At 37.3% G+C, this 72,089-nt stretch overlaps 2 protein-coding genes across 2 annotated transcripts; both read right to left on the bottom strand.

The window, feature by feature from the left end:
* Window positions 1–31,145: 31,145 nt before the first annotated feature.
* LOC147494695 (putative methyltransferase At1g29790) lies at window positions 31,146–32,662 on the bottom strand. The gene is made up of 3 exons (XM_086568215.1): window positions 32,470–32,662; window positions 32,092–32,387; window positions 31,146–31,316 (listed from the first exon to the last, which is right to left on the bottom strand). Exons 1-3 carry the CDS (start codon window positions 32,660–32,662, stop codon window positions 31,146–31,148), a joined length of 660 nt encoding a protein of 219 aa, XP_086424341.1.
* Window positions 32,663–35,520: 2,858 nt separating this feature from the next.
* Window positions 35,521–37,140, bottom strand: LOC147494694 (vacuolar cation/proton exchanger 1a-like). Its single transcript, XM_086568214.1, has 5 exons — window positions 37,080–37,140; window positions 36,161–36,214; window positions 35,950–36,066; window positions 35,680–35,770; window positions 35,521–35,621 (listed from the first exon to the last, which is right to left on the bottom strand). The coding sequence occupies exons 1-5, from the start codon at window positions 37,080–37,082 to the stop codon at window positions 35,521–35,523; spliced, it is 366 nt and encodes a 121-aa protein (XP_086424340.1). The 5' UTR covers window positions 37,083–37,140.
* Between the last annotated feature and the right edge of the window lie 34,949 nt (window positions 37,141–72,089).

Below are 72,089 nucleotides of genomic sequence, written 5' to 3'. Positions count from 1 at the left end.
AGCCATGTGATGCATGATAAATTGTAAGCTTACTTTTGATATGAAGTGGCTGTCTTCCAACTCCTTCTTAATCGCTCCTATCGATATATTAAAAGCTTGGTTAAGATTTTTCTGAGTCTAATTCAAATTCATATCAATGTTCCCTTCATGGCCCTTCCTTTGATTGAGACTCCTAGGAGTTGGGAGACATCATCCAAAGTGATAGTCATCTCCCCAAACGGCATATGAAATGTTTTGGTCTCCAGATGCCACCTCTCCACAAACGCAGAGACCAACACTGAATCCTGATGCTCGTATACTCCCATCACGAGATCATACAAACCCGTATTTTTGAGCTCGTTTTGAAATCTAGGAGAGTTTTTAAATTCTGACTCTAGATTCCATTAATTTAACTTGGTTAGGTGCTGACCACACTTCAAAACGCCACACTCCTAAAACAATAAAGACAACAAATAGTCAATGAGGAGAAAATTTAATTTCGTTAAAAAAATTAAATTAAAGTACTAAATAGTATTAATATTACCTGCCCCTCCCAAACATCGCAAGCAACGTGCACATCAGAGTCATACAAAAGCTGGTCCTGGGCACATCCTTGCACTCTAGTCGGGCCACCACCATATGTGCCTAGTTGGTACTCCTTGTCTTTCTTCGATTTTCTCACAAAAGTTTGAACAGGACGTACCACCAGTGCCTCCATTGTTTCCTCCACCGCTTCCTCCTCCTCCTCATCATCCTCTCCCTCATTGTCATCCTCCTCCAAATCGTCGTCAACCTCCTCCACATCATCATCCTTTTCTTCCCCCTCTTCATCGTCGTCACCAGACTCTTCACCATCCTCCTCTTCCCCTTCCCCTTCCTCTTCCTCATCACCATCAGCATCCTCCTCTTCCCCTTCCCCTTCCCCTTCCTCTTGCCCTTCCTCATCACCATCATCATCCTCCTCTTCCCTTTCCCTTTCCCCTTCCTCTTCCTCATCACCATCATCATCCTCCTCTTCACTATCACCACCATCTAAATTCTCAAGAAGAACTACATCGACATCGACATCCTCATCTAAATCTAAATCTAAATCCTCATGTACAATAGGAGCCCTTATTTCTTCCTTCCTTCTTCTTTTATTTTTTTTACTACCTCTAAATCACCTACACCTACTACATTACTCAGATCAGTGGCTTCTCGATCCCCTCTACAGGCGGATGTCGACGTGGCCCTTCCTATTTTTTTCTTAGGTGGGTCAGCACGACCCAAACTACTACTGCCGCTACTAAGCAATTTCTTTGCACCTGTATAGATGATTTTCGCTACATTCTTGACATTCTTTGATCGAGGAGCCATTATTACTACAAAAAAAACAAGTATTAGTAACAAGGTAATTTAAAAAATAGTTGTCGTCTTTGGAAAATGACAACAAACAAAAATGAACATAACCACTCCAAATAAAAAAAAAACCACTCCAAATCGAAAATGGTTTAATGAACCAATGTAAAAGTTATTCTACAACTTAAACCAGATTCCTAATTTTGTCTGAAGTTAGCAAAAAAATTAACATGCCCTAGTTAATAAAACCCAACGAGGGGAGCATATGATTAACATAGACGCTATAGTAATGCACAACAATGGCTTTGTTCTAATATAATCAGTTTGGTAAAGTGTAAAATACCCATAGACCAAATCAAAATCAAATGCATTCTAATCTGAATGCTCTCTTAGCAAGACAGGCGTGAGTTTGTAGCTTCTAGACTCTGGGCCATCTACAGCCTAGAGTTGCAAACTCTAGTTCATAATTCATTCTAGCCTTAAATTAAGTCAATCCCATTTCAACAAATATCATTTTAGAGCATTCCATACACATTCTATAACACTAATATAATTCAAACAAAATGAAGAAGGGGCAAAGAGAGTTTTAAAAAAAATAAAAACCTGAATAGCGTGATTGTATTTCTTGTACTTGCGAAGCTGATAAACAAACCCAATATTGCAAGTTTACAAGCACCCGTATCAATTTGGTTATGGTTATGGTTTGAGTATTGCAAGTTTGAGAATTTCGATGTAGAGTGGGTACAATGGGAGCGAAGGGTTCGATTTATTTAGTTACTTAGTTTCTTGAGGTTAGTTTGTTTTTGAGTACTCTTGTTTTTGGGAGCGAATGGTTTGGATTTTGGTTTGTTTTAATTTGGGCCTTAGATCTCGAGATAGAGTGGGCGAAATACTCCAATATATTACATTCGAAATTTGAAGATTTATTTTTCAACACAATTATATCTCGTGTCGGTTAGGACTGGGCTTCCAATTTAGGCTTCATCTATTTGATGCCTTGTCTTCTTCATCAACTAGCTGCTGCCATGAAACCTTAAGAAAAATGGGTGCTCAGGGCTTCTCGACCAAATATTGAACACATACAATTTGGCTTCGATTTAGGTATGCCTTCTCTTCTACTCATTATAGACTAAGCCTCAATTCAGTTTTCTACATAATGACTTAACAACTATATTCAGTGTTAAGTTATGTTTTGAGTATATTGTGTAGACTTAGAACTTGTTAAATTGTCAAATACTAGTTACTAGTTATTTAGTTAACCCTATCAAGTTTGATACTTGCTCATGAAATAAAAGGCTTAATTGGAAGTGGAACCAAGTATTGTGTCAAACATTGTTAGATCTAAATTTATGCTCTATTCACATTGCACTTACTGAGCAAACTGATTAAATTGTTACTGATGTAGTCTTCTTGAGCCGGTTTCCAATTTAGGTTCTTCAGAACTAAATATAGTATTATGGCACCGAAGCGAAAGAGGCCTTCTCAGTCCATTGGTAGGGGCCCGACTGTGAACAATTGCGGGGTTTCTCATAAAGATTTCGTATCTCCGTCGGCTTATGCAACATACATGGAAGAGATTTGTAATAATAGACCGTTGGCCTTAGAACGTGAGGTTTTGCTCGATGAGATCGGTGACAATATTATGACCAAATGGATCGAGAGGATGAACTAGCAAAACTTGATGAAAATAAAGGGAGTGGCATACCCCCATTTGGTCAAGTTATTTTACGCAAATATTCATGGATTGGAAATGCATAACCTCATTTTCAAAAAAAAAGCCTGGGGGAAAGATATTGTAGTTACTCCGGCAAGCATCGCGTCAACCCTTCAGGTTTCTCGAGGAAACGTTCATCTTCTTTATCCATTGAAGGTCAATTTTCAACACCATTACAAAGATTTTATTGCCAAGTTTGTTGGAGTGGGGTCTTATGAAAACAGTCTGCCATTGACTAGGATAAAGCCACGATTCCGTATTCTCCATCGGATATTATTCTCAACTGTTTTGCTAAAATGTGGTCATTTTAACTACATCAACGACTTTGGGCTTTATCTGATCAATGCAATGCGGAAAGGGGATAAACTCGACTTGAGAACTATAATCTGGCATAACATTGTGGAGCATTCTTGTAGAAGCAAAAAGAATATATGTATGTCTCATGGCATTCTTATCAGCAAAATCATCACAGGCACTGGTGTTCCTCCCCATTATATGTATATTGAGCAGGATTCCCCTATTAGCCGACTTACTGTTTCGAGGATGACAAGTAGGCCTGTGTACGAACAAGATAGTGATGACAACTCCCCAATAGAAGTGATTGCTACCAAAACAAAAGACATTTACCGGCTAATGCAGAGTACAAAATCCGAACTGGACATAGTGGTAGAATACTTGAGGAAGACATACCCAAACTTTCCGCCCTCCTCCTTGGAACTCAGCACAGACATTTCCTTTCACGAACAATATAGTGATAACGACTACCCAATAGTCCCTAATGCTGCCCAAACAAAATACTTGTCCCGGCTAGTGCTGGGTACAAAATCCCAACTGGCTATAATGGTAGAATACTTGAAGAAGATATGCACAAACTGTCCGTACTCCTTGGAACTCAGTACAGACAGTTCCTGCATTTGGCGTTCAGACTATATCCCATCCGATTATGAGGGTCTGGAGGCTCCTGAGGAAAATGAGTGGAAGAAGAGGGTCCAAGTAGATATGAATATGAAGGAAGATGGTAATGATAATGAGGATGGTGAGACAGAAGTAGATGGTGACAGTGAGGAAGTTGAGAGTGAAGTAGATGGTGACAGTGAGGAAGTTAAGACTAAAGCAGATGGTGATAACGAGTAGTTTGAATGTGTTGTTAACCAGGTATTCCATCAAGTTCCCGTCGCCGTTCTATCTAATTTAGCTCGACAATAGATCTTGATTTTTGCATTTAGTTCTCCTGTTGACGATTTTTTATATAATTTTTCAGGTGAGCTACAACGAACCTTAGAGAGAGGATGGTTTGCGTTAAAAGGACACGTGTATCTTCTTCCGATCATTTAATGTTGGGTGTTATTATGTACTCCTGATAAATTCATTGCTATTGTTGTCTTATGAATTATTCCAAGATGATTTTACTAGGTCCTACTTGTTAACTTATTTTATTTAGATATTTTATTTTGTTATGGTTTGGCACTTGGGTTGATTCAGTGCCCATTTTAACATTTTGTAATTTCCTTTACCAAACGGTTTTTTCTCATCATGAATACATAGAACTCGTTGTTTACTATTTGGCAAGTGTATTTCTATGACAGTATTATCAGGAATACAACTTAGTAGTTTAATGGCAGTTGTATAATATTTCGCACTTGGTTTATTATGGATCATTTTTTATCATGAACTAAACTCTGGACTTCATTTTAGGAAACTACGCATTATATGTTTTCTCTGAATGAGAACTCCGTCACTATGCACTCATCGCACTTGGTTTACTATGCACTCATCTAACACTAGATTTTGGTTAATTTTATGTTGCCTTTGTGTTGTGTTATATTGTTTTTTTTTAAAATCAATTTGGGGCAAGGACGAAAATATTGAATTCGAGCAATATATCATGTACCCCATAAATCGAGATATATAGGTGGATATATATCCTTTTGTTGACGGGAATGGTTATATTAACTCCACCTTATAATGACTCCAAAGTTACTCCACTCCTAAAAGTTGACCTTCGATATGAATTGAAGGCTAATTTTTTGTAAAGAGATATATCACATGATGAAGAACACCTAATTGTTAAAAATCAGATCAATTGACTAAGTGTAACCTTGTCAAAAGTTGTTATGAATTTAATTACATTCTAAACGATTTTTGATAATGTTGTAGATCTTCAAATGAACTGCCAAAGCATAGCATATATCATTTTGGTCTGCCAAAGTAAGGATGATACATACTATATACCATCCATTATTTGGGATGCTACATACCATATACTATGTACATACACTACCATGCACAGACGAAACTGGCCTTAACGACCTCCACAAATCACTGGTATATAGAATAACTTGCAGCGGTTTGACGAGGTCGTTCAGAGTGAATCCGAGCGGTCTTCCCAGATCGTTTAAAGTGATTTTGAACGGTCTTCCATCATTGATAAAGGTAGATGAGTTTCAAGGTGAGTGGTCTTAAATATTTGCTGAATGGCCAATGGCTTGATGTCCATATGTAGTTATCCGTTTCACGAGCTTGCACACAGTAGTTTTTGGCAGCTATAAAGTGTACATATTGGATAGTTTACTAGTTAACTAGGATCAAGAACAAGCCTTCTCACTCATCTTAAGTACGTCAATGGAGCTCCCACAAGTGACAAGCCATTTCGGGATGATACATTATATATATATCATAATTGACAACTTGTTCATAATACATTACATACATTATACTCAAGACAGCTATATGTATCAACAACAGTAATAATACGTTCATTCCAAAATCTAAGATCACTTACAAAATACTTACAAAACAAAATCACGGTGAATTTTAAATAGTAATATCATAGATCACTTCAACTGCATAAAACTATGTTTCAAACTCCCAAAATATATTATGACAAATCTCGTTCAAATCTGGTTTTGCTTCATTATATTTGGACATCACCATTGAAATTGCCATTTGATGTCGAAATTATGGAATGTCTAGCTGGGTGAAGTTGTAGTCCAACTGTTGCCCATTCCAAAACTCCATGAACTTACAGGTGAACACCCCGCAGTCATACCTACATAGAGAAATTCCATTTTAGTCACTCTAGATGGTCAAATTCTAATAAATTTGAAATTAAACATTTTACCCATTGGCCTGTCGTGGAGCTTCCCATTGTGTAATTATCCAATCTGTGGCATGAGCATCGCCAAGAGCACGCAACAAAGTATGCATATAGGAAACCTAAGCAAACAAAAAATAAAGCATAAGCATAAAGTGTAAAAATGGATGATATATACGATATAACCTCACGTCAGAACGATGATATGTAACATGTAACATCCGTTTGACATTAAGCTACATAATATACAAAATATTCCAAAATGAGCCACACAATAATTAGTTTGGCATTAGCATTAATCTAACCAGTTTGGTGGTAAATAGAAGCGACCACCGGAGATATTACTAGCCGATGTTGACAGCGAATCCATCACAACTACAGTGTGATCATTAGGGTATCTTTCAATATCTGTATGTACCACTGCACAATTACAATCGAATTAGTTCCCATGGTTCAAACCCAACCTACGTTATAGAACGTCTGATTCATGACAAAATCATCTTACTCTCCGATATTATCTTATGTCTGAATCTAACTTAATTGCTTTTATTGCAGCAGCAAGCTTCAATGGGTCAGTGCTCCATTCCTACAAAACTTAATTGGAACTCCTAAACAATGATGGATGCATAGAATGTCTCTTGTTTGAAATCCTCCTAGTTATTGATTCATTGTCTCATAATTTAACTTATGGTTTGGAACATAAAAGATTCAGATGGATACCTTCATATGTGTATTCATAAGTGCCGAATAATAGTAATCCTTACCCATAAACCTGCACTTTTGTTGTGCATTCAGATATGCACACCAAAGAAACCCAAACTACAACAAATAACATATTAGTAACTGCATTTATTTGATAAATAGTAGTAAATTTATGAAATCAAACACTACGATGATAGTAACATATGAAAAGCGACACTTCATTGGTTCCTAACAAACATTTAAATGTAGATCGGGACTCATGCCACGTAGGAAAGCTTACAATGAATTCGCTGTGACAAGAAAGAATAGTATTAATTGGCGGATGAGGTAACAAAATAACATGTAGGCAATTTATTGAGACTGTTTACCCGGGTTTGGTAATAGGAGAGAATATCCAGCGGAAGACTTTTTCTTCGTTAGTTGTTAGCAACCAATGAGGTTCTAGCCACTTTGGATCTATATCCATATATGGCTTGTCTTCAATGTCACGGCTAACTACTATACAAACTACAATGCAACCCAAATTATACACTAATTACAGCTTATACGCTAATTGAAGGGTATGCTCCTATATTCTAGTTGAAGTTACTTTATTCTCTTTGGGGGTCACTAGAGAAGAGAATAGAACCTTGCCTTTCTTTAAAGGTGGTGTACATAAACCGTCTTTATTGTCGAAAAGCAGAACGGAGATATCAATATCATCCTCATCTAGAACTCTTCCCCTACTTCGGGTATTATCGATTTCATCTGCTAACATCTTCTTCAATCTATTCATAGAAATAGAAAGTGCACCAACATCTTCAACTACTTAACTTAGAGCTGGTGCGAGTGTACTTTTAATATCTTGGACCTCGGCCCGTACAATGCTTAACTCCCTCTTCAGAGAGTTAATAGCGTCATATATGTTGTACGATAAACTTGGTTCAACTTTGTATTTTTGTGAATCTGGGATTTTCGTATATAAAACAACAGAGAACACAAGGTCATTGTTTATAATAGACATGAAAAATAAAGAACTAGCAAAGAAACAACTTTATGAAAAACCAATAACAACAAACGACCTCTATCATGATACATACAATTACAAAGATGCATGCTATAGTGTGTTTTTTTTCCAGGAGCCAATATCGAAATAAATGGGTTAATCTCTTAAAGTTAAGATTTTTCACTGCTTGCCTTTCAAAAAAAAAGATTTACCATCACTCAATTCCTCTACTGCTCAAATTTTCTCAAAACTAATAACCTCCTGAAAATCCACCAAAAACTACTCTTTTCTTCTTCTCAAATCAAACCAAATATAACATATCATCCGATTAGTACATCTTCTAATTAAAGCCAAAGACCGAATATGGTCCGTCAACACCTCTAGAAGTAGTTAACAACCAAAAACATATATTTACACTTTCCTACATATTATGTATTATGCAAAACACTAATAGATGTCTGACACATATCAAACATTCTAGAAGAAGAGACCGTTTGCATCAGAAGTTAGTTAGTATAACTAACTCATCTAACCTCATGTATAAATACTATACTAGTTCTCTGTGTTTGAATTGTTAATGATTCAAATTAAAATTTGCACTACCAAAGTAGACTAGACGACCTCTGTCATGATAAATAAAAACACAAACTTTATACAATCACCTTAACTACTGTCACCAAAACAAAGATGACCTTTCTATGCTTGGGTGGATCTGAACAAAACCATACCATTGTGCACCATATATCAGACCAAAACACATTCATCCTTATACAAGACACTCCTTAACCCAAACTATACAATTTTCAAGTATATTGAGAATGAAAAATACAAACTTTAGAAAAGGTAGCACCTTTGAAGATATGGTTATGTTTCCCTTTGTAAAATGAGCTGCCAAACTTAAGTATATGAGTTACCAACAACTAAAACTATATGAACAAGAACAAAGTTAAATAACCTACTCATCCTCTTCACCATCTTTGCCAACTTAGTTATTTTCCGAAATGAACTGCTGCACCTCACAAAAATGGATTTCTCAAAGTCTACCAGATGTCACTTTGCGCAAATCTCTATATATTTTGTAACAGTGTAAATTTTCAATAAGTAATGGATATAACTGTTACTGACTCAGTAACAGTTATATCCGTTAGTGACTACAACAAGCGTTACTTAAAATCTTGAATTAATATTTAATAATGTTTTCATGGTTAAGTTGGGATATGCTAACATTTATATCCGTTAGAAAAGGAATACAATTATGTATAATAAATTGAAAAATAAAGAAATATCACCAGCGTTATTTTTTTTTATTTTTTCGACTAACACTTAGAAAAGTAATTCTAATCTCGCCTTTTTTTCGTACGACAGGAAACCAAAAAAAACCCCACTCTCTAAAGAACCCTAGCCTCTCTTCGCATCTTCTCCAATTTCTCTTCACTAGATTCTCGACGAACTAGGTCAATCTCTTCACTAGATTATTGATTAAAAAAGGTTGTTGTTTTGCCGATTCTTCTCTCTCTCTCTTTCTCTTTGTCTCACATTCCTCTTGGTTGTTTGTAAACATGTTTTTGTAGAATTCCATTGAAGGTTAGTTTATTGTGGACGACTTAAACTTGGAGGTTCACTTTGGTATAATGAAATCCCTGTTTTTCTTTTTCTAATAGAGATCCTTGTTAAATATCAACAATTATCTGCAGCTAAAATTGTTTAAATTGGTGCAAGTTCCCGTAAAACCTTTGTTGTTCACGCTGTAAGTAACTTTCAATTGGTGCAAGTTCAAATTTAGTATAGAATTGTAATGTCGTGTGATTTTTTTTATTTATTTATTTTTTTTTGTGGAAATGTGTGTTGAGTTAACAAATAGAATTTGGATCTGTAGTTATTAGAATATTTGATTTGTTATTGTTTGGATTGTAAAATAAGTGTTAAACTTAATAGTTTGCATGCTTTAATATGTTGCAGAGTGTTAAGCTTCCTCTGGTAGGAAATAAGGCACCTGACTTCGAAGCTGAAGCTGTGTTTGATCAGGAGTTCATTAAGGTATACTGAAGTTGTATGGTTAGTTTAGAATTACGCTGGAAGCTTTAATTTGGCATGTTGAAGGCTGTTGAATCAGTGTGCTTGAAATTGTTATATGTTGGTTTTTGATTTAAGTTCATATCCCTCCTCTAGAAAAATTTGAGTGCCATTTAAGTCACAGTTACGTTTTTTGTATTATGTGCTTGTTTTTGCACTTTTATAACAGGATACATCTTAATTAGAATTCTGTTTCAAAGGTTTAATGTTTAAATTCACGTGAATGCTAGCACAATGAAATTGAGTAATATTAAAAATAGAATAATGTGGGTGGTAATAACGTTGTAAAGCTCATTGTCGAAAATTTTGTTTTAGTAGACTGTAGACCATATGCCATGTATAATTGTTGTATTATCTTGAGTTGTTATCATTGTTATGGTTATTCTCATGTTACCATCTGTTTTCACCAGGGAAAAATATGTTGTTAGTCATAGCATTAGATGGCAAAATACCATTTCTGCCAATTGAGTTGAAATTGAAGGAGCAACAACTTTCACAATTTCTGGTTTGTTGTGTTCATTTTAATTTCCCGTCCTTCCATTTGTGATACATGCTATTAGCATTTTGTTTTCTGCAGACGAGCTGTAATGAGCTTTTCTTGTTATATTTCCATCAAACACGTTAGGATGTTCTTTGTATCCTTGCAGGTACTCAGTGGCATCAACATGGGTACCAACTCCGGATACCACATGTTAGTAAACTGCCTATTCACTTGTTCATGGTTGTTCTTTTGTTTCTTAAATTCTAATCAGTAAAGGTGATATATATTACTTGCCAATCTTTCCCAGATGCTAGATCCTGTATCCAAGTTTTCAGTTGAGAACTGGTTTGAGTTGGTTTCCTGTTCTGGTACCCTGGAGTCGATGCCCATCTGCTTGCTAATTGCTGTCTCTGTCACTCCTCCAGCACCAGCTCCCCACAAGCTTCACATGGTCCGATCCCACCCATTTTTAAGTAGTTCCTGCTTCTTTCTAGTTCATGGTAAGAGTTGGACATCTGTCGTAGATCAAGCTGGCATCTCTTGTTCAATTGTACAAAGTTTCTACTGCGTCTTTCAAGATTTCTTTGAACTATTTTATCATCTCAGGTTATGCTCGGGTCAGGAGACACACAAACTGAAAACTGGATGCAAGCAACCGAGTATGCTTATAAAGAGAAGTTCCATGGTTGGGTTAGATTTAATGTTCCTATTTCTGATAAGATAACTGCTGGGTATGTTACTCTTTTCATAAGTCGCAAACTTACAAGAATATTTAACAGTACACTTAAGATTTTGTTGGAAAATGTACAGTTGTGACATACTGTTGATGCCTTCAAGATTTGAACCTTGTGGCCTAAACTAGTTGTATGCAATGAGATATGGAACTGTTCCTGTAGTTCATTGCACTGAAGGACTCAGAGTGAGTTAACTTCTTACCACAATATTTGGACCTTAAATAGATTAGGTCATATACTTGTAAGGCTCTTTGACTATGGCACTATGCAACACCTTTTTCTGCAGGATACAGTCGAAAATTTTGACCCATTTGCTAATAATGGCAGTGGTTAGGGTACTGGGTACGTACTTCCATGTCTTGATCTCATCTACCATAGACTCATAATTCCTCAATAATGAAAGTTTCAAAAAGGTTACCTAGCTTATTGAAGGTGCTTCAAGGACACCCAATTGTAACTGTTTATATTTAAGACAGTCTATTCCCCCCTCCCCTTTTGTAAAAGAGGCCATAATTATTGTAAACATGTTAAAATTCGTGTACACTGGTGAACTAATGAATATTAGATTCGAACCCACTCAATCCTGAATGAGACCAACATTTTACTTTGAGGTAGAACTCTGCTCCTATCATGGTAGATTTGAATTGTCGTAGGAACTTAACATCAGTATTTTGAGAAGAACCAAGCAATACTATTGTTTCATCATTTTATTATTTCCTTTGAGTTTTTTGTTTAGATACATTTTAGTAATCACATACTTTGGCTTTTTTGGCAGGTGGAGAATTTTCCAAAAGAGGGTGGTGTCTAACGGATTTTAATTGGTCCTCTCAGCTTCAGAAGAAATCGAGAGATGATTGCCATTTCTTCGAGCTCAGACGTAACCACATGGTAAGCGTTTAACTAGCACAATCTTATATGATTGCTTCATTTTTTTTCCACTTTTTTTATAAGTATTATTTTTCCTTTTCTGTGTTTTTTAATTATGTTAATTTTTTATTTTTTTTAAATTCAATTTCCTTGGTAACTGGTGGTGGAGGGCGGTAGTGGCGGCGGCTGTGGAAATATGGTAAAGAGTGGTGGTGGTGGAGGGCGATAGTGACAACAATCTTGCAAGCGATAGCAATAAGGGGTGGCATTCAGTCATTCACGCATGTTGAGCAAGGGTGACATTATAAAGTTATGATGCTTCAGTTGATATAATGTAATTGTGCAAGTACTCGTTAATTGTAATAATACTATAAATTTTCTATTCTGATATATATACAAATGTTGGTGTGTGTTGTTTTTACTTCAAATCTTCATTTTATGATACATGGATATGAAGTTGTCACTTAAAAATATTACAAGGGAAATGACTGGTTTTAACTTGAAGAGACCATCAGAAAGTGTTGAATCAAAAAGATAAGAAGATAGAAAGAGTTGCATTGGACATTATTTGACCCAAGAAAAAAAAATAAAAAATCGGTGGGTACAATTTACTAACGGATATTTCCGTTACAAACAATAATTAGTAACAAGTGACCACATCCATTACTAACGGATATATCCGTTACAAATGACAAATTTAATTGGGTCATGTGTTGTTGGCTATCTGTTACAAATAATTTTAGTAACGGATATAACCGTTACTAAAATTATTATCAGTAACAATTATATCCGTTACTAAATTTGGCCTAAGTGAGAGTGACGCCCCAGAGCTAATGGATATAACCGTTAGTAAATGCTTTTTCTGGTGTAGTGATGGTTTGCAGCCCATGCTTGCATTGGTACGAACTCCTATTATACCTGCAGATAGAGTACGCACGAACAAATATTTGTGGGTTTTTTTATGAGTTGGGATCCCCTAAAACCGGCCACACAATAATTGTTTTAACTCCCGACCTATCCACTTTCACAGCCGTGCCTTTACATTTGATTTCTACTATCCCCTAATAACCGATTTTCAACGCCCACAGTAGATTTCGATTTTTGGGTAATGTAATAGATTTTGGAATGTTTAATTCCTATTTTCCTAAGTGGTTAAAATCGGTTAGATGCGATTAATCGGTGATTCAATGTTCAAGCTAAGTAGAATTGTCATTCAATGTTCAAGCTAAGTAAAAACTTAATATATATGTTCCATCATTCCAGGTCACCTCATATATAATGGACTGAATGATAAGAGCCCAAAACTATAGTTTTAACCCCTTAATACTCATACTTTTAGACCAATTATGTGAGTAATAAATAAGAGTTAACACTGATTACGTGTTTTTTATGTATTTCAGGCAGTAAAGTCAATTATGTGCAGAAATGTGCTACTTTGGTGAGATAAAGGAGCAAGGATTGGTTGCTAAGAAGTTCTGTGATAAAGGCCAAGATTCAAGGAGACAAAGCTTTTCTAAAGCCTGGTAAAAGCTAAGAAGTCAAAGTCAACGCGGGCTAAAACAGCACACAAAGTCAGCAGAACTTTCGAAGGCCGTATCTTTGGACTCAGACCTCAGAATTGGGTCTACCTTATGTCAAAACGACCGACTCGGGAAGAGATTTCTAATGGTCCAAGTCTTGACCCAATCAGAGGAGCAAAAGTGGACGAAAAGTCTGTTGAAGCCAAATCCAGCTGAAGAGCCCTTTTCGGACTAAAAGAATTGGGTTTTGGGCCCGATTTTCCGGCCCAAACATGGCTCCAAGCCCATGCACGATTTTTGGATCTGAAGCATATAAAAACAAAAGCTTAGCTCTTTGTTAATGGTAGCTAATTAGACATGAACTATAGATAATTCTAGATCTAGTTTTAATTGTTTTTAATTAAGTTTAGTTTCAATTCAATTCTTATTTTAGATTAAACTCTTAAATCATTGTTCTTCATCGATTAGATAAATAAAATAGTAGATTCTTGTTCATTTCGATTTTGTCATTTACAATTGTTTAGATCTAAATTCTTTTATTACTTGTTATTCATTTCCCAGTTATTACCTAAGATTTCAATTATTGTTTAGACAAATTGCATAAAGATAGAATTTTTATATGATGTCTAGTTTTAATTCAATGGGAAATGATAGTTGTAAGAATCAAGGCTAAACCTCCATTAGAGGGGTTGAAGAAGCCTTGATGAAGTTTGATCTTTGTTAAACTTAGAAATCGTCGTGATAGTTATTCCACTCTAGAAACGATTAATTCACCATGAGAATGAGTTTAATCGCTCACATGCTAGTTATGAATTGGTATAAATGCCATGTATAATTAGGGATTAGAATTACTATTTTGATATGCGAAGCATTCAATTTGGATCACGACGAGTCTTTGTTAGTAGGATTAAGTCGAGTTAAGGTGGATTCAATTCCCTTTAATTCTTTATCTAGATTCAAACCCTTAGCATTCTATCATTTCGTTATTCGTAACTTGTTAATTGAATTCACCTCGTAGTATAGAATTCCCCTTGTAAATCTCTTACTAGACTTATGATTGATTAATTGACATGAAACCATCGCATGCTAAAGAACTAGGAGTGGAACGAACTTCCTACTCCACTATATCTTAATTTGATTGAGAGTAGAAAACTTTGATAAATTAGATACACAAAAATTAGTTCTAGTTTTACTAGCGTTTAGAGTTCTCGCAAGCTTTAGTCATTGGTAAAACTACTCTTTTTTCATTTATCAAATGGCGCCGCTGTCATCTTAGTTCCCTTTAGCTTTGGTTTCATAGTATAATTAGTCATTTTTAAGTCCCATTAAACCCACCCACCCTTGTTTGATTCATACTGTGGTTGTCCGTTTCAGCATTGAAAAGTTCCTCGAAAAATTACACGGAGCGCACCCGCGCTTCAAACGCTCGAACCCCGAGCGACTGCGCGCTTAAAACCGAAGCGACCAGCTCAAACATTGTAACTTGAAGTTACACGGATCGCACTTGCGCCCTCTGCTGAAATTGCCTGATTTCCTCAGGTTTGTTTCAAACTTTCCATTTCTTCAAGTTTTCAGTGTTCTAACTTGTTATACACACTGATCACGCGTAAACAAGACGCCATTCGTAAGCGAAGCAAGGAGGCATTCAGGTACTCTTTTCTTCCACACCTCGCATCTCCAGTTAGAGGTTTATACTAGTATATCAAGATTGTTTCGAGTGTTGTCGTGTTTAGACTTAAACTTGCATAAGATTAAGGTCTGGCCGGAGAAAAACACCGAACGTAATTAACCGTCAACGTCAACAAACACGTCTATCTAGTATACCAATCACTACACCTCTAGCTACTATTCCACACACCACAACTGACATAATGGCTGAAGAAAGAGAGACTCCTCTCTCCGACTTTTACAAAGCCTTGAGCGATGGCCCTAAATCTTGCATCGTTCTAGTAGACCCAGTGGGGGATTTTCGAATCCCCCCAAACATATTTAATTTGTTACCCGTTTTTCATGGTTAACCTTATCAGCACATGCGTCGGATTGAACAAGTCCTTACAACATTCCACCATCCTACGGTTGGTGCGGAACAAATTAAACTGAGGGTATTTCCCTTCACCTTAGCCGATAAGGCGGCGTCTTGGTTAACTACCCAAACGCCTAATTCTGTAGACTTGTAAGCTAAACTTGTTCAGCTGTTTATGGAACATTTTTACCCACCCCTAAAGACGGATGAGATGCTTTTCAAGATTCATTTCTTTCGACAAAATCCTCATGAATCATTTTCAGAGGCTTGGAATCGTTTCACCGATCTCCTTATAGAGTGTCCACATCATAACCTAGCGAAAGACACGTTAGTTCGTGCCTTTTTCAAAGGACTTCTACACCACCATAAAGAAGTCCTTGACATAATGAATGGGGTAGTTTCCTAAGTAAAGGAGCCCCTGGAGGCTTACAAATTTTAGAAGATCAAACTAAGCTTAATAATAATTGGGGGGTAGTGATGATATCCCCCGCCCGCTAGTTCTTCTTCAATGATTAAGGTCGGCGGTATGTTTGAGATGAAACCCCGATCCGTAACTTAAAAATTTAATCGAATCACTAACTAAAAAAGGTAGAGGCTATTTTTGTTCAACAAAAGCCTATCCCCGTCATGAATGTCACTCCAACCCATGTAATTTATCTTTTGAGTCCCGAAAGCACCCGACTCTATTGTCCTCTAAGCCTATGAACAACAACAATCGAGCAAGATAATATTTGCTCTATTAATAGCTATCCTATTCCTAATGCCCCATGGAGACAAAATCCCAACTTCAGTTGGCAAAACAATCAACAAGTTACACCTCCAGGGTTTAATAACCAAAATGTTAGGCAAGCAAACAATTATAACCAAGCTCCACCTAGACAAGGACAAGGTCAGGGGAATTATAATAATTATAACAACCAAGCGCAACCACGACAAGGTCAAGCACAAGGTCAGGGTAATTATAATAGTTATAATACCAATAGAGGTATCGTTCCGGTTAACAATAATAACTATCACAACCCGCCCATAAATAATCAACGTGAGATAGTTCTAGTCGCACCACCTGTGACTACTACACCTACACAACCGGATCGTATCGACGCCTTTATATAGGTTACCCAACAACTTTTCCAAACAATGACTCAATCAAACCAACAGATCTTACAATCCATAAATCAGGGCATACAACAGTTAGCCCAAGAGAAAGCCCAACCAAAAGGCGTGTTTCCAGGCCAAGCGATACCAAACCCTAAAACAGCAAACACAGCCTTTGAGGTAAACGGTAATACTAGTACGGAAACTACAACCGTAGGTGAGCTAAATTCCATCACCACTCTCCGTTCTGGAAGAGTGGTTGATAACAAAGTAACTATGCCTATAGTTACCCCATCAGTACTCCCTACACCAAATATCGAACTAGATATCGAAATAGAACCTGAAGAGCCTACCACTATAGAGGTACCAGTTAAACCACAACCTAAGAAACAGATACCCAAGGTTACACATCCAGTTGAGCCATACGCTAAATATAGAGAGAAACCACCGTTTCCCCAGAAATTAGCCATGCTAACCAGGGATACAAACTTTGAGGAGATTAGGAACGTTTTCAAAAATCTAACGATAAACCTTCCTTTTCTCGAAGCTATTAAAAAGCTACCTAACCATGCTAAGTTTCTTAAAGAGTTGTGCACTACTAGGCATAAGACCAACATACCTAAAGACGCCTTTCTAACTGAACAGTTCCCAACTTTATCAGAAAATAATGGAATTTTTAAGTACAAGAACCCTAGTCGTCCTACTGTAAAATGCACCTTAGAAGATTCCCACACGACGACCGCTTTATTAGACCTGGGGGCAAGTGTTAACTTACTCACATTTTATTTGTTAAACAAATAGGTTTACAGGAAATGCAACCTACAACTATGACGTTGCAGTTAGCGGACAGGTCTATAAAGTATCCTAAGGGTGTAGTGGAAAACGTGCTTGTTAAGGTTCAGGATTTCTAATATCCTGCAGATTTTGTTATCCTCCATACAGAAGTCGCTAAAGACTGCAGACCGATCATCTTAGGGAAGCGCCCCCTTCTTGGCAACCGCCAACGCTTTATAAATTGCCGCGATGGTAAGATGTCCTTATCTTTTTGGCCATCTTTCTATTGAGGTAAATGTTTTAAAATGATGAAACAGCTTACGTAATCGCTCTATAGATGGGGAGGTTAGCATGATCGAGAGCTTAGCTCAAGATTATTTTAACAACAAGTTTCGAAAACCATATGTATAAATTCCTTTCTTTTGGAATTTCAGATTTTGTAAATGACTCCTACTTAGAGGAAGTCAACACCATCCTTGAGTCCACAACAATTGTATAAGCCCGGTTTGCTCCATATATCGAGTATGAAGACTTGCTACCTAAGCAAGTATTCATTACGAAGATGAGGACCCCGACGAAACATCTATTGACATTCCTTCCACCCCGGTGCTTAAACCTCTTCCCCCGGAGTTAAAATATATTCAACTTGATCCGGATGGTAGTCATCCGGTAATTATATCTTCTCTGTTATCTAAGGATGAAGAGACACGTTTAATCAGGGTGATTAGGGAACATCGGTCTGCGATTGGTTGGTCCCTAGCCGATATTAAGGGAATTAACCCTAATGTTTGCACTCATCGTATCCATTTGGAGGATAACGCGAAGACTTCTCGCAAACCTCAGCATCGCTTGAACCCTGCCATGAAAGAGGTGGTTAGGGAAGAAGTCTTACGATTACTCGATGCGGGTATCATGTACCCAATCTCCGATAGCAAATGGGTAAGTCCCATTCATGTAGTTCCTAAGAAATCGGGGGTTACCATGGTACGTAACGCTAAGGGTGACTATGTTTTCACACAAGGTCCTATGAAATGGAGAATCTGTATTGATTACAGACGTTTAAATGCTATGACACGAAAGGATCACTTTCCTTTACCTTTTATAGATCAGATGCTCGAACGTCTAGCTGGTCATGCTTTTTATTGTTTTTTGGATGGCTACTCTGGCTATCTTCAGATTATTATTGATATTGATGACCAAGAAAAGACTACCTTCACATGTCCCTTTGGAACGTATGCCTATAAACGAATGCCTTTTGGCCTTTGTAATGCTCCCCGGTACCTTCCAAATGTGTATGCTTCATATATTTAGTGACATGGTAGAGCTTTATGGAAGTTTTCATGGATAATTTTTCTATCTATGGAGACTCCTTCACAGATTGCTTGTCAAACCTGTCTGTCAAACCTGTCTAAGGTTTTGACACGGTGTGAAGAAAAGAGCCTCGTTTTAAATTGGGAAAAGTGTCATTTCATGGTGAAAAGGGCATAGTACTAGGTCACATTGTACCTAGTGATGGCATCGAAGTAGATAAGGCCAAACTAGATAAGATAGCGACTCTACCTATACCACAGACTATCCGTGATATTAGAGCCTTTCTAGGCCATGCAGGTTTTTATAGGCGCTTTATTAAAGATTTCTTGAAAATAGCTAGGCCTTTAACTAATCTGCTTTTAAAGGATGTCATCTTTGATTTTAATTTTAACTGTAAGCAGGCTTTTGAAACTTTAAAAGCCTCCCTAACTTCTGCACCAATTATACAGCCTCCCAATTGGTCTAAACCTTTCGAACTCATGTGTGATGCTAGTGATTATGCAGTTGGTGCTGTCTTGGGACAGAAACTAGATAATAAGTCCACTGTTATTTATTATGCTAGTAAAACCTTAAACGATACTCAACGGAATTATACAACTACTGAAAAAGAATTCTTAGCTGTCATTTATGCTTTAGATAAGTTTTGTCCTTATTTGGTTGGTTCTAAAACTTTAGTTTACACGGACCATGCAGCCCTTAGGTACCTTCTTGCAAAGAAGGATGCTAAGCAGAGATTAATCCGATGGATTCTTCTCTTGCAAGAGTTCACATTAGAAATAAAAGACAAAAGAGGGGTCGAAAACGTAGTTGCCGACTACTTATCTAGACTTACAAACGACGATGATAGTGATTCTGAGTCCATACCGGACTCTTTTCCTAATGAACATCTGTATGCTATTTTTTCAGCACCTTGGTATGTTGACATTGTAAATTATTTAGCGGCTGATGTTATTCCTTATAATTGGTTAAGAAATGAACGTAAGAAGTTCTTGGCCAGAGTTAAGTTATACTACTGGGATGAGCCCTACCTTTTTAAGTATTGTGCGGATCAGATTATTCATCGTTGTATTCCCCAGTGGGAATATAATAAAGTTCTATCGTTCTACCATGACAAAGAGTGTGATGGCCATTTTAGTGGAATAAAAATAGCCGCTAAAGTTCTTCAATGTGGATTTTATTGGCCTACCCTTTTTAAGGATGCCCAAGTGCATTACAAGACGTGTATTCGTTGCCAACAACTTGGGCGAATCACGAAGCATAATATGATGCCATTAAACCCAATCATGATAGTAGAAATTTTTGACATTTAGGGCATTGATTTCATGGGTCCCTTCCCTGTTTCCCACGGTTTCATTTATATTCTAGTTGTCGTGGACTACGTGTCTAAATGGATAGAGGCCATGGCTTGCCGTAGCAATGACCATAAGACAGTTGTATTTTTTATTAAGGAGTATATTTTCTATCGTTTTGGCATTCCTAAAGCCATCATTAGTGATGGTGGAACACATTTTTGCAACAGAGTTGTTGCATCTCTAGTGAAAAAGTATGGAGTTACACACAAGGTAGCAACTCCTTATCATCCACAAACTAGCGGACAAGTAGAAGTTTCTAATAGGGAAATCAAAAAGATTTTAGAAACAACTGTAAATCCTAATAGGAAAGACTGGTCGAAGCGTCTATCGGATGCCTTATGGGCGTATAGGACGGCTTTCAAAACTCCTATAGGTATGTCTCCCTTTAGACTTGTATTCGGGAAACCTTGTCATTTGCCCGTTGAATTAGAGCACCGTGCTCTGTGGGCTATAAAAAGCCTTAACTTCAATATTGATGAGGCGGGTGTCAAATGCAAGTTGCAATTGAATGAGCTTGAGGAAATCCATAGCGATTCTTACGATCTCGCGAAGGATTATAAAGCTAACATGAAACGTGTTCATGATAAGCAAATCTTGCGCAAAGAGTTTGTGGTCGGTCAAAAGGTCTTGCTTTACAACTCCCGTCTACCTATTTTCCCAGGGAAACTAAAAACCCGTTGGTCTAGTCCTTTTCTGGTTACTGAAGTCACCCCTTACGGGGCAATCACCTTGGTAAATCCCAAGGACAACAGTACCTTTCAAGTTAATGGTCAACAGTTAAAACATTTTCACGAACTTCTGTCCCCTGATGTAGAGGAAGTCCTTTTACTAGACCCTGTCTATGAGGACTGACCTTTGTCATTTGGTGTACTTTCTTTCACTTCCATATAGTGGTAAGTGCACCATTAAGGTAACCGGGCCCTCCCTATGGAGTGTGTGGCTGTAAGTACCGGATCCTAAGTCCACGTTTCACATAATTCACGTTTTCCACTTTTGCATGTTTTCTCGGTTTTTGAGTCATGTTCCTCTATGGGGTGAATTATGTATTTATTATTTTTCATTTTTCTTATAATAAACTAATAAAAAAATAAAAAAAAAAAAAAAATTTTTAAAATCATAGAAATAGCAATCCAACAAGTCTTGGGAATCTGACTTTAAACGACCCACGTTTAAAACAAATTGTGTGTTTAAAAATTTGTTTGGAGGTGGGCAGTCGGTCTTTCCATCCGGATTGCTCGAACTTTCCATTTGTGTTGCTTAGGCCCATTAGTCGTAGTTCATTCGGGTTGACGTTATCTATAACTTAGATTTTCTTCGTTCGCATAACTTACGTCGCACACGCACTTCGAGGCATTTTTCCACCTTCCTATACGTCACCCATGGTTGGAATTGAGTGTTTTATGGATCATTGGATTGGAAATTCTGTACAGATCATTTCCATAACTCATTCGCCAAAATCGGACCAGTAATGAAGCGGCAAATTGAATTTGAAATTGCGCAAAATATCAAAAAAGTTCGGAATTCAAATTGGGCTTGGTCCCAAACCGCACGCACGTGCGTGGCACATGCGTCTCCTTCCTTCCCAAAATGCAAACAGTCGTGTTTCCTTTTCCATCCTGCCAGTTAACAAACTTTAAAGGAAAATCTAATAACCAAAAATAAAAAAATAAAAAAAATAAAAGAAAAAAAAAACACCTATCTAGACCACACCCATTCTTTACCACCAGCCCGAGTTCTCTCAAACAAATTTCCCACACCACCGAAAACAGCCACCAATTCAAGCTGCCACCGTACCCACCATCGCCACCACCATTGTTTTTAGTGTGTTTTTCATCAAACTCGCCTCCTCCATCGTCTACAAAACCATTGTTTGTTTCAAAAACTTCAATGGCGCTACGACGAAGAATTTTGCCGGAACAAGCATTTAGGCCCGACCATTTCGGGCCATTCTACACGGCGGAGATGATTAGGAGGGATTGGAACGGACTGTGGTACTCGACTGAGGAGTTCTATCACTATGATTTGGTAGAACAGTTTTATAAGAAGCGAGAATTGGAGGGGGATAGGATTTTCATTAAGGTAGCAGGAACGAGGAGGGAAGTAACAAGACAGTTGTTGGTCGAAGCGTTAGCGCTTGGAAGCAACCTAGAAGCCACCATTCAGGAATCGCAGTATACTGGAGTTCCTGCTTTGATGAAAGATATTGTCGTGGAGGGTGAATACAATACGAGTTCTCATTGCGTCCGCTAGTCAAGTCTGAGAACCAACCAACTAACTGTAGCTCAGTGGATTGGTAGGAACGTCCTCGGGAAAGAAAAAGTCAGTGATATCGGTCTGCAATGTCTGCACGTTCTCTGGATTTTTCAAACGAATAGGTATAATTTCTGCATCCTCGATTTAATTTTTAATGTGATTAGAGGAGTGGGAAAAAGCATTGCTCCTCTTCCCGTATTGATCACTAAGATCATGCTCTCATTTAGAGCTGTCACAAAATCTGCTCCTATTATGATCAAGTTGCATTCAAATGCAACTATTTATACAGAGTGCATCCAAAAGACGTGGCAGTTGTCGGAAGATGATGTGGTTGAGTCGGAGGATGAAAAGGGGGATATGACATGTTTGGATGAAGATACTCTGGATAGGTGTAGCTCTAATGTAGAACGCATGCAAGTGTTGCAAAATAGCTTGCGGTGCGTTTATGCCATTTGTGAAGATATACGAGATAGGCAGATTATAATTCGAAATAAACAAGCAAACCTTCAGATGAACTTTGAAATATTCGAGAAACGTCAAGAAGATATCTGGTATAATACGGAGACAATGCACCAGCGCCAAGAGGGCCACTATATAGTATTAAAGGCTGAGATGGAAGCACAGCACTTGTTCCAAGTAGAGATGCAACGACGCATGCCACCCTTGGAGGATTCTCGTTTGCATTCCAGTCCGAGAGGCATGAGCGTCGTCGCCGAAGAACAGATGGCTCAAGCCATTCTTCATCCCAGGACCAATCTCCATCTCAGGGTCCATCTTCATCACATGGCTAGGTGTTCACCATCAGTTTGTGTTCGCTGTTATTTCATTGTTTTTATTGTTTTATTAGTTGGATTTTAATTCAGTAGTTAAATTTAAATATTAATTTGTTTGTTTTATGTTGTTTGGATTTAAATTTTTTTAATATAATTGGTTATTTTCAAATTGTGCGTGTTTTTATCATTAATCCCACCTTCCTGAATTGTTTGGGGGTGGTAATATTTATACCGAGCATAATTCGTTATATGATCATTTTCTGTAAAGTTATCTTGGAGTAAAGGTTGAGAATTTGACCGATATCGTCATATCTATGATTATGTATGGTGGTAGCATAAAATCTAGGAGAGTTTAGAAGTTACTATTCTAAATCCAATATAAAAGATACCAGGGTTGTTATAAAATCAAGAATATGGTTTGTTTCCGTTTTCGGGTTTAGAAATTTTCTATTTCCGGAAATTGCCTTAATCAATTTGGCAACTTGCCGATTCGTTTTGGAAGCTCAGAACTTATTTAAACTTCCTTCATTCTACAATCACAACCCACACTACACCCCACCATCATCTCTCACCTTTCACTCCAAGCTTTTCCTTCTTTTTCCTTGTAAACTTCTGCTTCAACACTTACGAGCATTCTGCGCTTCAAGTTGAAAGCACTCCACTTCGCTTCAAAACACAGTAAATCCAAAACACCGAGAAACGCTAAGTGGGAGCGCACTGAGCCCCGACGACCTCCGTAAACACGAAAATTTCCAATTTTCTGAGGGTTGTTCCAGGATTTTTGGAGCTGTTCCAAAGAGTAGTTGAGATGACATCTCCTATAGTCATACCTTAATAGTCTTTCGAAGACGTGTTGGGAACCGAGACCTACGGACATTGGTTCGAAAAACAGATCCCGCAGTTAGGATGGCCACCACCCATCGGTAAGTGATGACGATTCATATTCAAAGACTTCATCGCTTATTTCTACGACCACGCTAGTTTCTATTGTAATCAGGATGGAGAACAAGAATTCTCCATCATAGTCGATGACACGACTTTAGAATTCAATAAATATGTGGTAGCTTTAGTTTCGGGATTACCAATACCTGATCCTGTTCACACATGGGGATATATGACCGATAATGCATACATTTATGATTATACATATTTCCATGAGTATTATTATGGGGAGGGTATTTCGAAAGTAATGGACCGGGCGATATAGCATTGCCCTTGGTAGCCCGGGTCCCTAAACGTAGGCACCACCATGTTATTCATCCCGATGAATATTTTGGGGAATGGCAGTTCACTACAAAAAAAGCGATCGCTGGTGACATTTTCCTCGCTTTAGCTGAGGGACGTCGCCGATATGACATTCCCCGAGTTTTAGTCGTTAGTCTTAAGAGAGCCCAAAGCATGAGGCGTAAGTATCTTCTTATGCTTGTTTTGGTAAGCCGCATCATGCGTAGTTGCTAACCTGTATTCTGTGCCCAATTCACAGATTGGAAAAGGGTTGAAGTCATGAGACCCACCAATTGGGTGGTTCGCTCATTGCGAATTATGACTTGGCCGGGATGGCAGGTGCAGCCTCATTTGGTCGCCCCGTAGATCCCATCAGACATAATAACACTTAACAGGTTAGCATTAGTAGATGATAAATGGCGGCAAGCTTGGCAAGTTATAATGGCCTGGCAGGATGCGCGAAAGGAACCTCATCTCTTTGATGAGGAGAAGGATGCTTAAGCGGGAGATAAGGTAAGTTTTTAGTTTTGTTATTGTCTGCTTATGTCCTAAGCAATTTAATTATGTTAACCCCATAACGGGTGGAACTCTTATAGAGTTGCATCAGTTTTCCTTCCTATATTAGTATGTTCTACCCTTGTTTTGTAGATATTCTAGAATTTCACGCGTTTCCATGGTATTTTCCTACCCTCTTTATTTAAAATACTTTGAGGACAAAGCATGCATTTTTGTTTGGGGGGGCATAGAAACACGTGTAATTAAGGCATCTGTTAGGATATAGATATGTATAATATGCACTTGTTTTCTAGTTAAAATTTTAAAAAATTCAAAAATATAAATAAATAAGTTTATGCTATACACTTAGGAATATTGGTATTGTTTTCTTTCTCTATGCTCTTAATAATCTAGAAGTCTCACGTAGCTTTTGCATTAGAATAATTTTTAGAAACTTAGGTTAATATGTTTGTAATAATCTTTGCATCTATCTATAAATATATTACATGAGTATCTATGATTGTTAGCAGTAAGTTTCTGAAATCTAGGCTAGAGTACTTATTCTACAAATCCTGTGAGAATATAGCCTAAAGCCTTATATGAGTGAAACATTTGAGAAATGACACAAGGGAGAAGTAAAATCCGGATAGAGAAATCACACATCCACTTGCTTGATCACTATACCATATCCTAAGCGAGAATTTAGGCCCTTTTGGATCGATATAGCCAGAAATTCAACCCTTATGAAATTATTTTCCGCTAGTCGCCCCTCTGAGCCTTTCCTTAACCTTCCATAAACCACAAATCCTTTACCCTGTTACAAAAACAAAACAAAATAAAAAATTCAACTTACCCAATCTAGAATAAGTCTGAGAATAGAATGAGTGAAGAAATAAGAAGAGAAAAACCTGTGTAAACAAAAATTAGTTAGTTGCTTCAGGAAAAGAAAAGAAGTTTCCATCCAAGGAAAAGAAAAAGAAAAATATAAATAAATAAAAACTCCAAAAATAGAATAAAAGGGAGTCAAAAGCCAAAGAAAAGAAAAAGATAAATATGGCTAAGGATGGAAACAAAGTGTAGAAGCAAAAGTAAATAACAAGGTTTTCTCTAGTTACATAATATGAAGACTCTATTATCTCGGACTTGTCCTTTTTAAATATCCATTTCCTTCCTTCTTAAACCATCTCCTAATCCCCGCAACACCTAATAAAGACCTCTAGCTCAATTGGGAATAGGTTAGTGTGATAGTAAGTGGTAGATGTGTTTGATCGACTCCAGCTTCCTTGTTTGTCATTGAGATTGTAAGGTAAAGTGTGCCCACTGCACACTGGAGTAGCGAAACTTGAGCGGGAAAATAAGAGTGTTTGTATCTTGACTTATATGTGAGAATCTACTTAAGGTCGCTATTCCGAGTTTTCATAAACGGACCTGCTATTGAATTTCATAGTATTACTCATTGTATATATGTTTATTGTAGATGATTGATTATTATGCATATATTAGCTTAGGTTTCGACTTGATTATTCTATATTCATTGCTAGTGAAATGTATAGTTAATTTAAAGCATGAATAAGGAAACAATAGTTTTATTTCTTAGTCGTTGTAGTATAGATGAAGTTTGTGAGTACCTTAACTGGAAAACTCTCACGAGGCTATAACTCGTCCACTAGGGAATTCCTAGTGGTGTAAGGCCTTGTTGCATATGGTCAATGCAATCGCACTCAGCAAAACGAGATTAGTTAGAACTCCATTTTTGGTCACTTATTCTAATTTCTCATATTTGCTTGAGGAAAAGCAAAATGCTGTTTGGGGGTGGTTTGATAAGAGCCCAAAACTGTAGTTTTAACCCCTTAATACTCAATCTTTTAGACCAATTATGTGAGTAATAAATAAGAGTTAACACTGATTACGTGTTTTTTATGTATTTCAGGCAGTAAAGTTAATTATGTGCAGAAATGTGCTACTTTGGCGAGATAAAGGAGCAAGGATTGGTTGCTAAGAAGTTCTGTGATAAAGGCCAAGATTCAAGGAGACAACGCCTTTCTAAAGCCCGGTAAAAGCTAAGAAGTCAAAGTCAACGCGGGCAGAAACAGCACACAAAGTCAGTAGAACTTCCGAAGGCTGTATCTTTGGACTCAGACCTCGGAATTGGGTCTACCTTATGTCAAAACGACCGGCTCGGGAAGAGCTTTCTAATGGTTCAAGTCTTGATCCAATCAGAGGAGCAGAAGTGGACGAAAAGTTTGTTTAAACCAAATCCAGCTGAAAAGCCCTTTCCGGACTAAAAGAATTGGGTTTTGGGCCCGATTTTCCAGCCCAAACATGGCTCCAAGCCCATGCACGATTTTTGGATCTGAAGCATATAAAAACAAAAGCTTAGCTCTTTGTTAATGGTAGCTAATTAGACCTAAACTATAGATAATTCTAGATCTAGTTTTAATTGTTTTTAATTAAGTTTAGTTTCAATTCAATTCTTGTTTTAGATTAAACTCTTAAATCATTGTTCTTCATCGATTAGATAAATAAAATAGTAGATTCTTGTTCATTTCGATTTTGTCATTTACAATTGTTTAGATCTAAATTCCTTTATTACTTGTTATTAATTTCCCAGTTATTACCTAAGATTTCAATTATTGTTTAGACAAATTGCATAAAGATAGAATTTTTATATGATGTCTAGTTTTAATTCAATGGGAAATGATAGTTGTATGAATCAAGGCTAAACTTCCATTAGAGGTGTTGAAGAAGCCTTGATGAAGCTTGATCTTTGTTAAACTTAGAAATCGTCGTGATAGTTATTCCACTCTAGAAACGATTAATTCACCATGAGAATGGGTTTAATCGCTCACATGCTAGTTATGAATTGGTAGAAATGTCATGTATAATTAGGGATTAGAATTACTATTTTGATATGCGAAGCATTCAATTTGGATCACGACGAGTCTTTGTTAGTATGATTAAGTCGAGTTAAGGTGGATTCAATTCCCTTTAATTCTTTATCTAGATTCAAACCCTTAGCATTCTATCATTTCGTTATTCGTAACTTGTTAATTGAATTCACCTCGTAGTATAGAATTCCCCTCGTAAATCTCTCACTAGACTTATGATTGATTAGTTGACACGAAACCATCACATGCTAAAGAACTAGGAGTGGAATGAACTTCCTACTCCACTATATCTTAATTTGATTGAGAGTAGAAAAATTTGATAAATTAGATACACGAAAATTAGTTCTAGTTTTACTAGCGTTTAGAGTTCTCACGAGCTTTAGTCATTGGTAAAACTACTATTTTTTCATTTATCACCGAACATGTAAAGATTATATGAACCTTTATGTCCTTGATTTGGATAACATGCATGTTCCAAGATCCTACTTGAAATATGCATATTTATTTCTTTTGTGACTACTTACTTTGTAGTGAGATACTCACGACACCATAGTGCTTCTTCTATGCATATGTTTTCAAAACAATTTTTCTAGTTTCCTTCTTCCATGCATGTGTTTTCAAAATAATTTTTCTAGTTTCCTTCTTAAGCTATGCATGTCTTTTCTAAACAATGTTTTTGGTATCTTTTTGTTTTTTGATTCTCTGCGAGGCATATACTATGGAACTTGAAGTAAAACTTGCAAAACTTAGAGAACATAAGGAAGAATTGCAGAAGATCAAAACAGGAGGATTGGAAGATACACATTATCTAAACCATCGTCCTTTCTCACTCTTAAATATAAGTTAGTATTTGACCCAGATAATAATGTCATTATTAGGACATGGTCCTTATTATAAGTTAGATATTGGAGTTTAGTCTTACTTGTAAGCACGTGTGACGCACGCTCAAAAGAGCAAACGACATGACCACAGTAGTAGGTGACGGTCAAGTAACAGAAGTAGGACCAAAAACTAATATTTCAGCATTTATGGACCAAAGTTTAATTACCATAGTAATAGTAGGATCGACCAATGTCTAAAAAACCCTATTAATTTCAAATGGTACTCTTCAAGAAAAAGATTTTACATAAATATATACCCTATTTAAAAAATATATATATATATTCTTTAAACTAGAAAGTAGATGTGTGCATACACACCGGCACTTTTAAAAACTTGTTCAACAATTATAACTATACATATAGAATTTCTTTTAACAAATCGTTATTCTTGTTTGCGTCGCTAACCCATTTTAATTTCCTGGAAGTTTAGATCTGCCAAAGTATGGATGATAAATACTATGTAGCATCCATTATTTGTCATGCTACAAACCATGTACCATCCGGTTGAGCACCATTATCACTTTGTTCTCACCATTCTTACGGGAAGTTTTGGTCTACCAAAGTAAGGATGATACATACTATATACCATCCCTATTTGGAATGCTACATTCCATATACCATCCTTTTGAGCACCATTATCACTTGGTTCTCACCATTTTAAATTTGAAGTTTTGGTCTGCCAAAGTAAGGATGATACATACTATATAACATCCATTATTTGGGATGCTACATACCATATACCATGTACAGACGAAAGTGGGAGTAACGACCTCCTCAGATCGCTGGAATATAGATCCAAACGATCTGAAGAGATCGTTTAGAACAACTTGAAGCAGTCTGACAAAGTCGTTTATAGTGAAAACGAGCGGTCTTCCCAAATCGTTTAAAGTGATTATGAGTCTTTCATCATCGATAGATGTAGATGAGTTTCAAGGTAAGTGGTCATAAATATTTACTGAATGGCTAATGGCTAATGGCCTGATGTCTTACCTAAGTAGTTATCCGTTTTACAAGCCTGTGCACTGTAGATTTTGGCATCCTTTTTTTGCCGAGTGAGCTCAGAATTGTATTAAGTATGGGAAAAGGAGTAGGAGATTACAAGAGTTTAAGTGTAAAATACATAATAGAAATAAAGAAAAGGGAAAAGATGGCAGCATACAATGATGAAGTGAGATCGTAACCCGTAGGCCTCCAATATATCATTGCATCAGGTACCACTTCCATTCAATCAAATATAAAATAAGTGCTAGTGTAAGCCTCCCATTTATATAGCCATGGAGGCTTACCATGATACATAAAGGGGGACTCAGAAGACATAGTAGTTGCTCTCTTTGCCACCTACACATATCCAAAATTAGCAAAGGGGTAGTGCGACAAAGCAATCAACAACCTGGGGAGGTAAGATAACTTTTCCAGCTCTGATTTTAAACCCTCTTACAAACCACAATAAGTAACAAATTCAAAACAAGGTGGAGATGCCAAAGCCTTGAAAATCTGGTCTCTGGTAATCAAATACTGCACTCTAGCAAGGAAGGAGGTTCATCAAATTGAATCTCTGATATACCACCACATATTCCAGCAAACATTTTCCAGAGAGTGTCTTCTAGCCGATTGTTCTGTGGGCAGTGGATGCTTCAACAACTATTTCTATTCATGTTATTACCATCTACTACTGCTGAACTCATTGTTGACATGTATATAAAACATTGACAGGCCACTATGAACATAGCAGTAATAACAACAAATATTGATTCCAAAGTGAGAGTCAGCACTCGGTACAATAAGGAGACCATGAGGAGCTTATATATTGATTAATTAAGTCTTGACTTCGAAGAAATACGCCAGTCAAAACTTTTTACATCAACAATACAAATGATCCAATATCTATAGAAATTATACATAGGGACAAGTAACAATATAATAATTTGTAGATACTGTAGACTAGGGTTATAAAGTAAACATTAAACACAAACAATAGATCTCCCTTACAAGTCACAAGTACCTAAAACTACACCAATCTCCTACATCCTCGACGATAATGCCACTGGCTATAATTAAGATCTCCTGAAGACAATATAATTCTTTGTACTGCAATCTCGACACTCTCCACGATGGCTAAGCATTCTGCCATATAGTTTGTATTAACACCGACCCCTGCCAAAGTATAGCTAGCATATAACATCCTTTAATTTAAGATTTATTAGAGGTCTTTATAATTTCTACTTGTTTCAGAACTTTCCTGAGTATTGAGATCCCATAAGGTTGAAGTAAATGAATTTGGTCTGCCACGCGAAATTGCCCAAAGTATTACATTTGAAGAGAGAGTAACTGCACGAAATAAGGTTCACCTACAAGAGTTGGTCGATAAGAAGTAAGAACCACCACCGTCGTATGACTTGTGATATTATAGTCAGTGGACATAATGCCACTGGCTATAATTTTACTACTCATGCCACAGGGGTGGTTCTTACTTCTTATAGACCAACTGTTGTAGGTGAACCTTATTTCGTTCAGTTACTTTCACTTCAAATGTAATAAAGGCTATTTCGCGTGGCATACCAATTTCATTCAGTTCAACCTTATGGGATCTCAATACTCAGGAAAGTTCTGAAACAAGTAGAAATTATAAAGACCTCTAATAAATCTTAAATTAAACATTTTACCCATTGGCCTGTCGTGGAACTTCCCATTGTGTAATTTCCGCTTGCGAAGAGCACGCAACAAAGTATGCATAACTTGTATCATCCGTCTAACTTTAAGCTACATAACATACAAAATATTACAAAATGAGTCACACAATAATTAGTTTGGCATTAACATTAATCTAGCCAATTTGGTGGTAAACTTAAAACCACTGGAGATATGCTTATACACTAATTGAAGCTTATACACTAATTGTTCTGACAACAAACGGTCTCTATCATGATACATACTAATAAAGATGCAAGCTATAGTGTGTGTGTTTTTTCAAGAGCCAATATCGAAATAAATGGGTTAATCTAAATAAGTTAATATTTTTCCCTGCTTGACAGTCATACAAAACAAAAAATTAAGTATTGTCAAGATTCTGGAATAAATAAAAACACAAAATTTATGCAATAACCTTCATGACTGTCACCAAAACTCCGTCGGCTTATGCAACATACATGGAAAAAATAACTATTAGTACCTTAATATACTTGCTCAATGATCTAAACCCTATTTTCCCAATATGAAGCACAACATCTACGGGCCAGATGTCTTGTTGCCAGTGTGTTTTCATTGAAAGAGCTGAATGGTACAAGATAATCATGCTACTGTAATTAACCACTACTGTCATTAACAACAATAAATTACAGGATCTCCCTCCACTGCCAATTCGCAGTATGGCAAGGAAACAACATGCACTTCACTTATTCAACATACAAAAAAAAATTCATGTAGATGTTAAGGCAAATAATATAATTCACACATATTGTGTGAGAAGAGATAAAAAAAAATACAATAGCATCCATACCTAAAACCAGTCAGAGCAAGCTTAGTGTTGTACTCTTACAGGCTTTTGAAGAACAGCAGACAAGTAAGTCTGAGACTTTCCAAAATAAACAATTTTTTCTCCTACCACCAATTTCAACTTCTTGTATCCAAATCGCTCAATTACCCGTGTTAGAGTCATCTTCTTCTCCTCATCTACACAATGAAAGTTATCCAACCAAAACAAGCCTCCAGCTCTTAAAACCCGATCAATATCAAACATCAAAAACTCTATTTTCTCTTGATGGCCCCCTTCGCCTAAACTATCAACAGCACAAACCAGATCAAACACATTGTCGTGAAAGGGGAACCTCTGATCTAAACTAAAGAACATAGGAAATAGCCCCCTATTCTAATTGAAAGGGGCATCAACATTCAATGTCGATGTTACAACAGTCACATTTTTCTCTGCCATGCATCATCGCCGCAAAGGTCCCAGACCCACCACCATTATCTAGCCCTATTCTAATTTCCCCACTCCCCAAATCCATAACATCATGGACAAGAAAATCATTCTTACTTTTAGCCTGAACAAATCTATACTCTTCAGTTCCATTAACCAAATCAAAACAACCAACACAATCTGTCTTCATACCCAAGAACTTCCTTTTCTATCTAGGCTAGTTTCTTTTGAGATAAATCAATTTCTCTAAGGATTAAAGAAACTTGTACAAGTCCGATTACTATTGCAGCCCAAACTAGTTTCTTAGCACAAATATCGAGATGGTTTGTAGCCCATGCTTGCTTTGTACGAACAATTGCGTGAATTGATTTGTACCTGTGATCTTGGATTTTATAAGAGTCGGGATCCCCTAAACCAGGCCACTTGATAACTGTTTTAACTCCCTATCCACTTTCACAGCCATGCGTTTGCATTGAACTCCCTAATTATAGATTTTCAATGCCCACAGTTAGGAGTGTAAAAACAACTGTTGACCCATCACCCGGTAAGGGACCCGGTCTTTAGCCGCAGCCCAAACCCACACCGACCCGCCACCGTTTCTACGCGGTCGGGCTATGGGTGTAGGTTATATGCTCAAACCCGACCCACACCGTATCAAAAGCCGTTGACCAAACCCCGTTGATCAGCACAATTTCAAGACTCTAACTCTAATATTTTTGAATATGAATTATATTTTCTTTTGACTTTTGTACAATTTTGGGAGATAAAAAACTGATGAGTTCAACGTCAATTTAAATATTCAATCAAGTTTGAACATTAGGCAAATATCAAGAGTTCAAATTCAACTTTCGAATTTTGGAGAAGATGAATCATTCATCCTTGTATTAATTTCGAATTCTTTTAATCGATATTTTATTGTTTTGTACCATAGATCCTCGTTCTCATATTCATTTTATCATGCTGTGGAAAATAATCAATTTATAAATGTTAAATCATGAAAAAAGAAAATTCAAATTTTAAGATATGGTTTTGGGTTCAAGTTGTAGTTTTTTATTTTTGTTTATTTTTTATTGATTGATTCCATTTTGTTTCTCTGTGTTGTGAATTGGAAAGATATTACCTCAAGAATTAGAATTATAACGTTTTTATTTTTGTAGGAAATAAGGATCTTGGTCAGAGATTATCAAAAAAATAAAAAGGATCTTTGTCGGAGCCCAATATGAGCCCGAGCCCATGAGCTGAAGATGGCCCATTTAAAGATGGACTTATTGGGTGTTGACATTGTTCGCCCATTAGCATTTCATGTTAGTTTTAGGAGAAGTTTTGAGATCCATGTGACAAGGATGGGGTCCGGATAAAGATGAGTCCTTAAGAAACGGATTGATGTTCCTGGAGCATAATTGTTCTTAAGCAGATGTCAGAAACCCAAGTCATTGTGTTCAAGTTCGTCAAGTAACTAGCTTTGGTTCCTACTTAATGTAGACGAGAGACCGATTCTACATACATTCTGGTAATTGACCTAAACAAGCACAACCTAAACAGTGGCTTCTATGTTTGTGCATAAGAAAAATCTAAGTACCAAGCACCTAAGCGCGAGGGTAAACTTGCCTTAAAGCATGAAAATCAATGAAGACAATGATCTCCTCCTCTTTCTCTCCCCAAAGCTTTTGCCCCAGTTTCTCTTAAAATCTTAAGGTTTACTTAGAATAGGAGATTATAAGTTGTCCACCCCTAATATAAATTTAAGGAGCATTAATTGTTAAATATCAAACTTAGCATAAAAGAACTCAAAAATAAGATAAATATTTGCAAAACATTTAGTCTCATAATTGATGATCAAATGGTTTAGAATATAGTCTTCTAAAAAAATATATATTTACAAGTCATGGCACCTCATAAAGAAGCCCTTTCCAAAAAGACAAAAGAAGAACATATGACTCCTCGTTACATACATCTAATCAAAGGTTAGGAGTCCTTTGAGCAGAGTAGGTCCCCAACTCTCATACGTGTATCGACCTAAACGAGGCCGAGTCCAGGAACCTGTAACAACTATAAGAGGTTAAACCTCAATATAAGCAAGCTTACCCAAAAGGTTAGAACCTACTTAGCAATAGAACCATCTTTTGCTTATTAGTTAACACTTTCATTTAACTTGTACTAGCAAATGATTCAAAATTTATTTTCAACACCACATGATAAGAGTACCACTTGTAATACTTACTTAATATCAAAGGAAAATGGTTATCATTAACCATGCACTACACCATAACAACCTATTTGTAATGGATATGCATCCGTTACAAAAAATATTAGTAACGGTTATCTTGCGTTGACACAAAAGCATGACAAATATTATTAACAGATATCCCTGCAACACTTATTATCCGTTACAAAATTTACTAACGGTTTTAAAGTGTCCGTGAAATTAATTTCAGTAACGGATAAGTAACCGTTAGAATTTATTAGTAACGGTTACCAAATTGGTTTAGCCTCAATCAGTAACGGATATAAGCATCACTTTGATTTTCTATGTCTAACAGTTTCATATCCGTTGCTAACTATTTTTCATTGTATAAAAAAATTTGTTGTTAACGGTTATGTATCCGTTACTAACGAATTTTCTTTATATAAAAAAAAATAGTTTCTCTAGCCTTTTTATATGTGGGCCACCTGTATTGGTGCACGTACCAGTACCTGTATCTAGTTCATAGAGCAAAAATGAAACCAAACAATCGAATCTTTTATTATTATTCAGATTTCAAAAACACGCAGATAAAACCGAAGATCCACCCAAATACATTAGGACTAGAAACCAAAGCCAAAACATACATGATACGCTCTGTTCCTTTCCAAGCTTTAGGGGTATTTTAAAAGATATACATCTTATTAATGATGGCTTAGCAGTACCCACTTCGGCCTATTGAATCACTATAGAATCATCCATCAATAAAACAATTGTAAATGTTCGAATGAAAGAATGACCAATGCACACTTGCATCTGCGGTATAGTGCATAGATCGATCAACTGTTTTTGGTTTGGGGATCCTCTTAAGCTGCCAAGGCTCCTCCAGAAAATGCAACGGCTCCAGAGTTGAGGATGTTGGTGTCTGGCACTGAAGTTTGGAAAATACCATAAGTTGTTGGTGTTACTGAGATATACATAATGAAAATTATTTAGCAATTACATTTTTTCTGAATAAGAATTACCAAGTAGAGCTTTGAGGATGAAGAAACATGCTCCAATAATAACATAACAGCACAGAAGAACCAAGCCTTTCAGATAGTGTGAAGTCCCATCCTACAAATAACATCGGCAAATGATGATTAACATATTAGCAACTAAGTCAAAACCAAGTAATTAATTATGACTTCTCTATCTGTTAAGTCGCAAACACGAACAGTAACATGATTATGTTAGTACTGTGTTTTAAATTATTAGCTATTACAATGAGTTGATCGAAGAATGTATAGGGATACCTGTAAAGTGAAGGCCGTGACTAGTATGGACAAAGCAATCGATCCAGTTTCAAGAAGATTAAAATCGAGATCCATGTTGATGCCTAGAATCCATGCATTGGTGACAATCAAGGGAATCTGAACCACAACAAAGTAGAAGAAATTAAAATTGTGACCAAAGTTACCAAACTCCGAACAAAATGGAATTTAAATGTTGCTGGTTCAGTCTTACCACAAACATTGAAATTTGAGTTGCAGACCCCAAAGCAACACCTAGAGTTATATCCTGCGAAATTCCCAAAGTGTACATTATGAACATTTTAGAGTTATGTCCACCGTTACTAAGGGATGAATAATGATCTAACGAATGGTATCATTCTTTAAGCATTATAGAGCATTGGTTCCTTTCTTTCTGTAAGAATGATACATGGCTTAAGTGCAGGGGGGATTACAGATTCCACGAGACAAACCATTTGTTGCATAGAGTACTTCTCTGAGCTTATGTTTCTCTCGAGACATAGCCTAGCTTATACTTTTAAGTCAAGTTGCCAAGTTGGTGATCATCATTTTTCAAGAAATATAGAAACATGTGGGGGCAAGAGCAGGTGTATATCTAATATGATTAAACAATTAGTAAAATATACTTCATACGCTTTACTAGGTCCGATAGAGGGTTTTGTTCTCTTATAACTAATGCAAAATCCCAAATACCCTTGTCTCTCTAGCTCTTGCATGAAATCAGTCATAGCATTACTAATAAACAATTTAGTCAAACACTTTATAGATGGATTGAAAACCCAAAACAGGGAGATAACATCACCCAAACAACACATTATTTCCAGTAAAACACTACATTAAGGAGTTAAGAAGAAGACAACTTATAGAGGATGCAATCTAAGTTTCAGATTGGTAGAACTATAATAAATTTTTCCAAACCGACAAGAAAAGAACAGAAATAGTACCAATTCTATACCATAACTGTCAATTTGTATAAATGTCTCAGGTGTAACAAAATCGAACTAAAGAAGGCAACCTTCATAGAGAGCAAACGTACAAAAACTAATCAGTAAAACTACACTTAGTCCTGAAACAGTGTAGGTGATTCCTTCATCAAACAAGAAGCACTTAAATACAAAGGAGATTAAGATTACCATTTCCGCATAGATTAGCAATTGCCCCAGCAACTATACGAAGAGTTTGAGGATCGTCAGCAGCAGTCATCAACAACAAACTAATGCCCCTTGATCCATTAATTGCTCTTTATTGGTTTCTGCCAAATTACCCGAAAAAATCAGAGTGGGGAGAATGAAAAAAACTATGATTGATTCCATATTCGGCCCCAAAAGACACACCTGTAATCAAAGTAGAATTAATAAGAGACATAAGATATTCACCATTCATTGCTAGGTTTGCAATAGCACTAGCTGCTACTCTATGTATCATCTCATCCTCTGAGCTTTTAAGAAGCAACAGCAAGGATGTCAGACCACCAGCTTCAACAATCTGCTCTTGATTTGCTTCTGCAGATACACGGAAAAAACAGCACATAAAACACAATCATCGCTTATGTCATCAAAACCTAATCCCAGAATTCAAATGTGGACACTATATCATTCCTAATAGAAGCTAACATACTACCGTAAACTAATATGGTAAGTCATGGCCCAGATCAATTTTGTTATAACCCAGAGAACAGTTCAAAAATATGATTTGGTTCATGGAAATTAATAAAAGATTAACATCCAGACTATATTGCGCAGGTACTTCAAAATGTAAGCGGTACCTATGTCAAACACTCCGTATTTTAACTGAAAATGCCATGTCTCTAGAGTGTTCATGTCGTGTCTCAGCGCAACACATCGTATAGATAAACTTTTCAAATAGAATCATTTCTGTCTCAGAAGTAAATATCGCCTAGAATGCTCGCAATCGCACATGTTGAAAATTAACAGAGTTCTAAATCGAAACAAACAAGCTGAAACACACCTTCGGCTGCCAGATTTGCAACAACTTTTACTGCATGAATCCGGACCAAAGATCTTCCTCGATTGAAGCAATGACAATATCTTTTGAAATCCCACTGCAACGACAACAATTATCTTTTGAGTAAAAAAAGCACTAGAGAGGTAATCCTCAAATATCCAGCATCATCTTTCGGATATTATTCTGTTACCTTGTTCAGAGAGTTTAACTTTCGACTTTCAAGAATCATTAATTTGCGAATGCCTAACTTTCAAAGATAACAGCATTTCAAAGAGTGTAGATAACCATCAATACAAAAGTACATTTCCAAGTCATTACATTGGCGCCAACCCAACAACTCGATTAGATAATATCAAAACTGGCACAACACGTTCACAGAACTCATTAACACAAAAAAGTAAGTTACCTTTTTAGTATTAACACTTGACCTCCAGATCAAACAAACCGTGTAACTTAAGGAAACTCAATGCGACAAATCAATTTACACAGTTACAAAAATGTGGGGGTGTACTTGCATCTATTAAATATCTTAAACAGCCGAGCTTAAACATTGTGAAGCTAAACTTGGTTGACTTGAATACCAGCTCTAGTGTTATAGTGTGAGTAGAGACTAAGTTCTAATTGTCACTTAGTGACACATAGACACCCACGAAGAAATATATACGATCTCCTCTACTGAGCAAGTTTTATTGAAGCTTGTGTTTTAATATGTTTTATGTGTGTGTGTGACATCGGCAACATTTAACTTTTGGTGGGGCTATCAGTTGTACCTTATGAAATACGTACTCTGAGTACTTGCATCTCAAACAACATGTTCCAACTTAATCTTCTGCTTTGTGTTTTTTTTTTTTTGCTGGAATCTTCTTCTGCTTTGTTGGACTGCGGCAACTTCCAATCCCTGTTCGGGCTGCAGCAGAAGATTGTTTGTCAGACGAGGCAACTCATCAAAACCAAGATCCAGTTTATGGTTGTGTAAAGATTAGAGACCAATTACGACAGTAGATAACCATGCTACAACATGAACTAGCAAAAACGTAAAATGAAATTGATTTTTGACTACCCATCTAATGAATCCCATGTCCATCCCCATATAAATCACACTAAGGCTAAAAAAAATGAAGTAAAAAACATATAAACGAAGATTTCAATAAAAGGGGTCTCATAAAACACTTATAAATCAACATAAAACCATCAAAGATCAAAACTTGGACAGCCCCAGAGACTTAAATCAGCTCATAAACTATTAACACTATTGAAAAATGAAGAAAAGTGTGAATTAGAAGACAAACCTTGTAGTACATAGAAAACCCTTACATATAGAAATGCTAACTAAAGTATCCAAACCCTAGCTAGAGCAATACATAATATACATATATAAATTAAATCAATACAATAAAAAGCAAAAGCCAACTTCAAGCATCAGTTGAGTTCTAGTGTTAAATCAGTTAACACTAGAAGCACTAGAAATCTAGCTCGTAAAAACCTTAGGTTATAAAAAGAGAAACTTTAGAAATTCGAAATAATTAATTAGTTACCTTGGCAAAAAGCAACCTTTTTCTTCAGTAGATCACTTCTCTGGAACCTTAAACAATGAAACGAAAAACTGAAAAACTTCAATTGAGAAATAGTGACACCAAAAAATATGAAGAATAAGGACGATGAGAAAACGAAGAAGAAAAGAACGATGGTGACTTACTAGCTACCAAACTATGAGCACTGAGCAGCGACAACAGTTTTAGACTTTCAAGTTTTCCTTCATAACCTTTCTTTCTAGGGTTGTGTAATTGAAATGAGCGCGGAAATGAATTAGTCTCGCTCATGTTTTCTAATTTCGCTTTTCTTTTTCTTTTTTTTCTACTTGGTAACATTTAGAAAACCGACACATAATATCAGAAGAAACGTTAGAAACAAAATAATTTTTTCACAGAGATATTAAGTAACGATTACCTCTATTTCTAACAGAAAATGGGTGTTAGAGCATTAATCACGGCTGAGTAAGTGTTAGGAATGGAAAATCTCATATGTCGCAAAATCAGCCTTATGGTGTAGTGATAGCAAGAGATGCCTCTCCTTCCTGAATAGAAAGATTATAAACCTAGGCAGTTACAACATCAACCAAGGTCTAGTATTGTCTTTGGTGAGTTCTCATTTTAACTGGGTAGCTCAAAATTAATATCTAATAGACCTGCTCTCATACGTTCACTCGCAATTTCCTAGAAAGGTTAGTTCTAGCAGTAAGCTAACTATACTAACATCATTAATTATAACCTAAGAATGAATGAAGAATCCCAAACACATGCATCATACTATAATGCAAACCATTGTACCTATTTTTGCTTTTCCGGATTCCTAAGTGTAAATGTGAGCTTCAGGCAGAAGATACAGTGTTTAATGCATTAATTAGTGAACCAAACTTATGTCCCTTTGAAAAGTGTATCCAAACAGCCATTTTTTAAGGTGTCTAGTGACCAAGGGTGTCAAAATGGCCCTCAAGCCCCCAGCCCGCCCACCCCATGGGCAAAAAAAGCCCTCAAAATGAGGCCTTCACACATTTGTGGGCCGGGTCTACCCGGCCCTCAAACTTTTTAAGAAAGGGTAAGGGCCTAGACTTTGAAACTTAAGCCCTCCTTTAAGTCCACCCTTCATTAGGCCCTCAACATTTATCACATACATTTTAATAAATCTTCATACAATATATTTCATTTTAGCATTAATATACTAAAAATCACTTAAAGGAACGTTTATCTCTGAAGTTTGCCAACCTTATAATATCATTATAATATTTTATGAAATGAATTTAGTTGATCTTAATTGACTAATACAACTTTACCACATTTTTTTAGTAGTTTGAAGGTTTAATTGTGAAGTGCATTCAATTTTATCATTTTTAAGTAATGTTTATAAATTTATTTTGTAAATTAAATGTATAACATAGTATCCGACCCTCACGTTAGGCCCTCAAGCCCGGCCCCTCAAGCCCGGCCCTTCAAGCCTTCTCGAGAGGGTTGAGGGGCGGGTAAAGGCTTTGAGATTTAAGCATTGGCCCGACCCGGCCCTCAAGGCAAATGAGGGTAAGGCTAGCCCGGCCCTCAAAGCATGAGGGCTTTGTTGTTTGAGGACCGATCCAGCCCGGCCCAGCCCAGCCCATTTGACACCACTACTAGTGACTACTAGTCAAGACTAGAGAGGTACGGAGGTTGGGCCCAAGCTCTTGGCTTAATTCCCTTCCTCACTAGGAAAAAACAAAGATATTTATAGAATTAGGGAATAAAGTTCTAATTAAAAATTTAGAAATGAATAAAAAAAAAACCTGTACTAGGGTGCTCGTGCATGTTGACCGATTTGAAATCCATATCATTATGGCAAATGCAGCCTTGTATATCCATTCCTTGTGTTATTCCGCCTACCTGCCACTCCAAGAATCCCTTTCCTTGTATTAGTAACATACCTTGCAAACCATAAAATACTTCTAATATATTTACATAAGCTATCCAATCCATGCTCTAGTTTAATTAACTATGTAAAAGTGGACAGTAAGGATCCAAAAACTTAATAGCACAACTAAACCAACCACCTTCAATAACTTTAGACTAAGAAAAATTAATTTGAGATAGTAAAATTAAGAAAGCAATAAATATGGAAAAGGTAAGGCACCACCTAGAATCCTACCCCCCCCCCCCCAACGTCTCCCCTAGGTCAGTGATGTGTCCTCCCCCATATTCTTGATGTTCCTAAAAAATTCCCAACATGAAGTCCATCTCCTGTTTTTAGTTAAGTTGGTGTTGTCCAACAAGGCTTGATACTTGTCACTTAAAGTATTAGTCGTCATATGTTAAAATAACAGAAAGATGATTAATCATCAACACCACTTATATATATGTAGAATTAATAAACCTTGATAAAATATTCTCAAGCTCTTGAACTAAGTAAAACAATACCTCGAGATTTAGTGGTCCTCGCTATAAAGTATAAAATTATAATGTACTCACTAAGATTAGGCACCACCAGCTTATACTCAAGGTTTCCCAACCTATTCCAACTATATTCCAATTAATCTCACTTAGAGTAGTGAATCTAGTGAAAGCCGAAGACTAAGAAGAAGGTATGGAAGCCGGGAAAACTACTTTATACAATAAAGATACCATTCACAGTGAAACAAGAAGAATCACAGTCGACTCAACTTGAGTTATCGAGTCAGTAGAGATTCAATGTGGCAAAAGAAGCGGGAAAGCTTCTAAGAACTGGACTGAAATCTGAACATTCAAATCCGCAACCAAATCAATTAGAAGATTAGGTCACAAAGGGTGTTCCTAAAATATGTAACTACATCATGAATGAGCTAACTTGTATAAAATTAAGTGGAATTAAAAGGTGCTAGCATAATCTAAAGTTAAGTGATAAAAACTAAACATGTGACGCGACGCATGATCATAAACCATTGTTTGTAATTATTAATTTTCAAAAACAGTAAAAGCATAAAAACCAAGCCCTTAAGGAACATTCATCAGATAGACTGTGAGCATATGAAACAATCAAGACCGAAGAAGCAAATCTGAAAAAAAAATAAAATCTTAATAGAATCAAAGTAGTGTGATCATGTGATGTACATGTATATGGGGTGGGATCAAATAACTAAGCAAAGCATATATTAAAACCTTCACCCATTTTTTATTATTGATATAAGGTAACTGAAAAATGGAGGAGAAAAACAGTGGATACCCCTTTTTATTTTCTTCTTATCCACCCTCTGTACTGGGTCACTTGGAGTAGACCAGCTCTTGCTTGGTTCAAGCAGGAGGCGTGTGTAGCATATAAACAATACAAGCTTGTTAATAAATTTAGCATACCTTAGTGCAAGCCACCTCTTCATCCTGCACGTCCACCTCCAACAAACATTTGCCAGAGAGTGTCTTCTAGCTTATTGTTCTGTGGGCAGTGGAGATGCTTCAGCAACAAATTCCTACTCTTGTTATTACCATCTACTACTGCTGAACTCATTGTTGACATGTATATGAAACATTGACAGGCCACTATGGGCAGGAATAACAACAAATATTGATACCAAAGTGAGAGTCGGCACTCAGTACAATAAGGAGACCATGAGGAGCTTATATCTTGATTAATTAAGTCTTGACTTCAAAGAAAAACGCCAGTCAAAACTTTTTACATCAACAATACAAATGATCCAAATTCTATATATAGAAATTATACATTGAGACAAGTAACAATATAATAATTTGTAGATACCAAAGATTTAACTTATAGAGTAAACATTACACACAGAAAATAGATCTCCCCTACAAGTCACAAGTACCTAAAACTACATCGATCTCCTACAGCCTTAACAATAATGCCACTGGCTACAATTAAGATCTCCTACAATAGAATTCCTTGTGCTGCAATCTCGACGATAGCTAAGCATTATGCCGTATAGTTTGTATTAACACCGAACCCTGCCATATAGGTGGTCTTCTTCATTCGCAGCAGGTGTGCCTAAGGAAGTTACATCGAACCATGCAAGCTCAATCACCTCCAGTATGATTTCTGGTATCACCCAAGTTCCACTTACAATAAGATCGATTTGTAACTTTGGACATTCTTTCAATTCCATATCATAAATGTTTAAGGCTTGCTTAAGAGAAACATTGCTTAACCACCCATCTCGCCAGATATCCAATTATAAAGAGAGTTTTTTATAATTTCCATTTGTTTAAGAACTTTCGTGAGTATTGAGGTCATATAAGGTTAAAGTGAATGAAATTGGTCCGCCAGTCGAAATTGCCCAAAGGATCACCTTTGAAGAGAGAGTAACTGAATGAAATAATTTTCACCTACAAGAGTTGGTGGACAACTTTTGTCATGCCACGGTTATAATTTCACTAGTCATGCCACGGTGCGTTCAGGTCTTGGTCGTTCTTACTTCTTGTCCACCAACTTTTGTAGGTGAAAATTATTTCGTTCAGTTACTCTCTCTTCAAAGGTGATCCTTTGGGCAATTTTGACTGGCGGACCAATTTCATTCACTTTAACCTTATATGATCTCAATACTCGAGAAAGTTTAAAAACAAATGGACATTATAAAGACCTCTAATAAATCTTAAATTAAATGTTTTACCATGGGGCTATCGTGGAACTTCCAATTGTGTAATTAACATCGCCAAGAGCATGCAACAAAGTATGCATAAATTGTATCATCCGTCTAACATTAAGCTGCATAACATACAAAATATTACAAAATGAGCCACACAATAATTAGTTTGGCATTATCATTAATCTAACCAGTTTGGTGGTAAACTCAAAACCACCGGAATCATGCTTATACACTAATTGTAGCTTATACGCTAATTGTTATAACAACAAATGACCTCTATCATGATACATACTAATAAAGATGCAAGCTATAGTGTGTTTTTTTTACGTGAGCCAATATCGAAATAAACTGGTTAATCTCAAAAAGTTGAAATTTTTCCCTGCTTGCCTTTCATAAAAAACAAAGAATTCAGTATTGTCATGATTTTGGAATGAATAAAAACACAAACTTTATGCAATAACCTTAACTACTGTCACCAAAACAAAGCCATACCCCCACAATATATTAATTTGCTGCATACAAAAACACTCCCAAACTCAAACTATACAATATTCAAGTATATTGAGAGTGAAAAATACAAACGTTAGAAAAAGTAGCACCTTTGAAGATATGGTTATGTTTTGTAAAATGAGCTACTATCAAACTTAAGTATATGAGTTACCAAAAAAAAAACTATATGAACAAAAACAATTAGTACCTCAATATACTTGCAAACTCATCCTCTTCACCATCTTTGCCAACTTATTTAGCAGTAAGAAATGCAAAACCTCACAAAATTTGCTTGATCAATAGATTTTTCAGAGACCTGCTGTCACTTAGCGCAAAGCTCGAGATGGTTTGCAGCCCATGCTTGCTTTGTAATTAAACGATTTTAACCGAAGAAGTACCGTGATTGTGGATTTTATAAGGGTTATAAGAGTCGGGATCCCCTAAACCAGACCACTTGATAACTGTTTTAACTCCCTATCTAGTTTCACAGCCGTGCGTTTGCATTGAACTTTCTAATTATAGATTTTCAACGCCCACAATTAGGAGTGTAATAAAAAACCGTTGACCCATCACCCAGTAGGGGACCCGGTCTTCACCCGCCACCCAAACCCGTACTGACCCGACACCATTTCTATACGGTCGGGCTATGGGTGTAGGTTATATGCTCAAACCTGACCTGTCTACCTGCCGGACCCACACCGTATCAAAAGCTGTTGACCCAACCCCGATGATAAGCACAATTTCAAGACTCTAACTCTAATATTTTTGAATTTTGTTTATATTTTGTATAGGCAAAATCTAGAGTATCTTTGGATTATGGGTACGCGATAATCTGGGCCCTCCACCAGCAAAAGGTGAGGGTGTATTGCATGGCAAGATACTGGATCTAGGGTGTCTTAGCCATGCGTACCGGTACAGCCAGCGCATGCTAGAATCCCTCTTGTATAATTAACTTTTGTAGGAATTTGGGAGATAAAAAACTTATGAGTTCAACATCAATTTAAATATTCAAGTTTGAACATTGGGCAAATATCAAGAGTTCAAATTCAACTTTCAAATTTTGGAGAAGATGAATCATTCATCATTATATTAATTTCGAATTCTTTTAGTTTATATTTTATCAATATATTTTATTGTTTTGTACCATAGATCCTCGCTCCCATCTTCATTTTATCATGATGTGGACAATAATCAATTTACAAATGTTAAATCATGAAAAAGAAACTTAAAATCCTCAAATATGGTTTTGGGTTCAAGTTCAAGTTTTTTTTTTTTTGTTTTTTTTTCATTGATTGATTATATTTTTTTTTCCTCTATGTTGTGAATTGGATAGATATTACCTACAGAATTAGTATTATAAAGTTTTTATTTTTGTAGGAAATAAGAATCTTGGTCAGAGCCCAATCAAAACCTGAGCCCATGAGCTGAAGATGGCCATTTAAAGATGGACATATTGGGTGTTGACATTGTTCGCCCATGACTATACAACACATTTGTCTACATTGTCTACAAAAAAATATCCGAATGATATTCTAAACAAATCAAGCTCAATGATCTTTTTCAGCCAAATATAACTATATTATGTAAATTAGAAGTTCTCATCTTCAACAGAAGTAAAACTGGTTTATGCTTTCATATAGCAAACTCTACAATGATGAAAGGAATTATCTCCACTTGAACTTTTTTGTCTACACAAAAGTTTATATCTGATTGTTTTGTAACAGAACTCTACATAGTGGTATCATGTGATAATTCTCATCTCTTCGAGTTTTGCAAGCATACACAGAAGCCTATTCAGATGATCTTGTTTTGGACATCCTCGAGTTTCTTCAATATCTCCTGCGGTGTTCTTCTATCCAGCTTATCAGCAATCTTCTTATGCTCAACAGAGAGGCGGTGTTGAAAACCGCCGCACAAATCACCATCAATCACATTCTGCAACATTGTTTCACAAACCTGATGGTTTATAACACCCTCATAGAAGAAAATAAACAATGCTTGATGGACTGTATAACTAATCAGCGAGAGAAGACACTCAGCATGCTCCATAAGAAATGACAAAACAAGTTGTTATATCACTACAGCAGTAAGTCCCTTGGTTGTGACCAATGGAAATGGTAGAACACTACCAATTCAACAATAACGTTCATGAAAATAAACGTAGCTCAATAAAAATCTCAACAAAAATGACATCCTATACATGGTTCATACAGTGTCCACAACAGCAAGTCAGCCACATCAGTTGCAGTATTCTTTAACTCACAAACTTCATTTTCATTATATTTTTAACAAATAGATCAAGTAACGCACACGAAACAAAAAGTAAATCCCAAACAACTTGTAACACAAAGACCATATTGCATGACCACCATCTCAGGAATCTCAAAAGGAATATACGGGTTGAGGAAATAGAAATTACCTGCTGATTTGAGTGTGCTTCAAAATGCGGTGCCTAGGATCTAAGCTTTTCTGCCTTATCATATAGATTGTAATGGAGGTAATTGAGAAGTAGTAGGGTCAGAAGTGTTTCCTGCATCACCACCAAAATCTTAGTGATATACTCTAAGGTGCTTCACCAAAATAGCAGCTATTACTAATATACACACCTGACCCAACTCATCATGGCGCAATGTAACAATCCAATGTAAGGCAAGAAGGTTTTCGGTGAGAAAAAAGCAACCAAGTGTCCAAGTTCGAGGAGATGGGGAAAAACATCAACAATTGTGGATCATGTATGCTACAGAAATTAAAAATTAAATATAAAGGCTCACTTGTATACAACTTACCCTTGAATTTCAGCAATTAATTTTGACTTGGATATCAACTTGGAAAAACAATTAATTTTGCTCAGTATACTTGCTAGAGTGAATCTCGGTAACAGTGGGTTATTAGCAAAGCCTTTCCATACAAATCGGCTTTCAGTGCTTCGGTGCTACTCATAGTGGTCGTCCCGACCTGTTAAATATTCCAGTAGTATTCAACAGACAACTCCACCAAAACATCAGGGAAGAAATAAGAAAAGAAGTCCATGGAACAATTGCTTACTGCAATTGGAGCTACATTGTTGGGGACTGTTACTGCCCATGATTGCCCGGCTTGAAAAGGAGGAACTCCTTCAGTAGGTATACTAATACCCGGAAACATCAAATATGCTCCCCCAATGATAAAATGTGATACCTTGCCCCCCTTGAGCATAAAAGCTGGCAGGACTTCAGGCACCTTCCAAAGTGCATAAACTGCAAGTTTAGAACAGGAGTCACAAGGGTGTCAAGCTAAGGCCTAAATGTATGGATAAAAAGAAAACTCCAGAGAGAGAGAGATGCTCTGAAGTATTAGCTAACGACTAAGTCTCCTCTTAACAGGGTAAATGTGCTTCCCTGTGAACACTGACTAACAAATGCATTCAAATAAATAATATTATAACAATAACAATTACAAACTTAAAAAGTTGTCCAAATCGCTTACACTAAGAATTTTCAAAATATGTTGTGATTTTTGAAATCATTATGGGCCGATTGACAATGTTCATTCCCACTACACTACTTTCTATTGCAAACAAAAAAGATAACAAAATACAAATAGATACCAAAAAAGATCACCTTTTTGTTGAAATAATTACCAAATTAAGGGATCAATTTCCAACTATATTATTTCCAAACAACTAAAGGGTGTCTTTGATAGGTGGGAATAAACTCCCTGCAAAACTTCCACATTAATAGGTTAGCTCAAACTCTTGATTTTGTACGAACTTTTCACTACTCAATAGTCTGTAGATTATAGTTCTTTAGTGGTAAACGTTGTCCACTAATATCCATAGGATTTCAGGTTATAAATAAGTGTGCAAATTGTATTCCCACAAATCGAAGTATCAAACACGGCCTATATTATGATACAGAATCATGCACTCATGATCACTATGTATGATGGTTCTCATCAGTTCTCACTCACCAATTACCACCCCAGCCACTAGCTTTAAGTGTGGATGGTGGGAAGATATAAAGACTCCTCATAAGCAATCATGCTACCTACTGTTCATGAACAGCTGAAACAATTTTGGTGTGATACCTTTGTCATACTCATGGTAGTACTTGTTAGGTGAACTTCGCAGTTCAGCATGCACAAAGCAGTAATAGACTACATTTTGCTTTGTGCGCATTGGTACTTGGTAGCAATTGGAGATGTTACTGTGCAACCTTAAATTCATCTTAATATAGTTTATACCACAATTTGACAATATCCAATCTACAGTAAGAAAATAAGAATGACACAACACCGGTTCAAAATTTATGGAAAAAACACAACCGTAATACATACACAATCAATTAACCAAAAAACCCATAATTACTTCTTTGATAAACCAAAGGGAAGCATTTAGAATATTCCAACGTACATTTACTTGAGATGACGAAGAATAAAAGCTCATATATAAACTACCATCATAGCATGGAACTAAAATGTGGCCACTATACATTATTTATTGAAGTATAGAACTAATATTCCAAATGAAGCATTTACAAAAGATGTACCTCTGGAAAAGGCCCGAGGGCCAAGGTCCAACAAAACATACCGTCTTGAATCAGAACTACAAAAGGTGTCATTAGGGTCCCATAACAATACAGTTCAAATAAAAGTAATGTTTATCGCGCCCGACATTAAAAAAGATAGAGATGGACAGGTATACTTGGAAAGCCCACACAGTTCCCACAAAACCTATAAGAGATCGTCAGATTGTGGAGTTGATGCAAGCAGAAGGGCTATGGCATTCACCTGCAATCAAAAGTACTGATCTGAGACACTATATGTTCAGCAGCAAAGGATCAAATAAGCTAAGAAATTGGGGAGTCATTTGACTTAACACATTGGATGTAGCATTGTGAAAGCAAGTTCCAGGAAAAGCGAAACAAAAAAGTTTGATAAAAGTTGTTCTCTCCCTGCTCTTCATCTTGTCACAGATGGAAACCCAACATTGAAAAAATGGGTATTGAACGACCATTTGAAAATGCAAAAATGGAAAATGGAAATTGGATTCTCCATTATGCTGGTTTACATTTGGAAGAGACTTCTTGTATAATAGAACTCCCCAAGTCATAATCTGACATTGATTATGAAAGTTACCTTATGGGATGTTCCAAGCCTTCCACGCCGTCTTTCATGCACCACTAAGAGCATGCTTTCACTGTAATCTAGTCCGGTTTTTCTTTTGGTATCTTGAGTAAATCTCTCTCACACCTAATAGGGTTATAGTTGTTAGGCTGGTCAGTAAGAAGTGGTCAATTATTGTCACCTCAGTTGGGAATTCGGAACATATTAATACATGTGGATGTCGTTTCCTACCACTTATACAATTTTTTTCTTTGACTGTGAGTATGAATAAAATCTTTATTCATCACAAAGAATTTTAGAAAGAAGCACGTGGAAAGAAAAGCGCGCACCTGAATATTGATAATTGATAAACGCGTATTTTTCTCGAACGTTTATTGGTTTTCAGTTACTTATTTTCTTAAGTCCGAGGTCCACAGTCCAAAGTCCGAAGTCCAAAGACCCAAGTGCAAAGTCCAAATTCCAACGTCCGTATAGTCGTACGTTTTAGTCAAGTTACCTTACTCACGTGGGTTTGGTAGGATAGGTTGAGTAAGGGATCGTCCAAACCTTAGGAATTGGAATTACAACTTTTAGTGAGTAGGATTTTTATGTTTTTTTAATTGGTTTAATAAATTTTACGGTAATGCAATTAATGTAAATTACTACGGTGATTTTTATGTAGGTGAACAAAGGTGGAGAAACAGGGAGAGAGTTAATCATGCTCATGCAAAAATCGTTTTTCAACAGTTTACTATTACATCACTACATCTCTAATTCGTCTCATGTTCGGAGACGACGTCGAGTATTGATCCCTAGTGCATGCCCACATCTCTAGGTCGCATTTCACTAGCATAAGGAGTTTCAATAATATCTCATCTCTGGTATATTATTTCAGCTCCTGGCTCGATTTCACATCAGCTGGACGAATTGGAGAGCTGTCTGACAACAGAGAGTCGCGCGCGAGACATTTTTAGGTCGCGCTAAAGATCTGGAGCATCAATGATCCAACTTTGTACTGATCTCATCATTTTGGGACCGGGATATCAAATATATGCCTAATTCCTAAGTAGTGATTCTAGAATATTAACGAGTCAATCCGGATTTTCACACGAGCAGCATAACCCTCCCCCTGAGGGGGGGGGGGGGATTAGCTCATGGTCATAGAAAGAATAATAGAACTTGTTGTATACATTAAGTAAATAAATGCAGGACAGGAATTAAACTAGAAAAGAACTGACTGTTATTAAGGGTAAAATAACTTACAGTATTTAAGTTGTTGGAATGGAAATGACAGAATGTAAGTACTAAAGCAATAAACTAACTAGGTGGAAGCTAAAGCATTAATATGCTGAAGGGGTAATAATGAAGGCGACCCCCTCATATATATAGGCTGGAGACTGAAGACCCATTTAATTGAGTTTTGTTCGGTAGATAATTGATTTCTTCAAAACTTTGAGAATCAAAGTTTTGTTTTGATCATTTTAATTTTTTTGTCTTTTGTCGATTTAAGGTTTTGTTTGTTAGCTCATTTCAATTCAAACCCACGGTTTGAATTGGTATGTGTTTTCTCTCTTGCCAGGTGGTACCAAATTGAAACCATTCTTTGCCACCTGCCTATGCTAACTCGTCATGCCTTCTGGGCCCGCAGAATGGGTCCACTTAGTGTGTCCAATGGCGGCGCCGATTTTGGCATTTTTACGACTTTTGTCCTTCTTGCAGAGTTCGCCCGTAAGCCGTATGGCAGCACTTCTTCACTAGCCAACATCGGCATCTAGATTTATCGATTTGAGCTTCGAAAGTTTCCTGCTGCTTTATATGTGGGCCCGTTCTGCACTGGTTTTGTTATTTTGGAAACTTCGGCTCTAGTCAAGCTTTGTTGGGCTTCACGGAGGTTGAGTGGGAAACTTCAAATATTCCCGTATTCCCGTACTTCGATGCATGTTTTATCACTATATTTATTTTAATTGCGGAAACCTGCAAAAGTACGAAAATATAATTATTACATGATTATTAAACACATAATCAACCAAAATGCTATGTCTCTCGGGGTTTAATATTACAGTTTTGGGTGCTTATCACACCACCCCAAACAAACAGCTTTGCTTGTCCTCAAAGCAAAGAAGAGACATTAAAGCGATGAGTGGTCAAAAATGTGTTGTCCTAAGCTAAATCTCATTTCGCAGAGTCGCGGTTGCATTGACAGAGTATGCAACAAGGCCTTGAACCATTAGGAATTCCCTAGTGGACGAGTTATAGCCTCGTGAGAGTTTTCCAGAGAAGATACTCACAAACTTCATTTATACTACAACGACTCAGTAACAAAGGGTTGTTCCCTTAATTAATCTCAGGTATCTAGACATCTCACTAGCAGGGGAAACAAGGATTTTATTCTTTCGAAATTCAAGTTAATATACATACAATAATTGAAACATCTACGTATGAGCATGCATGCAGTAATCTAATAATGAAATGTACGAGCAAGGCTGTTTCTGGATCCTTTGGATAGCGTCCTTAATTAGGTTCTCACAGGTATGTGTCGAAACACAATTTCTCTCTTATTTTTCCACTCAAGCTTTGCTATCTCCAGTGTGCAGTGGGCACACATTTCCTCACATACTCAATGACAGTTAGAGGAGCCGAGGTCGAGAAGTCACAACTACTACTTATTATCACACTATCCTATTCCTAATTGAGCTAGAGGTCTTTATTAGGTGTTATGGGGCTTAGGTGGTAGTGTAGAAGAAAATAGAATGGAAAGTTCAAAAATGATAAGTATGAGAGAATAAGGTCTTCGAGATATTTATACTAGAGAATCCTTATTTTCTTTCCTGCTTCTAACATGGGTTTCCATACTTGGATTTTTCAAGCTTTTGTATTCCCTTTTGATTTGATTTTTTTGGGGGGGAATTCTAACCTTGACATTTCTTTTGATTTTTGGAAACATATTTCTATTTTGTTCTTTTTCTTTTCTTCTGAAACATATAACTGATTTTGATTTGCGATAAGGTTTTTCTCTTCATTTTTATGCACTTCATCCTATTTCTCATACTCATCATCTAGGTAGGCTTATTTATTTGTGGTTATTAGATGGGTAATGATTTTTTTTTGGTGAAGTAGAAAGTATTAATGAAAGGTTCAATGGGGCGACTAGCGGTAATTTTTTTTTTACATGTGTGAATTTTTGGCTATATCGATCCAAAGAAGGCCTAAATTCTCGCCTAGGATTTGGGTAGTGATCAAGTAAGTAGACGTGTGAACTTCTCTATTCGGAAGAACTACTCCTCTATGTTATTACTCATATATCATACATTTTGAGGCTTTTGGTTAGATTCTTACAGGATATGGAAACTAAGTTGTCTAACCGTGGGTCCCAGAAACTTACTGTTGTGTACATTTAATGATAGTCAGTGCATGAATGCTTATGAAAAGATGTAAAAACTATTGCATACGTATTAAATTAAGTTTCTAAGAACAAGTCCTGATTCTGATGCTAGGGGGAGATTTCTAAATATTTTTCATCATAGAAAGGGAAACGAGAATTTGTCACTAAATACGTTTATTTAGACATTAAGTAAACTATATACAACTATGCATGCCTAATTTTTGCAAAAAGTTCTCACCACCCCCAAACAGTCGGACACTGTGTCCTCAAAGTGTTAAGTGGAAGAAATAGTATACATGAGAGGCTTTGAGCAAAAATAAAGCTGACATCTTCCACAGAAATTTATTGTAACACACTATATATTATACATCATAAAAGTAGAAGCACACTGTTAGAGTAGCACATCGTTAGGTTATTTATTTATTTCACATCAAAACGTAAAACAAATATGTACATGCATCAACTCACATTGCCCCAACCTTGAACTGGGGGATAGTCCCTCCTTGCCTCGTCCCTGTAGAAATGCCATTCCTTCGCATCCCACCAATCTATTATAGCTTTCCAGACTTCACTCCACTTCCTCTTCTTTGCATTGTCTAGATGAGCTATCATTTTATCATCATTAGGGAAAGAACGAACTTTCTTAAGATACCTTGCAGGGCGTGTCCATGTCCAAAATCGCAAAGAACGAATTATCTTGTTTGTTGGACACATAGAGTCGACCTTTACCCAGTCCTGAAAGGTGGTTGCAAACTCAGGGAAGTACGTCCTTACTATCCCGCATCTTTGTGAATGGGGGGATATATAGTGTCGAAAAAAAGACCGAGCCTTCTTAAGATTCTCAATTACTAGTTCTGTAATGTCGAAGGTGGTATGTTGCTTGGACAATACATGGAATGTCTTACACGCTGACTTTGATGGAGTGGAAAAATGCCAATCCCCCATGATGTTCGGAAGAATAAATAACATGGCACTTCCAACATTCATGGTCATACTGGCTAGTGGAATAGTGAATTCCGGCCATCGGCCAGCTTCGGCACGTTCTTTGACGTGGGCAAGGCCATCGCCATACCGGGCAGCAAAATCTTCCCTAGAATAGTCATTAAGGTCATTCTCTATCATGTATTGAATGGGGAGATCTGGCTGAAGAGGAGGAAGGTCTAGAGCCATAGCTTTTTGTTGGCTCATAAAAGCGTGTCGGGTGTTACCAATACGTAGTGTAAAACCATTCAAAGGGAAACCCCTGGACACGGTGGTAGATCTTCCATGTTATCATAAAATAAGTTGCCAAACACGGGGAGTATGTCCGCTCGGGTGTAGAATGAGAGAGTTCCAACCAACTTGAGTGATGTAGTCTCGAAAAGATGTCCATATATGGGAGAATTCAGCAATGAATGGAAAGATTGTTCGGAATCATCTTTGGAGCTTCCATTGTGTTAAAAAAATGTGACTGTTTAGACAATGATAAACAAACATTAGAGTATGATGAGAATAATTAAGTAAAAACAAATTACCATCACGAAAATTAAAACTAAAAAGAAAATGATAAATAATATAAAATTGCAAAATTTAAATGGTTTCATTGGCCCAAGTAGCTTGGCGAGGATCCTTTTGTGGGAGGGATCCGTTTATAAGATTTTCTATCTTTGTCAATCCGTTACAGCGACTGTTGCAACTTTTGCTTTTTAAATGCAGTAAAATCTCGTGGTTCTCCATTATGAGAGTGTGATTTGCCAAGAGTTTGGTTGTGGTATTGCAAGAATTGTGCTTGTTCCTCTTCGTTTATTGTCCGCAGTCTGAAATTCAAGAAAGTTGGTGATAATAATGTTTCGACGCGTTTGAATAATGTCATCGGTCCTTGTTGAATTAAAGCGAAGCCCTTCCATGGGATTAAATACGTTGCATAATGCATTTTCAGTAAAGATGTTGTCGGATTGGAACAATCTTCGTTGGTTCTGCGACCGACATGGTTTTTGCAACGCGTCGGGGTTCGAGAATCCATTCCTACATACTGAGTGAATGGTAAGAATGTTAGCTGTTCGAAGAGGTGTATGAGGAGAAGTACTAGAAAAACCCCAATGTATCATGATAAGTGTCACAATGGTTGGTAAAGGAGATGCCTTTTTCCTGGCACGTGCGATCGCATTCCAGAGAAATTTAATAATGCAAAAATCATTGCAGTTACTCTGCAAGACCCAGAGTAAATGGAGGAGGGGTTTGGTTATTTCGGAAGTCTTAGACGTGCCTAGGACATTATGAGCTACCCATTGGATCACAGATAATTGGTTCTTTTGTAAAGATCTCTGATAAACAATACGGTTTTTTCGGTTGTATTCGCCGTGAAGGATAGTTGCAAACATCAGATGCCGGATATTATCGAAAGGTGAATCCTGAAGGTGGACTCCTTGGTTTGTAATAGGAATTTGAAGTACCTCAGAGATGATTTCCATAGTCAATTCATGTTCGCATCCGTTAGCACGGACAAAGAATTGTCCGTTTTGGAAATAACCGCTTTTATAAAATAACAAGACCAATTCTCTGGAATAAAATGCTTGCTTATGGTGTAAAAGAGGGTACCATCTTCGATGTAATATTTCAGTGTCAAAAAAAGGATGAAAAAGACCATTTTGGAAATTTTCCATAAAATTTTTCTTGGGCACGAAACTTCGAGTGAGGGCCATTAAAGATGGAGTGGTGGAAAATTAGTTTTGAAAAAGGGAAGTTAAATTTTTGAGGTGTCTATCCTTGTTATAAATAGGCACCCATCCGAAATGTAAAAGATACATTTCGAGGTGTCACAGGATAGTTAGACCACGTGTATCTTCTAAGATATGCGCAAAAGTGGATGTAGTGTGGATGAGAAGAATGGGGCATGTGACAAGGAGTGCCCCCTTTGTTGTTGTTGTTGTTGTTGTTTTTTTTTTTTTTTTTTAAAGAAAAACGTAAGTAGAAGGACAAGGAAAATGTAGGTATACGATTACAATAAGATGTAAGAACGTATAACGGTATGGAAACACAACACAATGATAGGATGACTTAAATACAAACCTAAATGTTAGATAGAACTATATGCCACATTAACAACATGACTATAATAAAACAACCGAGCATGAAGACTTGAGTAGCATATTCAATCTGCTGCTGCTCAAACTTTTCTAGTGTATCCATGAATCTTGAGCTTGGAGTGATCTAAAAACGTTTTTTTAGAATAAGAAGTGTAGAGGGAAGAATATGAAATGAGTGAATATGGAGGAAGAGTTGAACTTATTTATAGAAAGAAACTTGCCGTTTTCTGACCGTTTTTTAGATGTGGTTCATGACCGTTTTCTGACGTTTTTTAGATGTGGTTCATGACCGTTTTCTGACTGTTTTATAAAACGTTAGTTTACGTTAAAATTGTTGTTTAAGTATGACATTTAAAATATATATTTATATATATAATTTATTATTACCAATATATATTCCTATCTATATACTATAATATTAGATATAACTAATATATCAAGATAGAAATATTTAGGAACCATCTACTATTAAGCTGGAAATTGCAAACACGTAAATAAACTATCTGATATAAATATTATACAAGACCGGAAAAAATAAATCTAGCTACTGATGATCCTCAGATGTTGTAGCAGAATCCTCGGGTTGCGGGAAGAAGAACCGGAGAGTCTGCGACGTCGTCGCGATCTGAGCTCCGTGGAGGCTAACTGCCCCTGGATATCACCAAGAGTATCCATCACTTGAGACTGAAGCCCGATCTTTGGCTCGCCATGAACATTCGCTGAAACCGGTTACGGCGAAGTAAGCATATTAATCTGAAATGCAGCCATGGAGGCTCTTATTTCTGGCTTTGGAATTAAGCCCATCTTTCATCTGTCATCGACTTCGTGGCGAGTGGTCATATCTGTCCTTAACTTCGCCCAAGGTACGCGTCTCATCGATACCGGCGAGTGTACATGTCTCTCGGACCATCATTTCACAGCACGTAGGGCCTCTATGGGTTGGGTGATCTTTTACTCATGGCAGTCTCATCAAAGTATGGTGGGTGAGAGGATCCTACGCTAGCATGCTCGGCAGCCCCTAGGTGTTGTGGGTTCCCAAAGGGTCTGTATGCATTTCTTGAAGACAAGCATATTCTCATATTGTGGTATAGGGAGTAGTGGGGTGGCGATGAAAACCCAAATTAATCATGACTTGCGTTACTAGAGCGGCGGGGGGGCTGACCTAAGAGTGGCATGTGTGATAATATCAAAAAGAAAGGTAACGATGCAGAAGTTACCCTTTCGCTCCTGGAGGATCCAGAGAAGGTGGAGGAAGGTCTTGTTGATGTCCGAAGGCTTCGAGGTGCCAATGACGTTCACTCCCAGCCATTGAGTCACTGCCAGCTGGTTCCGTCGCACCGAGCACTGATACGCGCATTTCCCGTCGATGTTGTACTCTCCCTCGATTAGCATGTCGAGCATTAGGTCGTAAGTCCGTGGGTACACGGACTGCTGCTGAGTCAGTACGTGGTCGACCAGCGGAATGCCCGTGATCCCGAAGAGCAACACAGTTGTGACTTCGTGGCGCACACCCTCGACGGTGACCCAAAAATGATCACCATTAAAGCTCCCATTATCGTAGAATTTCATCACCAAATCCTTGGAATAAAGCCCTCCATTGGCATATAACAAACTATCCCATCCTCTAGAGTGAATTTTGTGATCAAAGAATGGAGCAAACATCCCGTTTTCAAACAAATTTCCAAAAAAAATTTCAACACAAATCCGCCTGTTTCCGGCCATTACTGGTCTTAGAGAGAGGATGGCTATTGATTACTGATGAGGGGAAGAATTGGGATGTTCTGACGGAAGGAAAACTTGGTCGGAGGTGTGAGGGTCTCGCGCGAGACCTGGTTTTAGTGTGGGCCTGTCTCGTGCGAGACTAATTTGAGAGGGGGCAAGATCCGGTTTTTTAGGAAGAAGAATGGTGTATTTGTGACGCGTGTTTTCCGGTTTTTTGTGTTTAAATGGACCGAGAAATCGGTATTTTGGTTGGGCCAAAAAATTTCCCGAAGCCCAAATCAAGCCTAATGCCCGATTTAAACCTAAAAAATCTAAATGCTTACCCACGACTCGTTTGGACTCCGAATTGGACGAATGAGATACCAAAACGATCGGCACGAAAAATGCTATCCAATTGTATGAGTCTTTCTTGAAAGTCACATTTTTTTTTTTTTAAAGAAGAGTGTTTTATTTATAAACAAAGGTTTTATTTACATACAAGGGAGATATACGTGAAAAACACTGGATGTCTAGGGGAGTCACCATCTTAAATCATAGACAACTGTCATGTCGGCTCTGGAGCGAACCCAATCCAGCCAGACTATGGCTTCACCTCTATGTATTATGGGGTTAGGGCGGGGCGGTACCATCTGACCGGCGCGTATTCTGGTCTAATAAAATTGCCCTTATTACATACGGCTATCCTCAAACCGCCCCAAAAGGACTCAAAGTAACCAATTCTAGGGTTGGTGCGGTGGAATCCATTGCCCGTTTGTGTTCCAAGTATGCAACATCTGAGGTTTGACACGAATCCCATGTGCAAAACTTAATGCAAAGGGAAAAGGCAACAATATAAACATATTTACAAGGTGAGTCTTTTAACGTCAGATCCTCAAGACGAGTCGAGTCTTTTAACGTCAGATCCTCAAGATGAATCCCAACCTATGGGAGAAACGGCGCGGCGACGAAGATTATCTTGCGCAGCTGGTGTTAGACAAAAGTATACCTTAAACTGGCTAGTATCGGATAGGAAGTCAGAGCCTAGACAGAAGGGTGTTTGGCAATGCATACACCAGCCCATCCTTCGTGCACGTCGTTTACGAGCAAAAGAACTACGACCATTCCCTATTCGTGATGAGTGAGACTTACACCAAATGATTAGCTGAAGTTCGCGAGGTAGAGAGTAGAAAAGGGAAGAGAAGGAAGGAGGTGAAATTTTAGGTACCCATCGTTTACCGAAAAGCACGTTTGCTCGTGTTGCAGAAGACATTTATACTCAGTTCTGTAAAAGAGTTTTCATGGACTAAGGTTCCGGCGCTTGCAACCACACACTTCAAAGAACTTTGGAGATCATAAGATAGAAGATGGCCCGGCTACCAAAATGGCGTACCCTCTATAGAAACAAGATTGAGTACACCAAACGAAACATCTAATCTGTGTATACTGGATTCTGAAGAAAAGTCTGTTCAACATCTGGTGAGCGTAATTCATGGTAATGTTTTAGGCGTTGTCCATTGACTTGAAATTCGTTGTTATCTTTTAGATTAAGCAAAGAGATTGCCCCATAATGTTTCACAGCTGACACAATGAAAGGACCAGACCATCGTGTTTTCAATTTACCAGGAAAGATGTGTAATCTGGAGTTGTACAGTAAAACTTTTTGGCCAATTTTGAAATCCTTATGCAAAATGTGCTTGTCGTGCACTCTTTTCATATTAGCTTTGTAGGATTTCGAGAGATCATAAGCATCACTCTGAATCTCCTCCAGCTCATTTAATTGCAGTTTTAAACTTCTTTTGCCCTCGATGATATTGTAATTGAGGGCTTTTGATGGCCCAAAAGGCACGATGCTCAAGTTCAACTAGCAGATGACAAGGTTTTCCAAAACAATGCGGTAAGGAGACATCCCTATAGGTGTCTTAAATCTTTGTTCGGTATGCCTACAAGGCATCCGATAAGCGGAGAGACGATCCTTCCTTGAGGGTTGGAGGTTTTCTCGAATAGACTTTATCTCTCGTTGGAGACTTCCACTTAGCCACTCGTTTGTGGGTGGTATGGAGTAGCAACCTTGTGAGTAACTCCATATTTCTTCATTAAAAACCCAAAAATTTTGTTACAAAAATGTGTACCCCCATCACTGATGATAGCTTTGGGAACACCAAAACGAGAGAAAATGTTTTCTTTTACAAATCTCACGACAGTTTTGTGGTCATTTGAGCGACATGCGAGTGCCTCAATCCATTTGGACACATAGTCTACAGTGACTAAAATGTATAGAAAACCTTGAGAAATAGGGAAGGGTCCCATAAAATCAATGCCCTAAACATCAAAAATTTCCACAATCAAGATAGGATTTAGGGGCATCATATTTCGTTTGGTAATTTGACCTAGGTGCTGACAACGAATGCAAGCTATGCAATGTTCGTGTGCATCGCGAAAAAGGGTAGGCCAGTAAAAACCACATTGTAACACCTTGGCCGCAGTTTTCTTTCCACTGAAATGACCTCCGCAAGATTGTTCATGGCAAAAGGATAATCGTCGGTGTGTTCCGGTCGGGAATCAGCGACGAATGAGTTGGTCGGAACAATACTTAAAGAGGTAGGGTTCATCCGAAATAATATTTTCTGATGGATAAGAACTTTTTATGATCAGGACGTGACCAAAAGGAGGGGACTTCCTCAGTAACTAGGTAGTTAACGATATCCGCGTACCATGGGGATGAGAAAATAGAGTACAAGTATTCGTCCGGGAAGGAATCACCAATAGCTTCAGAATCACTATTGATGTCACTAACCAGCCTTGATAAATGGTCGGCTACGACATTTTCGGTTCCTTTCTTGTCTTTGATTTCCAGGGTGAATTCTTGTAAGAGAAGGATCCAGCGGAACAATCGTTGTTTTGCGTCCTTTTCGCGAGTAAGTACCAAATTGCTGCATGGTCAGTATATACGATGGTTGATGTTCCAACTAAGTAGGGGCGAAACTTATCCAAAGCATAGACAACAGCTAGGAACTCTTTCTCAGTTGTGGTATAATTACGTTGAGCGTCATTAAGAGTTTTACTAGCGTAGTAAATGACAATGGGTTTGTCGTCACGTCGTTGGCCTAGCACGGCACCAATAGCAAAGTCGCTAGCGTCACACATCAGTTCGAATGGTTGAGACCGATCAGGGGGTTAAATGATAGGAGCGGTAGTCAGAGCGGTTTTTAGAGTATCAAAAGCTTGTTTGCAATTGAAATTGAAGTCGAATACTACATCCTTAAGCAGGAGATTGGTTAAGGGTCGAGCAACTTTAGAAAAATCCTGAATGAATCTCCTGTAAAACCCAGCGTGGCCTAAAAAGGCACGGATATCCCTTAATGCGTGGGAAAGGTAGCGAAGAAATTTTAACAATTTTAGCTTTATCAACCTCTATCCTGTCTTTTGAAATAATATGACCTAGAACAAGTCCTTTGGTAACCATGAAATGACACTTCTCCCAATTGAGTACCAGATTTTTCTCTTCGCAACGCGTTAATACTTTAGAAAGGTTGGATAAACAGTCGTTAAAGGAATTTCCGTAAATGGAAAAGTCGTCCATGAAAACTTCCATATAACGTTCCACCATATCACTAAAAATGTGAAGCATGCAGCGTTAGAAAGTGCCTGGGGCATTACAAAGACCAAAAGGCATTCGTCTGTATGCAAAGGTTCCAAAGGGACACGTGAAAGTTGTGTTTTCTTGATCGGCGGGATTGATGACAATTTGGAAGTATCCGGAATAGCCATCAAGAAAACAGTAGTAAGCATGACCGGCTAAACATTCTAGCATCTGGTCAATGAATGGGAGAGGGAAGTGATCTTTACGGGTTCTGGCATTAAGTTTGCGATAGTCAATGCAAATTCTCCATTTCAAAGGAATGCGAGTGGAGATGCACTCACCATTTTCATTTTGTACAACTTGAATGCCGGACTTTTTGGGAACAACATGGACAGGACTAACTCAGTCACTATCTGAGATAGGGTAGATGATACCCGCATCAAGTAAATGTAAAACTTCCTCTCTTACTACTTCCTTCATGGCAGGATTAAGGTGGCGTTGTGGTTCTTGTGATGTCTTTGTGCCGTCATCAAGATGCATACGATGCGTGCATATGCTAGGGTATATTCCCTTGATATCATCTAAGGACCATCCGATAGCGGAGCGGTGTTCACGAATGACATGAATCAAACGTGCCTCTTCGTCTGTAGTCAAGTGAGCAGAAATTATTATAGGGTGACTACCATTGAGATCAAGATGCACGTACTTCAAATCAGAGGGTAGAGGTTTTAAATCCGGAGTTGGAGGATTGGGGATCAAGGATTCATGAGGGATCATCTCTTCAATGGAAAAGAGCGAATCCGGTTCTTCTGAATTAGTTTGCACCGAAGCATTAGGGTCAAATAGTGGTACTGACTCTAATAATGCATGGACATCCCTTACGTACGAGTCATCGTCAAACTCCGGATTATCAAAAGAAAGAAATTGGTGTATCTCGTCTGGAGGAAAAAAGTTTGTGAAATAATCATGTTCCAGACTATCAACCAAGCTAATCTCGCCCTCCATTATAGGATCGGGAAACTGTTTCATTAATTTGAACACGTTGAGTTTGACAGAAAGGTTCCCGAAAGACAATGTCATTGAACCGTCCCGACAATTTATGAGAGCATTGGCAGTTGCAAGAAAAAGATGTCCTAAGATGATAGGGATGGAGTCACAGGCTACTTCAGTATCTAGAATGACAAAATCAACTGGGTAGTAAAAGTCTTGGACCTTTACTATAACGTTCTCTACTATGCCCTTTGGGTACTTGATGGAGCGATCCGCGAGTTGCAAAGTCATATTGGTAGGTTTTAATTCATGAAGACCTAACTGCTTAAATAAGTAGTAGGGAAGTAGGTTAACACTGGCACCTAGCTCTAAAAGTGCAGTAGCGGTATACTTGTCCCCCAACGTGCATGGTACAGTTGGTCGACCTGGGTCCTTGTACTTTACCACACCATTGGTAGTGGTAATCGAAGGGCTTTCGATGAGGAACGCTTGTTGAGGTACATTCATACGTCGTTTGGTGGTGCACATGTCCTTTAAAAACTTGGCATGCTTGGGCAAATTCTTTAGCGCATCTAGGAAAGGTAAGTTTATGGTCAAATTTTTGAAGGTTTCACGGATCTCATCAAAATGTTCGTCATGTTTGTTCTTTACCAAACGGGCAGGGAACGGAGCTTTTGGACGGAATCGCGTATAAGGATCAGTGGCTTCTTTCCCTAGGGACGTGGGTGTAGAATTGGAAGGCACAACTTCGTCCGTTATAGGTTGCGAGGTAGGAGTTGGAAGGACGTCAGTCGTGGCTTCCTTCGATTCCTCGTCGGCATCGATATATTATTGTTGATGGTTGGCCGTAGCGAAGAGTGGTAATGGCATTTACCTCACCCTGGCTTGGATTACTAGGTCCTGGTGCATTGTTGAGTTCAAAGGCAGTGTTTGTAGGCTTAGGGTTTGGAACTGCTTGGCCAGGGAACACGCCCTTTTGACTTTTATCCTGAGCTAGCTGGTGAAGAGACATTGGATAGAAGCTAGGATTTGATTCTGTTGATTCATGTATGTCAGGAAAGTTTCAGCTGTTTTATCGGCTGTGGATTGTACCAAAGGAGTAGCAGGAACTTTGGTAGGAGTGTCTTTAGAAGATCTAGAAGAATCAGTGTTTCCCCAATGGGTGCTTCGTGAAGCCTGTTTCTCAAGAAAAGTGTATGCTTCAGTATCGCCTTTGTCCATAAAATAACCGCCGTTCATGATATCTAATGTTTCCTTTTGATGGTCAGAGAGACCATTAAAGAATGAAAGGACTAATACAGCGGTGTCGAGTTGATGATGGGGACATTCGAGAAGTAGATCAGTAAATCTGCTCCACGCTTCTGAAAAGGATTCCTGGGGGTGCTGGCGAAAGAATTGAATCTTTTGAAGCATTTCTGTAATTTTTTTCTGAGTATAGAACTTTATCATGAATGCTTGTATGAGTTTGGCCCATGTGTCAATAGATTGCGGCGCTTGTCCGACGAGCCAAACTGAAGCTTTATCAGCTAAGGTGAAGGGAAACAACCTAAGCAAGACTTGTTCGTTGGTAACTGTCGGATGGCGGAAAGTGGTGACTACTTGTTGCATCCGGCGAAGATGATTCACGGTTTTCATGGTCTAAACCATGGTAAGCAGGTAACAAACCGAAAATGTTTGGCGGAATGCGAAAATCACCTACAATCGCGATCGAGTTTAATACTGAAGCGTGTCCTTCCTGTAAAAGCGATATAGAAAACCGAAGGGGTTTCTCGATTGTGAGATTTTCTTGACCATAATTAAAAGAGATAATGGCAACGGAGATGTTTGACGAGGTTGATTTACTTGAGGAGGAACTATGTCTAGGAGATAACATAAGCGGTTGTTTCTTGTATTTCTACGGCGACAATATGTAAGTTCTAATTCCTTATGTTTACGGACCGTAGTCTCATACAAATATAAATTTTAATTTAAGGCTCAAAAAAGGAACGAATAATATTTGGAGGTTTTAGAATTTAGGAAGGAGGGAGTTGAAGCACGCGTCTTCCCGAGCATTTGCTAACTTCGGAAAGGGAAGCTAGGATAGCGTGTGAATATTCCAGCAGCCAGAGTCACCCGAGAGAATTGAGGGAGGTTGTTCGTGCTAGCACGCGTTCCTTAATTAGGCAACCTCATTTTTTTCAAGTTTCCTAGGCATGATGGAACAGGATGATGATTTATGATGGTGTATTATGCGGGGTGTTATTAAGATGATTTAGATGAAATTTTTTTTAATTACTATGATTTTTTATTTTATATATATATATATATATATATATATATATATATATATATATATATATATATATATATATATATTTTTTTTTTTTTAATTTACGTAATTAGTGTGTTATGGAGACGTGATTCTGAAATATGCAATTAAAAGCGATAGATGCCAAAATAGAAACTAACTAACATATACTAGTTTACGAGAAAGTCTACCCATGCAAATCTATATTACCTATACGTTGCAACTATATGTAAGTTATCGTGAGCTAGGGGAAATGTAGAGAACGAACTCATGCAATTGAATACCGCGTCGTGAATTGATGTAACATACACATACAAAAATATTCTAAGCGGTGGTTTGGCTATGCATATATCAAAATATATTGAATCATATTAATTGTGTTACGTGAATATGTAATGACGAACCACCTTTACATGCACGGAGTTCTCATGCCAACATACAAATATACGAGGTAAAACAGGTTATAGCAAATAATATCCTCGACAAAGTTTGAGGATTTTAAGAGTTTGAAACCTGGCGTCTCGCGATTCCTCGTATAGCGATCGACTACTCCCGAACTTATGCTTACTAGAAAAACAGGACCAGAGAGCCCAAAAGAGTACTGAAAAGGAAAGTGGCCTGTACCTGAAAATCGGAGTGTTGATACTCCAGGTTAGTCTCGCGTGCTTACTAATTCAGTCTCGTCCGAGACTCTTTTGTCCGTTCAGTACTTCAAATTCCTACGGAGTACTTAGACTGTGCTAATGAAAATAAACAAAACTTGGTTCACAGATATTTGTTAGTAGAAAAAGTTACGGTAAAGAGTTACGTAACTTGTTAGTATTGTAACAAAAATGAAAATTTAAAAAGATGAGGAGGTAGGGGAGGGGGTTTTTATGGATGTATTCCAGTTATTACGTTAAGTCGAGTCCTTCCGGTGGCGCCATTTGATTTATAAACGCGTATTTTTTCTCGAGCGTTTATTGGTTTTCGATTACTTATTTTCTTAAGTCCGAGGTCCACAAGTCAAAGTCCGAAGTCCAAAGACCCAAGTCCAAAGTCAAATTCCAACGTCCGTATAGTCGATGCGTTTTAGTCAAGTTACCTTACTCACGCGTGGGTTTGGTAGGATAGGTCGAGTAAGGGATCGCCCAAACCTTAGGGCTCGGATAGGTTCACAACTAGAATTACAACTTTTTAGTGAGTAGGATTTTTAGGTTTTTTAATTGGTTTAATAAATTTTACGGTAATGCAATTAATGTAAATTACTACGGTGATTTTTATGTAGGTGAACAAAGGTGGAGAAATAGGGGAGAGTTAATCATGCTCATGCAAAAATCGTTTTCAACGGTTTACTATTACATCACTACATCTCTAATTCGTCTCATGTTAGGAGACGGCGCCGAAAGTATTGATCCCTAGTGCATGCCCACATCTCTAGGTCGCATTTCACTAGCATAAGGAGTTTCAATAATATCTCATCTACGGTATATTATTTCAGCTCGGCTTGATTTCACATCATTTGGACAAATTGAGAGAGTCGACGACACCGCAGAGTCGCTAGCGAGACATTTTGGGCAGCGAGACTGTCTGGAGCATCGCCGATCTAACTTTGTCTGCAGTCTCGATCATTTTGGGACCGGATATCAAATCTATGCCTAATTCCTAAGTAGTGATTCTAGAATATTAACGAAGTCAATCGGTTTTCACACGGAAGCATAAGATCCCCACGAGGGGATTAGCTCATGGTCATAGAAGGAATAATAGAACTCTTTGTATACATTAAGTAAATAAATGCAAGCGAGGGAATTAAACTAGAAAAAGAACCGATTATTAAGGGTAAAATAACTTTACGATATTTAAGTTCTTTGGAATGGAAATGAGAATGTAGAAATCTTGAAGCAATAAACTAACTAGGCGGAAGCTAAAGCATTAATATGCTAAAGGGGTAATAATGAAGGCGACCCCCTCATATATATAGGCTGGAGACTGAAGACCCATTTAATTGAGTTTTGTTCGGTAGCTAATTGATTTCTTCAAAACTTTGAGAATCAAAGTTTTGTTTTGATCTGTTTTAATTTTTTGTCTTTTTGTTGATTTAAGGTTTTGTTTGTTAGCTCATTTCAATTCAAACCACATGGTGTCTTCTCTCTTGTCAGGTGGTACCAAATTGAAACCATTCTTTGCCACCTGCCTATGCTGACTCGTTATGCCTTCTGGGCCCGTAGAGTGGGTTCACTTAGTGTGTCCAGTGGCGGCGCCGATTTTGGCGTTTTTACGACTTTTTGTCCTTGCGCAGAGTTCGTCTCCCAGGTAGCTATGGCAGCTTCACTAGCCAACGTCGGCATCTAGATTTATCCGATTTAAGCTTCGGAAGTTTGCTGCTTCTTTATATGTGGGCCCGTTCTGTACTGGTTTTGTTCTTTTGGAAACTTCGGCTCTAGTCAGGCTTTGTTGGGCTTCACGGAGGTTGAGTGGGAAATTTCAAATATTCTCGTATTCCCGTACTTCGATGCATGTTTTATCACTATATTTATTTTAATTGCGGAAACCTGCAAAAGTACGAAAATATAATTATTACATGATTATTAAACACAAAATCGACCAAAATGCTATGTCTCTCGGGGTTTAATATTACAGTTTTGGGTGCTTATCAATAATCCACTGTCGAATTACCAAAAATTCCTTTCTTCCTTTCCAACCACGAAATTTGTTCTGTATTCGCATGGTTGCAACATGTCTGGAGTTCATCATGCAATCCCGATCTATGTTTCTTTAAAGAAATGAGTGAAAGAGCACGCTTTCGTCGACATTCCAAAATTTTTGTCATCATACTCAACTAAGCGCTTTCTTTGGAATGATTGTATCCTATACACTTGTTGTATCTGGCGGCAGTTTGAGTAGCATTGCGAACAACGATGAAGTGAGTCTTTCAAAGAGGCATCGGCACACCAACATCAAAGAATTGTGAATCATTTTGATCGGGGAACTTTCTGCGGAAGCTTACGCCTCTGTAATATCTGGCTTTGGAGTATCATCCTTGGTGTCTTTCATAGTAAGAGATGATAGATGAATGTTCAAAGAAGATTCTGCAAGGTAACCTACAATCGCTTTGTGTCCATTCATGTAAGCAAGGTCTTCAGGTGTCCTTGCCCAAAGGAAATTTGGGAGTTGGATCTATTAATGCTTTAGGAGCTGTATCCAGAGAGACGAAAAGACCAACTGTCCACTCCCTGAAAAGGAGTTAAAGAGAGAACTATATTATGACATTAGCAAATAGAGTGTCTTACATGGTCTTATTTCCATAACAATTCTTGCATCTACTGAAACCTGTTGTACTATGTACTTTAGCGTATATAGGATTTTTTTAGTGCACCAAAATAAAACATAACATGACCCAAAATGCAGCCCAGTGAAGTGCAGTCCATCCATTCACATCACGGAAATTGATATTAACACCAACGGCTACTGTTGGTGCTATAGCCCAGTCATAGCCAAGAGCACCTGCTAAATGTATCACGCCTTGACCTTCTTTATCTAACAAATTGGGGCCTTTACCGTCTTCAGTTACTTTCTGAATAAGCCATGAATTCAACTTCTCTTTTAGAAGCTGCTCTTTTTCTTTCTCTGGGTAAAAGCCACCCATAGTAGTATTTACCATCAGGAACCCTCATCATCTTCTTTCATCATCAATCAGATACTACCACTTCTATGAAAATTTTCACCATCAATTTCAACGAAACCAGTATGACAGACAGAACCCAAGGATAATAAATTTTGAAATCGTATGTTAAGGAGCATATCACTTGTGCTGACACTATTAGGATCAATCATTATGAAATCTTGAGTATGGCTGACTCAAAATTCAAATTCTCTCACTTCACTACAAGCCACCATGTTGGAGCATGTTACGTAAAAAGGGATCCTTCCCACTTTGTGATGTGGAGCATGGCATTGAATAACATTATTTGCTAAAACCTCAGCTGGAACTTCCACTTCCCCAAACATGCACGACCATTTATATTTTGCTAAATCTTCTCGACTCTTTAGGAACATTCTGGAAATTAGTACCTATTTAATAATTTATTAGAAAAACAATAAAACTCGTATTTAATAATTGTGTTCAAGACCTGTAAAGTAAAGTGTGCCATATAAAGCTTAGGCAAAATGCTTTTGCAAAAAACAGACCAACGGAAACAATAATACTTCACCTACCTTGGTTTCTGAGCCTTCATAGGCCCAATTTGGTGAGAAGTCTGTAATATTGATCCACCCATCTCTCCAGCTCTTTGTAATTCTCCTCAAATAAATCTGGACAATTGCAGGATTTTGGTCCAGATTCACCGTCCTTGCTTGAATTATCTACTGCTGCAATTGCATCTTCAATTGGCGTCTTCTCACCATGAAAAATATAGAAACTTAACCACTGAAAATGCCCTTTCTCAAGCACAACATGACAGAGGACTTCCCCAGAGCAAGGAAAAACAACATAAAAAAACCATCGAGTTTTTCTAGACATTCTATTGTTCAAGGAGGAAATAGTAAAGCCAAAGCTTGAATTAAGGTCCATAATTTTGTTATATTTTAGTCTTATCTGGGACCTCTAATTATCATTCTCTACCTAATACCTAGAAAAGGCTCTGCAGTGGGAAACTCTACACTGAAGCTATAATGTACAACAACAAATGTGCCAAAATTTCAAAATAGGTAAAATAGATAATAATAAACCTAAAAGTTTGGCAACTTTACCGCAAAGTGGTCTTGAGAAGAATTAAGTGAAAAATCATACAACAATCACAATAATAATAAAAGTAGACAAAGTCATTCCCAACCTTAGTATAGTCTATCTCCGCAAGTGCTAGTCCTTTTTTGCCATGAGAACCAGATCAAACACGCTTGTTGGGCCTAGTTGTTGGCTCCTCACCAGAATACAAACTTCCTCCAAGCTGCAGTGTAAGGTTCTCAGCTTCTTCATCCACTGACTTCTCCACAACCAAAGGCTTTATTCCACTATCCCCTTTCTTTTTCTACGCAGTCTCAACAATTCTAGGCAACGTAGTCCCCAAACTACCAGAATTCTCAGCTTCATATACCTTTGCAACAAACCTCACACTGTCCCACTCATAAACTTTTGGATCCCAATTACCATTTGGGCTTTGATACCACTGTTGTTGCTGCTAGTTAAGGAAATTAGAATTTTGCCATGGTAAATCTCACTTTTTCGCCATTGTTGGCGGTTCACAGTATCGACAGCAAGTGGCTGGTGAACATAAATTGGATGAGCTACTTGTGCACCCACTTCTTCCATTTTCTCAAACAATTTCTTATCTTGATTTCAAACTGCTACCTAAATGTACCAAAAGAACAAACACCAACCAAAAACTAATAAATAATATTGAACATGAAAAGAATGAAGAACAAATTTATTAGGAAAAGACTACAAAATGAATAAATTTCCACTTTTTCGCAATAATTTGTTTTCCACAAGATAAATTTCTGACTTCTAGCAATCACACAAAGATCAAATCCCAAAAAAATCAACACTTCAAAACATATTCAATAACATTTCTCACTCAAAACCTTAACAACTTCAGAAAACAATATATTTATTCAAAAGAGAAAACAGTTTCCATACCTTTAACCAGCTTCACAAATCTCAAATAAACAGATTTTACTTCATTTCTTCTGCTTATAACTCAATATCGCATCCATAAATAAACAAACTTTGTCCTCTAACAAAAAGTTTACTTAAATTCCATCTCAATGTAAATCCTATTGGTCATTAAACGTTTTACTTAAAACATTCAATCTTCTCTCATTGTCAACATAACCAGTGCAATTGAGTTTTTTTTTTTGGGGAGTCGGAAGAGAGGGGAGATTTGGGGATAAACAACACTTTAAAAGTATATACTCTATCTTGAATTTACCTTGTACAATTCCCTCTTCAACAGCCGGTCTGGTTGCATTTAGTGCATCAGTAACTCTATCCTTTTTCTCCCCGACTTCAGTTTCGCTAGCACGTCCAATCTGCAAGAAAACTCACGCTAAGCACTCATCAGCTTCCCATACCACATATGATATTTCTATAATATTTAAATAGGCAAATCAGATTGTAGTCATCTTGCTATTTTGGAAATTATTTGCAGATACAAAAAATCAACACCATTATCACCATTAAGAAAAGAGAAGCAGTTTATTGAAAATTAGGACCAAACCTTTTAAACAGCAACACCACTAGAACGCTTTGCAAGTCTCTTTTGCAACTTCTCCTTTTCATAATCAGAAAGTGCTTGATTCCACAACAGACCTTAGCTATTACAAGAATGAAACATGTTACTATTCCTTAACAATTCATACTATTCAATAGATTCAAGCAATCACTTGTCCCATAAATTGACTAAAGTTGTAAGATGTTTGATTAGAGTGTTGGAACAAAAAGGATTTCATTGTAATGAGAAAAAAAAAAATATGAGAAACAGAAGAGATGGGAGAGAAGGGAAAAGAATCGCTTTGTATTCTCTCCTTAGACTTTTCCTTTTCTTAACGTCTTATTAAATAACCCAATTATTGCTAATTAAATGTCATTCATAGTAAGGCGTACAATTCAAAATGGCGTGGAATTGGTTTTTTAATATACTGTCACATGAAAAGATTAATTGCTCCTATTTAAAGGTGTTAAGCAATATTTTTATTTAAGGACAATATCGGTACTGAAAATTTATAAAGGCATAAAAAGACAAAGTAGTCCTTATTAATAAATATCTAGGCATATGATTTTAATATTCGTCTAGGGGTATTATGCGTAAGAAAAAGACCCGGATGAATTTAAGAGGCAACGATCATTATAGGATATATACTAGTAGAGATATTTTTCCCTTTCCCAAAATGAAATTCCAAATATATATACCGATAATTTGAAGCGCCTCATTCTTTATTGGTCAAGAAAAAAGTTTTTCTTAAGCCTTCCTAGTCAGAAGAAATGTGGGAACCCACTTAGTTACCCCTCTTGTACTCTTCAAAATCCAACCTGGTCTATGCATCATTGATAAGCACAAACGGATAATCGTCTAGACACATGCCTTATCTAAATCCTTCCAAGGTGATATCCAAGAAATACCATAAGTAATTGTCCAATATTGCAAAGCATGTCTTTGTTTCCGTCACATCCCTAAAGTATGTAAGCAGTGAGACTATAAAACGGCATGCAGATATGCATGTGAAGATGCAAGAAACTTGACTGATGGTTAACAAAGATGTAAACCTTGCCATAAGAAGTTGTACGTATAGATGTGTTTAAGAGAGTGTCATAACTAAACATGTTAATCTCCAATCGTAATAATCTACACACTCCGTGGACTCACTAAGATATAGCTGTGGAGTTTTTCTACTTGACATTGCATAACATATATACTAATTAAGCATGTGTGAAATTAATACACAAGAAAACGAAGGGAAGAAATAAAGATACCTTTGGAAGATAAGCTGACAAACGAGTATGGGCATCAAAATCGAGAATCAAAGCATAATTAAGG

The sequence above is a fragment of the Coptis chinensis genome, chromosome 6 (genome assembly GCF_015680905.1).
Source record: "Coptis chinensis isolate HL-2020 chromosome 6, ASM1568090v1, whole genome shotgun sequence".
Classification (NCBI taxonomy): domain Eukaryota; kingdom Viridiplantae; phylum Streptophyta; class Magnoliopsida; order Ranunculales; family Ranunculaceae; genus Coptis; species Coptis chinensis.
The sequence above is the reverse complement of the archived record's forward strand: the minus strand, read 5'-3'. Positions and strand labels throughout refer to the sequence as shown.

What these genes read in the sequence shown, in the direction of transcription:
- LOC147494694 (XM_086568214.1), bottom strand. An exon ending in CTCAAATTTCAATGTTTGTG is followed by an intron (nt 36,067 to 36,160) that starts GTAAGACTGAAC and finishes GTTGTGGTTCAG; the next exon opens with ATTCCCTTGATTGTCACCAA. An exon ending in TCACGGCCTTCACTTTACAG is followed by an intron (nt 35,771 to 35,949) that starts GTATCCCTATAC and finishes TGTTATTTGTAG; the next exon opens with GATGGGACTTCACACTATCT.
- LOC147494695 (XM_086568215.1), bottom strand. Translation starts at nt 32,662, where the DNA reads ATGAAGACAGATTGTGTTGGTTGTTTTGATTTGGTTAATGGAACTGAA. An exon ending in GATGCATGGCAGAGAAAAAT is followed by an intron (nt 32,388 to 32,469) that starts GTGACTGTTGTA and finishes TCTTTAGTTTAG; the next exon opens with ATCAGAGGTTCCCCTTTCAC. An exon ending in CTGCTGTTCTTCAAAAGCCT is followed by an intron (nt 31,317 to 32,091) that starts GTAAGAGTACAA and finishes TATGTTATGTAG; the next exon opens with CTTAAAGTTAGACGGATGAT.